Below are 72,089 nucleotides of genomic sequence, written 5' to 3'. Positions count from 1 at the left end.
TGCTGTTATTCTTTTTCCTTTGCTGATTATTATCCTCCCAGTGTTTCTATGCATACTGAAGTGCAATATGCATGTAGATGTGGGCCATTGAGAGTAATATCAGTAAGAGCAAATGCTCTGGACAGTCCATCATTCCTATTCCACCCTCATGAGCATAAAAGGGAGACAAAACCAAGGGTCTTGCTCAAGAGATTATGAAACCAGCTGGAAATCAGTGGATTATAAATAACCTACTATGGTTTTAGTATTTTCACAAAATAAGTAAATTTTCTATCTTGATATTTTAGGAAAAATATTTGTGGTTAAAAGTATGTGGAAAGCACCATTAATCAGCATTGCCATGATCCACTATGTTATCTACAATCAGCATGTTTAAGAGTTATCTACAATCACCAGTTAAGACACTGGTATTTGTTGATGACCATAAGGATTAGTCATAAATTCAAGGGAATCAATAATTTCATCATACACGTGTGGAATACTTCCAAGAACACAGTGTAACGTCCCTTAGCATCAACAAAATTTATACAAGTGAAGTCTTATGTATCATTTATATAATGTTTCAAATAGAAATAACATTGAGAATTTCTTCTCTTTCAAAGTTGTAGGAAGAAAAATCGATCCCTGTTAATGAAATATTAAGGTTGACTCATTTAAGTATATGAAAATTAAAGTTATCACAACAATAGTATTACTTGCTTTCCCTACATCCACTTGGCTCACATACTGTCCCCTTGAAATTCTTTTCTACACTGGATTCTATGACCTTGGATGTTCATGACCTTGCAGTGACCTCTGCTCAGGTTTTCTCCATTTCCATGGTGGATCAAATTCCTTTAGTCAAATTCAAGTGGAGGATTTCTAAAGATTCTGTTCACAAAAATGCTTTCTTCTTGCTCTACATCAGATATTTCCAAGCATTTTATCAGTTTGAGCCTTTTTTCTGTGTGTTTCGTAATAAAATCTAATGTAGAACACCAGTATATAGAATATGTAATTATTAAATGCATGTCTGTTTTAGGGGTGTCTGGGTGGCTCAGTCGGTTGAGCATCCTACTTCAGCTCAGGTCATGATCTCCAGGTTTGTGAGTTCAAGCCCCGTGTCAGGCTCTGCACTCACAGCTCAAAGCCTGGAGCCTGCTTCAGATTCTGTCTCCTTCTCCCTTTCTCTCTCTCTGCCCCTCTCCCGCTCCCGCTCTGTCTCTCTATCTCTTTCAAAGTTAAATAAACATTAAAAAAAATAAAAACAGATGCATGTCTGTTTTGAAAATTTAACAATATAAGACACAGATTGAAAATTGAAGCTCTCCTTTTATTACCTTCTACTCCTCAACCATCTACCATCTTCATAGGACACCACAGACTATTTTCCATGCATTGATGTATATATTTTTTCCTGTTTCTGTTTCCATTAGTTTTGTTTATATTAATGAATTCATATATACAATTCTTTCTTCAGGTGTCCAATCAAAAGCTCAAATTCAATATACCAAAAATTGAATCAAGCACGTTTCCCAACTGTTTCTGAATCCCTTATTCATTAAAGTCATCATGTGCTCCAATTTAACAAGTTATAAAATCTCAGATTTAGGTTTGATTTTTCCTGTTATATCCAAATTCAACAAGTTACATCAGTTTTTCAAAATGTCTCTCATTGTTCTTCTTTCTGTTCATTAGACTATTTTTCCACTTGAGGCCTTAATTAACTCTTGTCTAATTTATGTCAATACTTCCTTAACTTTTACCACAAATCTCTCTATCTCCTTCCAATTTTCTCATTCTCTGAAGGTCAAAGCTTCTTCCTAATTCATAAATTTGAACATTCTTCTTTCCTGGGCAGAAACCATAATTGGCTCTTATTTGTATACATAAATATTCTACGTTCTTCAGCAAAACATTCCTAGCCTTCTACAATCTAGAACTCTAACATAAGTTTCCAGTGACTGCAGTGATCCTTTTTCTTTAGAAATATTGCAGTGGACAACTCAGCGTTCCCAGTCTAACCATTGTTCTTTCTGTACCTCTGCTCCCTCAGTTCAAATCCTTCTACTGCTGTCTCTCCACAACCCATACAGTAGGTAAAACCTTATCTATTCTACTGTTACGGGCTGAATTCTGTTCTCTCAAAATTCATATGTTGAAGTCCTGAGTGGCTCAGAATGTAACTTTGTTTGGAAATGGGGCCCCTAAAGAATTGATGAGATTAAAACGAGGCTGTTAGAATGGGCCACCAATCTGACGGGTGTTCCATTTGAAAAGAGGGAATTTGGACACACAGGGAGACACCAGGGGTACATGTGCACAGAGGAATAACCATGTGAAAAGGTAGCAAGTAAGCAGCCATCTGCAAACCAGGGAGAGAGACTTTAGAGAAACAAACCCTGCTGCAACCTGATCTTGGACTTCTGGCTTCCAGAAGTGTGAGAAAATGTGTTTCTGTCGGTTAAGCAACTCAGTCTCTGTTGTTTTGTTATGGCAGGCCTAGCAAACTAATACATCAAAAGAAGAGCTAACTTGCCATGTACTGCATGAAATCTGTACCATACTTCAGTATACCATGTGAATCCAAACTGGAACAAGTTTGAAAATAAAAATAGAAGGTAGAAAACATGAAAATTGTGTAATCGTGAACTGTATACTTATTGAAATATTTTTATTATAATGCAGATCACTAAATATCTTAAACATAAACTATCAAAATATTTTTTACAATAAACTCATATGAGGTGGTTCCTGGATGGCTCAGTTGGTTGAGTGTCCAACTATCCATGCTCAGTATGGAACCTGTGTAAGATTCTCTCTCTCCCTATACCCCTCTTCCCTGTTTGTGTTCTTTCTCTCTCTCTAAAATTAAAAAAAAAAAAAAACTCATGCAAATGTTGAAAGAAAATTTAAAAATTCTTCTACTTATAATTACATAGCACAAATATTTAGTAGTCATGTATTTAATTAGCTCCATAGATGCATTTATTTCTCATGCTAGATCATTAATATTTTAATTAAAAATATTATTTTATATATGGCCTTTTTTATAACTTTCCATAAAATTATGTTCAGTTACTGTGTTGCATATTTTGGTTAGACGTATTTTTACCTTAAATTGTTTCTTTTTTCTGTTTTTAATTGCAAAAAAGAATTACTTCATCTGCAGTTGCTGACTGTTCAGAGCAAATTTTGTTTAAATCAGGATATTTTTCCACTCTACGTTTTATATTGAAAGATATAATTTTTAACCGCCATGCTTTGTTTGTCTTTATTCAGATTATCTTCCTCCAAAAATACTGTACACACATCTTTTCAAATTAGTTGTATTTTTCACATTGTAGGTTCCAGAAATTTACTTTATCTGATGCAGAATATAAACTTATATAAATTGAAAAAGTAGCTCTGTCAAAAATTCTTAACCTAAATAGAGAATTTTCCAAAGTGTAATTTCAGAATTGTAGGTTAAATTATGTACAACATTTGAGCTCTCATTATTTATTATTTTTAGTCCCTCCATTCCAAAATTTTCTTTTGGAAAATTAACTTCTTTATGAGCTTCTCATAACTTCATGAGTTCACAACTCATGAACTTCTAATGAGCTCTCATTATTTATTATTTTTAGTCCCTCCATTCCAAAATTTTCTTTTGGAAAATGAACTTCTTTTGGAAAGTGACTCAGTTGGTTGAGCACCTGACTCTTGATCTCGGCTCAGGTCATAAACTCAGGGTAGTGGAATTGAGCCTGAGTTGGGCTGGATGCTGAAAATGAAGCCTGCTTGGGATTCTCTCTCCCTCTGTCCCCAACTTGTGTTTCTTTTTTTTTTTTCTCTCTTTCTCCCCCAAAATAAATAAACATTTAAAAAGTGCTTTCTAGGGAGGAGCCAAGATGGCGGAACAGCATGGAAGCTTTTTGTGTGTCTTGCATCCATGAACTACAGCCAGACCCACACTAAACCATCCTACACACCTAGAAAACTGATTGGAGGATTAACACAACAATCTGCACAACCTGAACCACAGAATTCAGCAGGTACACAGCGTGGAGAGCTGAACTTGGGGAGCAAGAAGCTGCAGAAGGTAGGGAACTGCTTTTGCGGGCAGAGAGAGGACAGAGACTGGGGTTGGGGGGGAATATGGGAAAAGCACTCCTCTCCAAAAGCAGCTGGAGAGAAACTGGAAAATTGGAAACAGCCACAGGGACTAAACTAAAAAGGGAGAAAGGAGAAAGGAGAAAGAAGAGGGTTTACATTCAATTAAGACTGTAAACAAGGGGAGCACAAAGGCTGCAACTCCGCAGCTCGATACCTGGCAGTACTTTGGTGCGAAGGGTGAATCCCCAGGAGCAGAGTGGGATCCGGGAGATTCTTGGGCCACACAGGGAAGAGCGGTTCCACTGCTGGAAGGACATTTGGTTGAGACTGTTGAAGCCACCTGGTCCCAGCAGATCCCAGAAAATGGCCACATTTGCTGGTGTTGGAACAAGGTCATTAAGGGTGAAGCCTGGTGCCAGATGTGTGTTGTGATTTTCCATAATCCCTGAAAAGCTGCTGCTACACTATCTCGAGAATTATTTGGGGGTGGGCTGGCACCTGGCCACAGTCTCAGGGCACCAGCAACAACAAGGTCCAGCGGGCATTCCTGGGTGCAGCTGATATTCGGGCATTGCTCATTTGGCCATTGCTTGGTGAGACCCTCCCACAGAGGGGTGGAAGGGGTCAAAGCCACAGTCCTTCAGAAGTAAGAAGCCGAGGAAAACAGCCGCATCTGAGACAAAACTAGGGAGAGAGGTACTGCCTGGGGCCTGGTCACGCAAAGTGAAAAAGCAGGGAGTGGACGAGAGGTGAAGACAGAGGACGGGTGGGTGATTGCTGATCCAGGAAAACAGACTGGGTAGCTGGGTGGCGCCATTTTCACCACTCACACACATGCGCATACACACCTACCAGCACCACAACAATCCACACAAGTAGGCTAGCAGTACCATCTGGTGGAGAACGGAGCCATTAGACTGAGCCACGCCCAACTGGGCCAACTTCACTCTTCAAGAAGACAAGTCTCGCCACTGGCTTAATTTATGGACTATAAAGAGCTATATAGAGTGACTTCTAGGGGAAAACAAAGCAATTTCAGTCCTACTTCAATCTGTTAGCAGGTTCATCTATTCAATTTTCTTTCTTTTTTTTCTTTTTCCGTTTTCTCTTTTACAATTCTTTTCTTTTTCTTGAAAACAGAAAGAGAAAAATTCATTTTTATTTTCAATTTTTACTAAAAATACCTTTTTTTAATTTTTATTACTATATTTTTAATTTTTGTGTGAAATTTTTCAAATTCTACATTACTTCCATCATTTTACTTTAGTCTAATTCAGTGTACTCACTTTTTCAAATTTTCAAACAATTTCCTTTTTTTCTTTCTTTTCCTTTTTTCTTTTTAGTTTCTTTTCGTTTTCTTGAATGCAGAAAGAAAAACTTCATTTTTACATTCAATTTCTATTTAAATATTTTTATTTAATTCATATTACTATATCTTTTGCTTTTATGTCAATTTTTTCAAATTCTATTTTATTACCATCATTTTATTTTAGTCCACTACAGTGTATTCACTTTTTCAAATTTTCAAATGGTGTCTTTTTTCTTTTTTTCTCTTTTTTCTCTTTTTTGTTTCTTTTCTCTTTTCTTAAATACAGAAAACGAAAAAATTCATACTTATTTTTAATTTTTATTAAAAATGTTTTTCTTTAATGTTTTCTACTATATTCTTTACTATTGTGTATATTTTTTAACATTTTATTTTACCACCATCATCTCATTTTAGTCTACTTCAGTGTCTTCATTTTTTCAAATTATCAAACAATTTTGTTTTTTTCTCCCCCCTGTTTTTTTCTCTAATCTGTCAAAACACTTTCAACACCCAAACCGAAACACACCTAGGATCTAGCATCATCTATACGATTTTTGTGTGTGTGTGTGGTGTGTGTGTGTTTAATTTTTAATTTTAATGTTTTTAAATTTTAATTTTTAAATTTTAAGTTTTCTACCTCATTAATTCATTTCCTCCCTTCAAAATAACAAAATGAAGGAATTCACCCCAAAGAAAGAACACGAAGAAACGACTGCCAGGGATTTAACCAACACAAATAGGAGCAAGATGTCTGGACCACAATTTAGAATCACGATAGTAAGAATACTAGTTGGAGTCGAAAATAGATTAGAATCCTTTTCTGCAGAGATAAAAGAAGTAAAAAATAGCCAGAATGAAATTAAAAATGCTATAACTGGGGCGCCTGGGTGGCGCAGTCGGTTAAGCGTCCGACTTCAGCCAGGTCACGATCTCGCGGTCCGTGAGTTCGAGCCCCGCGTCAGGCTCTGGGCTGATGACTCAGAGCCTGGAGCCTGTTTCCAATTCTGTGTCTCCCTCTCTCTCTGCCCCTCCCCCGTTCATGCTCTGTCTCTCTCTGTCCCAAAAATAAATAAACGTTAAAAAAAAAATTAAAAAAAAATGCTATAACTGAGCTGCAATCACAGATGGATGCGGCAGCGGGAAGGATGGACGAGGAAGAACAGAGAATCAGCGATATAGAGGACAAACTCAGAGAGAATAATGAAGCAGAAAAAAAGAGGGAGATAAAGGGAAAAGAGCACAGCTTAAGAATTAGAGAAATCAGTGGCTCATTAAAAAGGAACAACATCAGAATCATAGGGGTCCCAGAAGAGGAAGAGACAGAAATACGGGTAGAAGGGATTAGTGAGCAAATCATAGCAGAAAACTTTCCTAACCTGGGGAAAGACAGAGACATCAAAATCCAGGAAGCACAGAGAACCCCCACTAGATTCGACAAAAAACGACCATCAACAAGGCATATCATAGTCAAATTCACAAAATGCTCATGCAAGGAGAGAATCATGAAAGCAGCAAGGGAAAAAAAAAAGTCCCTAACCGACAAGGGAAGACAGATCAGGTTCAGAGCAGACCTATCCACAGAAACTTGGCAGGCCAGAAAGGAGCGGTGGGATATATTCAGTGTGCTGAATCAGAAAAATATGCAGCCAAGAATTCTTTATCCAGCAAGGCTATCATTCAAAATAGAAGCAGAGATAAAAAGTTTCCCAGACAAACAAACAAAAAAAAGTTTTCCAGTTTTAGTTTTGTGACCACTAAACCAGCCCTGCAAGAAATTTTCAGGGGGACTCTCAGAGGGGAGAAAAGATGAAAATATAAATATTAAACAAACAAACAAACAAACAAATAAATAAATGCCAAAAGCAACAAAAGATTAGAAAGGACCAGAGAACACCACCAGTAACTCCAACTCTTCAAGCATCATAATGGCAATAAATTCGTATCTTTCAGTACTCACTCTAAACGTCAATGGACTCAATGCTCCAATCAAAAGACATAGGGTAACAGAATGGACAAGAAAACAAGATCCATCTATATGCTGTTTACAAGAGACCCACTTTAGACCTCAAGACACCTTCAGATTAAAAATAAGGGGATGGAGAACCATCTATCATGCTAATGGTCAACAAAAGAAAGATGGAGTAGCCATACTTATGTCAGACAATTTAGACTTTAAAATAAAGACTTTATCAAGACATGCAGAAGGGCATTATATCATAATCAAGGGGTCTACCACCAAGAAGACCTAACAATTATAAATATTTATGCACCAAATGTGAGAGCTCCCAAATATATAAATTAACCACAAACATAAAGAAACTCATCAATAGTAATACCATAATAATAGAAGACTTCAACACCCACTCACAGCAATGGACAGATCATCTAATGAAAAAATCAACAAGGAAACAATGGCTTTGAATGACACACTGGACCAGATGGACTTCACAGATATATTCAGAACATTTCATCCTAAAGCAGCAGAATACACATTCTTCTCCAGTGCACATGGAACCTTCTCCAGAATAGACCACATACTAGGAAACACATCAGCCCTCAGCAACTACAAAAAGATATAGATCATACTCTGCATATTTTCAGACCACGGTGCTATGAAACTCGAAATCAACCACAAGAAAAAATTTGGAAAGGTAACAAATACTTGGAGACTGAAGAACATCCTAGGTAAAGAATCAATGAGTCAACCAAGAAGTTAAAGAGGAAATTAAAAAGTATGTGGAAGTCAATGAAAAGGATAACACCACAACTCAAAATGTCTGGGGCACAGCAAAGGTGGTCATAAGAGGAAAGTATAGAGCAATCCAGGCCTTCCGAAAGAAGGAAGAAAGATCTCAGATACACAAGCTAACCTTATGCCTTAAGGATCTGGAAAAAAGAACAGCAAATAAAACCCAAAACCAGCAGAAGACAAGAAATAATAAAGATTAGAGCAGACATTAATGCTATTAAAACCAAAAAAAAAGAACAGATAAATCAAACGAGAAGCTGGTTCTTTAAAAGATTTAACAAATTTAATAAACCACTAGCCAGTTTGATCAAGAAGAAAAAAAAGGACCCAAATAAATAAAATCAAGAAAAAAAGAGGAGAGATCACAACCAACATAGTAGAAATAAAAACAATGATAAGAGATTATTATGGGCAATTATATGCCAATAAAATGGGCAATCTGGAAGAAATGGACAAATTCCTAGAAACATATACACTATCAAAACTGAAACAGGAAGGAATAGAAAACTTGAACTGACCCATACCCAGTAAGGAAGTCGAATTAGTAGTCAAAAATCTGCCAAAAAACAAGAGTCCAGGGCCAGATGGCTTTCCAGGCGAATTCTACCAAACATTTAAGGAAGAGTTAACACCTATTCTCTTGAAACTGTTCCAAAAAATAGAAATGGAAGGAAAACTTCCAAACTCTTTCTGTTAGCCAGCATTACCTTGATTCCAAAACCAGATAGAGACCCCACTAAAAAGGAGAACTATAGACCAATTTCCCTGAGGAACATGGATGCAAAAATCCTCAACAAGATATTAGTCAACTGGCTACAACAATACATTAAAAAAATTATTCACCACGACCAAGTGGGATTTATACCTCGGATGCAGGGCTGGTTCAATATCTGCAAAACAATTAACATGATTCATCACATCAATAAAAGAAAGGACAAGAACCATATGATCCTCTCAATAGGTGCAGAGAAAGCATTTGACAAAATACAGCATCCTTTCTTGATAAAACCCTCAAGAAAGTAGGGATAGAAGGAGCATACCTAGAGATCATAAAAGCCATATATGAACAACCCAACAGTAATATCATCCTCAATGGGGAAAAACTAAGAGCTTTCCCCTTAAGGTCAGGAACAAGACAGGGATGTCCACTCTCGCCACTATTATTCAACATAGTATTGGAAGTCATAGCCTCTGCAATCAGTCAACACAAAGAAATAAAAGGCATCCCAATATGCCAGGAGGAGGTCAAACTTTCACATGATACTCTACATGGAAAATCCAAAAGATTCTACCAAAAAACTGCTAGAATTGATTCATGAATTCAGCAAAGTTGCAGGATATAAAATCAATGCACAGAAATCGGTTGCATTCCTACACACCGACAATGAAGCGACAGAAAAAGAAATCAAGGAATCGATCCCATTTACAGTTGCACCAAAAACCATTAAATACCTAGGAATAAATCTAACCAAAGAGGTGAAAAATCTATACACTGAAAACTATTGAAAGCTTATGAATGAAATTGAAGAAGACACAAAAAAAATGGAAAAAGATCCATGCTCCTGGATAGGAAGAACAAATATTGTTAAAATGTCGATACTACCCAAAGCAATCTACATATTCAATGCAATCCCTATCAAAATAACACCAGCATGCTTCACAGAGCTAGAACAAATAATCCTAAAATTTGTATGGAACCAGAAAAGACCCCAAAGAGCCAAAGCAATCTTGAAAAAGAAAACCAAAGCAGGAGGCGTCACTATCCTAGACTTCAAGCTGTACTACAAAGTTGTAATCATCAAGACAGTGTGGTACTGGCACAAGAATAGACACTTAGATCAATGGAACAGAATAGAGAACCCAGACAGAGACCCACAAACATATGGTCAACTAATCTTTGACAAAGCAGGAAAGAATATCCAATGGAATAAAGACAGTCTCTTCAGCAAGTGGTGCTGGGAAAACTGAACAGCGACATGCAGAAGAATGAACCCAGACCACTTTCTTACACCATACACAAAAATAAACTCAAAATGGATGAAAGACCTCAGTGTAAGACAGGATGCCATCAAAATCCTCAAGGAGAAAGCAGGCAAAAACCTCTTTGATCTTGGTTGCAGCAACTTCTTACTCGACACCTCTCTGGAGGCAAGGGAAACAAAAGCAAAAATGAACTATTGGGATCTCATCAAAATAAAAAGCTTCTGCAGAGTGATGGAAACAATCAGCAAAATTGAAAGGCAACCGGAAAAATGGGAGAAGATATTTGCAAATGACATATCAGATAAAGCGTTAGTATCCAAAATCTATAAATAACTTATCAAACTCAACACCCAAAAACAAATAATCCAGTGAAGAAATGGGCAAAAGACATGAATAGACATTTCTCCAAAGAAGACATCCAGATGGCCAACCGACACATGAAAAATTGCTCAACATCACTCATCATCAGGAAAATAAAAATCAAAACCACAATGAGATACCACCTGACACCTGTCAGAATGGCTAACAGTAACAACTCAGGCAACAGCAGATGTTGGCGAGGATGGGGAGAAAGAGGATCTCTTTTGCATTGTTGGTGGGAATGCAAGCGGGTGTGGCCACTCGGGAAAACAGTATGGAGGTTCCTCAAAAAACTAAAAATAAAACTACCCGACGCCCCAACAATTGCACTACTAGGCATTTATCCAAGGGATACAGGTGTGCTGTTTTGAAGGGACACATGCACCTCCATGTATATAGCAGCACTATCAACAATAGCCAAAATATGGAAAGACCCCAAATGTCCATCGATTGACGAATGTTTAAAGAAAAAGTGGTATATGTATATAATGGAGTATTACTTGGCAATCAAAAAGAATGAAATCTTGCCATTTGCAACTACATGGATGGAACTGGAGGGTATTATGGTAAGTGAAATTAGTCTGTCAGAGAAAGACAAAGATCATATGACTTCACTCATATGAGGACTTTAAGAGCCAAACCAGTGAACATAAGGGAAGGGAAACAAAATAATATAAAAACACGGAGGGGGACAAAACAGAAGAGACTCATAAATATGGAGAACAAACTGAGGTTTGCTGGAGGGGTGTGGGAGGGGGGGATCGGCTAAATGGGTAAGGGGCACTAAGGAATCTACTCCTGAAATCATTGTTGCACTATATGCTAACTAATTTGGATGTAAATCTTCAAAAATAAAAATAAAAAAATAAAAAATAAAAAAGTGCTCTCCAGTCTATAATATTTGGGTAAAAAAGCTGTCTTTTGCTAAATGTTTCTTGTGTAAGTTTGCAATGTGTCAAGTTGAATGGACTGAACTAAATCTCCTGGATTCACTTTCTTCTGTTCTTAGATTAGAATTGGTTGGTTACAAGGAAGATTCTTGGAACAGTTGGAGAAAGTGAAGCAGGAGACATTTTTTAGTTGACTCTTATTGTTACCATGAAACTGCCAGGCCTGTAATTATTGCTCTACCTTCCCCTGGAATCTCCTTTAGTGTCACTGACACCTGCACCAGGTTTGTATGTTTAGCTACTTTACAAAGCACACCAGCTTCTGAAGGATAACTTCATCACCAAACAGAGGTAGTAAGAATAGACACAAGTCTCAATGTGTGCCACTGGGTTTCCAGATCTTGTGTGTAAGTTCCAAGGTGTACATATGATCTTCCCTTCCTGACATAATGGGGAAAAACTAAGCATGTCTGACTCCATATTGTTTCTATTTCCCTTGCTACTATGACCTATAGATTAGAAAATTCTGCTTAACTATGCACATAGACATGTTAACATTTATGCAAACTGCCTGTAACCAAAGCCCACATTCCCCTGGGGAGATAAGGAAGTATGCATATGTCTAAGATATAGGAGTATCATGACCAGATTCCTATACAGAAAGATCACCTGACCAAAGACATAAAAGTTGCATGGCTTTCCTTGGATCTTTGTAGTTATCTGAATGTCTATAGATATCACTCACCTCTTGATTCTAATCCCCTCCTGCTTTTCCCTTTTCCTAACATAAAGAAAGTTCAAATTTCATGCTGGGTTAAGATGGTTCTTTAAGACAATAGTCCACCATCTTCTCAGTTTTCTGATTTTTTGAATTAAGTTGCTTTCCTACCCCAACATCTTGCCTTTAGACTTATTGGCTTATGCAGTGAGCAGAGTGAGCTTGGACTCAGTTACACTGGTGGCCTTCCCCGTGTGGAATACAAACACCAATACTAGATAATAGCCTTCAGAGATTATCTAAGTAGTGCACACAATTGTGTAACCAATTTATTGTAACAAATCTACACACACGCATGTGCACACACACACACACACACACATACTCTTACTGGTTCTACTTCTCTAGTTAAATCTTGACTAATACACTTTGAAAGCTGTTTTTGTAATTCAACATGTTGAATATTTTCATTAAAAATTTCCTGTTTTGAACACAACCAAAATATAGAGGAATTTTTACAAGAGAGTTCATATTATCATAACATATAAAGGTTTGATTGAAAAATATTTTTCAAAGGCAAAATCATTTATAAAATCTAATTGATCATAAATATCAGAAAGACTGAATACATACTATTATGCTGAAGTATTGCTTTTTAGCTTACCATATTCTTATTAAACAATTTTGGGTTCAGCTCCATTAAGTCAATGTATAAATATTTGAATATACACACTCACAAGCATACACACATAGATTTAATAGATTTGCATGTTTCTTTTTTTTTAATTTTTTTTTCAACGTGTATTTATTTTTGGGACAGAGAGAGACAGAGCATGAACAGGGGAGGGGCAGAGAGAGAGAGAGGGAGACACAGAATCGGAAACAGGCTCCAGGCTCTGAGCCATCAGTCCAGAGCCCGACGCGGGGCTCGAACTCACGGACCGTGAGATCGTGACCTGGCTGAAGTCGGATGCTCAACCGACTGCGCCACCCAGGCGCCCCAGATTTGCATGTTTCTATGTTTAGTTGCATTCAGTTGTTAGGATAGTCTACATTGCTCAGATGAAACTATGAATTTGGTATACATTAATGTAATGCATGTTTCTTCATTCAGTAATAACACTTTTTTTCCAAATTATTTTTCCAGATTACTACAAAAATAATGTTGTTTTCAATATTAAATTTTTCACTGTATTTAAAGTAAATCTCTGAATAATAAATTTCATCTTCCACAAAATGAATTTCCAAATTTTACTTTGATTCTACTAGCTGGATTTTAAAAAATGAACTATTATTGAAATTAACTGATTTTATATTTGATTTCACTGTTGTGAAGCTTGGAACAATTTAACGATTTACAAAGTTCTAACTTTGTAAAGAGTCATTGCTTCAACAGTTATTGCTTCACTTTTCATACTTGCACAAGAAAATGTGGAAATCAGGAAGGAAAAAATGACTTTAGAACAATTCATTTGATCTCAGGAACAAGTCATGTGTTAAAAAGTGACATGTAAAAGCATGTTCTGTTGCTTTCTAACTTGTCTTCATTGGGCATAGCACATCTCAAATAAGTCTTGAAAGGGATGTTGAAACTTCAGTGAGTTTCTGTCTTCTGGGTACCATGAGATTAGTGATAACAGCATAAACTCAAAAGTGAATGAGAAAAGGAAGCAGACAGTTGTAGAAATTAAAATTTTTAGTGTTTTTTTTAAATCGAAGTTTAGTATGTCAGCTTTCATTAAACATATATTTCCATTTTTTCTCATTGCTCAGAAAGTGTTCATGTCAAAATAAAAGATGTTGCCCAAACAACTTGAATAAATAGCTTTACATTTTCAGATTTCCATACATATTAAAATGACTAAAGAATGTAAATTCTTTCATTCTTTATATACTCTGATTAGGAGATGCAGAGACTTTAGTGCTTCACTTATTTCCCATTAAAAAACAAGCAAACAAAAAAAAACTTTATTTGGTTTTCCACAGACAACCTCCTGCCACAACTTGAGAAAACCAGAGCTTCTTGTATTTAATGGCAGAACTTCTCTGGTAAATAAAAGGACTATTAAATTCACTAATATCATGTATTTTACCTAAACCACCCACAATATTAATAGACTAGAAGAAAACTTTATTTATAAATAACACACGAGTTCATTATGTTTTCTTGAAATGTTTACAAGCCTATTCTAGATTATTTAATGCAAATACTCATACTTTATTAAAAATTAAAAATTTAAAATCCTAAATTGAATGGAAAATTGAAGTCACAGATATAAAATGGAGGTGTTCTGGACGGTCTTGTTCCAGCCTGCCTTTCAGTCCAATCCACATTGCTTATTATAACTTTGTGTTTGAACTTTCCACATTATAATTTTTAAATTTCACATACCTTGTAAATATCTGATTTCTCTCATACATCATAAGCTCCCAGAGGAACAAAAGGTATCTTTAAATTACCTGTGTTTTGGTTATAGTGCCTTGCATGTAGTAGTTCTATAGTAAATTGACATTGATTTTAAAGGGATTATTTCACTGTATGTTTAGTATTATGTTTTAAGAGACTAAGTTTTATAGTCATGTCTTTCCTCTTAAGTAGAGACTTAATTTTAGTAAACTGAATATCCTAATGCAGAGAATGCTTTTAACATCCTCTGTCTCATCTATATATATCTCTATTCTTTCTCTGATAGCCCAGTGAATTGTAAATATAGGCAGGAATTGGGAAATGTAGGTCATGGAAATCTATTTTCAAAAGTAAATATTATCCTAGATTATTAATGTTCTTGGCCCATCCTTCCACTTGCACCTAATATATCATGCTGAATGCAGTAGGTGTTCAAATATTTTGTGTTTGTAGGGTGATAACAATGTATGGAAGGAGAGTATTCTAACTTAATTTGGTAAATTACAATAAAATCCATCTTAATTATCAATGTCAGAAGTAGTACTTGGTCAATTAATCAAAAAGTCAGTTAAAGCATGGAATTACAAATAATGACACAAATAATTTACATATTTTATGTTAAATCATATAAATGTACATTCACTATATATAATTTTGTGTTGCAGAGTGTTTTCTTTAGAGTTGTGTGTTTTGTTTGTTTTTTTGCATAAACAATAAACAAAAGATCATCTACCATTTTAGTTTTTATCTACAATACTCAGTAAGATAGCAATATTTTAGCCTTCCACAATTATATAAAGTTTTGCAAAGTATTCAACTTAATTTTCATGATAGTGATAATTCTATTTGCAATTAAAATTATCATCTTGTTAAAGATATTTAGTTTAAAATGAAATGATGGAAACAATTATAACTGGCATATAGTAGCTTAGAAAAAAACACAGCTCACCATTAAGAGCATACAGCTCAATAGGTTGGAGCATAAGTGCACATGAGGTCATGAAGGAAGGAATTCGTTAATATTTCTTAGTATGTCAGGTGCATCCATCAGTAGATTTTATAAAGAGAAATGAAGATAAATATTTAACACTGAAGGCTAATTAAGCTGGTGATTTTGTTAAATTGGGGTTCCACTGTTCATATTGATGGACATAATTCCTTCAGGCTTCTACAAACAACATTTATCACAACACCATATATAAGGTTGGTGGTCAGTAAAAGTTTGGTGAGTTATTTAGGGCTTGCATAATGGTTACTGACACAATGGAAGCAAACCAGGGAGATGCTCTCTTTTACATGTTTCTATAAGCAGAAATGTCTGTTTTCAAACTCTTATATTGGCAAATTAACACAACCATTGAGAAGTACTAATACGCTGTTTGAACTTCTCTGTCATTTTGCTTTTATCACTGTTCCTAAAATCTGAAACAGATGAAGATTGGTTGTAAGTTCACTCTGTAAGAGACATACACAGTGAATCATTCAGTTTTTTTCTCTACACTAACCAAGGTGCAAAAAAGTAATCAACAAATATACCATGCAAAGATTTGAGAAGGCAATGGGAGAAAGCCTAATTTTACCAGAATTTCTATACTCAGTCAAAATATCATTGAAGTGTGAGGGAACAAATTCAAGGAATTTTCAAACACATACAAGTTCAGAAGATACACATCTAACACATACTTTCTTATAAATCTAATTGAGTTTAAATAATTTTTTATCTTCATTGTTAAAAGAAGACAAGAAACTAAGAAAAAGGAAGACAAGGTGTACAAATTAAGGGAATAACCTAAAAGAACACTAAAAAGCAATTCTAGAATGGCAGATGAGTAGCTACCTTAGTAAGTAACCAGTCATATTGGACCAAAATACTTGGAACTTCAGAAAAGTGGTTGCCATCAAAAATAGGAACTAATTGAAAAAAAATTTATATATATATATATATATATATATATATATATATATGAAACTAATGGTGGAAACAATTATTCAATCAATTTTCCTTTACATGGATTAGATGTCATGCTTTGAGACCTTATAAGCTGGGGCACAAAATCCTTCAGCTTTCACAAAAGCTACTCCATGATTTTATACCATTAATATAATGTATTTAGAGTAGAATCTCCTTTATTCACTTAATTTATTTGGCTATCTGTGGAAGTAGTATCAGGAGTGGAGGATGAGTGATGAGATTTGTTACATCTTGGATTTCACAAAATGAGTAGAGAAGTTTGAAGGAATGGACAATGGCTCTAGCTACAGTATTTCAAACAATCTACAGGTTTTTGTTTTTATAACTCACTCTGGGACTCTTCAACTCACCTTGCTTTTTCTAACCCTTTGTCTCCATGAGTTTCTAGAACTCAAATCAGTTACCTGCTGGGAAAAAAAATGCATTATGAAATTATCAGAAGGAGAAGATAGAGACAAAGGGCAAAGATTACTTGAAGTAACAATGGCTGAAAAAGTCCTAAATCTGATGAAATACAATAGTTTACAAATCAATGAAAGTCAATGAACTCCAAATAGGATAAACATAGAGATCTATACTAGGACACATTATTATCAAGCTGTTGAAACCCAAAGACAGAGAATCTTGAAAGCCACAGGAGAGAAGCAATTCATCACATAAAAGAGATCCCCATAAATTTATTAACCAATGTCTCATCAGAAAACTGGAAGGCAGGAAGCAGTGGATGATATATTTCAATGACTAAAAGAAAAAAACTAAAAACTGTCAATTTAGAATTCTATATTCAGCAAAACTGTCTTTTCAACCCCTCTTTTATATTGTTGTATCAACCTTTTAAAGTCTTCATTTTTCAATGCCTGAAACTACATTTCATTTATTTTTTTCCACCTGAGCACTGAACACACTGAACTGTATCCCATTAGAAAATGACATTGTGTGTGAAGTGTATGATTTACATTAAACGAGGGAGGGAGTTGCTATACATATTAAAATATTTAAAGTTTTATAGTGATCACCAAATACTGATGAATGTGCGACCTTTGTCAGAACTGCAAATCTATGGTAAAAAAGGTCAAGGACCGAGGACAATAACTCTTAGTCATTCATTTTCAGTTCATGCAACACCTCTCATACAAAATACAGCCCATCATAAACAACATAAAAATATACTAAAGAACACTAATTTTCCTGAGAGATCCTGAAGATACCCTGATCCCCCGGGGTTGTAGAAATTTGTTTTGTGTGCTGTGAGTTGTTGATGTAATTGTGTCATTGTTAATAACTTGTATGTAAACACTATTATTTGTAGAGTTGAATTAATTTGTTTTCAAACATCATCCTTTGTTTTTCTTGGAAGAATTCAAAGCACACCAAAGAGTTATATTATACATTTTGATGAAAGATTGTCATTTATAATCCACAGTTTATTTTTTTTAAAAAAGAAAGAAAGTGGGAGAATATATTTTTAAGCTTACTTGAATATATAACATAATATGAAAACCAGGACTTTTCCTGCATGTCTTTTATGCATTGTGTTGACAAGATTATATATATGTTATAAATATATTATATTACTAATACAGTTCATAGTGCTGTCACTTTGAAAGCCTTTCAATGTTGTCTTCAGGCTGTTAGTGAATATGGAACATTCAGACCTTCCTTTATAAAGAAAGCCCGTAAAACTTGAATATAAAATATAAAAATAAATAAAATGAGGGAGAAATTAAGACACTCCTGGTAAACAAAAGCAAAAGGAGTTGAATACTGCTATACCACCCTAAAAAAATGCTAATGAAAGCACAGCTATGTGGTCAACTAATATTCAACTAAGCAGAAAAGAATACTCAAAGGAAAAAAGATAGTCTCTTCAACAAATGGTGCTGGGAAAACCGGACAGGGACATACAGAAGAATGAAACTGAACCACTTTGTTACACCATACACAAAATAAATTCAAAATGGATGAAAGACCTAAATGTGAGGTAAGAAACCATCAAAATCCTAGAGAAGAACACAGGCAGCAACTTTTTTTACCTTGGCCAGCAAATTCTTACTAGATACATCTCCGGAGGCAAGAGAAACAAAAACAAACATGAACTATTGAGACTTTGTCAAGATAAAATGCTTCCACACAGCCAAGAAAACAACAAAGCTGAAAGGCAGCCTATGGAATGGGAGAAGATATTTACAAATGACATATCTGATAAAGGGATAGTATAAAAAAATTGTAAAGAATATATCAAACTCAACCCCCCAAAGGCAAATAATACAGTTAAATGGGCAGAAGACATGAATAGACATTTTCCCAAAAAGACATCCAGATGGCTAACAGACACATGAAAAGATGCTCAACATCACTCATCATCAGGGAAATACAAATCAAAAGCATGATGAGATACCACCTCAACCTGTCAGAATGGCTAAAATTAACAACACAGGAAACAACAGATGTTGGTGAGGATGTGGAAAAAGGGGAAACTTCTTACACTATTGTTGGGAATGCACACTGATGCAGCCATTCTGGAAAACAGTATGGAGTTTCCTCAAAAAGTTAAAAATAGAACTATGCTGTGACCCAGCAATTGAACTAGTAGACATTTACCCAAAGGACACAAAATACTAATTCAAAGGGGCACATGCACCCTGATGTTTATAGCAGCATTATCAATAATAGCCAAACTATGGAAAGAGCCCAAATGTCTATCAACTGATAAACAGATAAAGAAGATGTGGAGTATGTATATATATGTACGTATATACACAAGGATATACATATATACACAAGGAGCTGATCCTTGTGTGTGTATATATATATATATATATATATATATATATATATATATATACATACTTATACCCACAACGGGATATTACTCAGCCATCATAAAGAATGAAATCTTGCCTTTTGCAATGTCATGGATGGAGCTAGAGTGTATTATGCTAAAAGATGTAAGTCAGTCAGAGAAAGACAAATATCATACGATTTCACTCATATGTGGAACTTAAGGGAAAAAAAGCAAATGAACATATGGGAAGGAAAAAATAAGAGAGAAAAGCACACCATAAACTCTACCTATAAAGAACAAACTGAGAGTTCCTGGAGGCAGAACAGGCTAAAGAGGTGACGGGTATTAAGAAGGCACTTTTTGGGATGAGCACTGGGTGTTACACGTAAGTGATGAATCATGAAATTCTACTCCTGAAGCCAATATTACATTATTTGGTAACTAACTAGAATTTAAACAGAAATTTGAATAAAAAAAAGAATACTAAACAAAGTCCTTCAGATACAAATGAAAGAACACTAGATAGTAACTTACATCATATGATAATGATAAAAATCTCCAGTAAAGGTAAATACACGGGAAAATTATGAAGCCAGTATTGTAATCTTGGTTTGTAACTCCATTTTTTATTATCTACAGAATTTTTAAATGAAAAATTTTAATAAAAAATAAGCCCTACAGCATGATTTCTAGACACTTAATAGCCTTCTTCCTCAAATCATTCAGCAAACTTTAGCTACTACCAATAGTTATCAAAGAAATCATATGGTAAGTGATTGCAGTCTCTATACTACCTGTATAGGAAGTATATCTATACTATCTGTAAAGGAGAGCTGATCAAGCCAGCGATGGTGTCATATTACCATCACACCAACAACCCTCTAACAGAAAACAGTGCATCGACCACTGAGTGAAACCAAATGTGATTTACACCCCTTCACGATCCTTCCCTATTCCCTTCCATCACATCTAATGACACCTGCATATATTCCCATATATATTTTCACCTGTTACTGGGATTAATCATGATTTCCAGAAAATGCATGGTGAAAACTCCTAGTATCCTGCCCAAAGTCAGCTTTTCTATTTTTTCCTCAGGAAACAACTCTCATTTTATTCAGGTAACATTGTGAACAGCTTTAAAAGGTTTTTCCCAATGTACACTACAGGTTGACATGGCCAAGTTAAAAGTTTGCTAATATGTTAAAAACAGGATGTATTGTGTGGGAATCTTGAATAAGATTCCTCCATAGAAAAGTGGCAAAAGGACATCTGTATATTTCTTTGTTTCCCCACACTTCTTGCTTTCCTACTTAGAATCTAGAAGGATAATTAGGCAAATTTGAAAGTGGAAACCTGGACTAAAGATGCTGGAGCAAAATTAGAATAGGATGTATGTCCCCGATAAACAAGGAGCTGTTATACCAGATCCAGAATGCCTATCTCTGGACCTCTTTTACCAAAGAGAGAAGTCAATTAGTATAGATTAAGTTCCTATTTTTTCTGATTGTTATTAGTAGAAGGTAAATGCAATTCCTATCAGATACACAGACTGATTTCTTATTAGACAATCAACTTTAATTTCAGAATATTAATTCTTTTGTTTCTATTTTAGAAACTACTTTCTCCCTCTCTAAAATGGCTTAAGCTATTGTCTCCACCTCTAAAATGAATTTTCTCTTATTATTCACCTGGAAACATATTTCTGAAATCATGTTGAGCCATTTTGGAATAGTATATAAAATATAAAGCCTACCCTCAAAGCCACATTTACAATTACCTCCTCTGCTTTGCTCTCATCAATTTTATCACTTGTTGCTATACGTTGATTTGCTTTTGTATGTGAGAATTGTGTGAGAATTTAGGATATGTAAATCATGTTATCTATTTTGTATATCTAAATACATAATAAATATCAATTTATATCATCCACACATGCACAAGATATTCAGGCTCAATATTAAATTCTGATTATTAAATGTCAAAAGGTCATCTAGAGAAGTACTCTTAGAGTGTCACAGATGCTTTATATATATATCATCACTGCCCCTAAAAGAACCAAGATTTTGGTGAGAATCTTGAAATAATACCTAATCATAGCTTATTCACTTCCAATCATTCCTAAATTTGAACCAAACATATTTAAAATGTTAATTAGCTACCTAGACAGTTCATCTGGTTAACCACCTCAATTTAAAAATGACATTTAATCAAGGGAATATGTGAAAGAAAAATAACATTTGAGTATATCTTTCCAGCGTTTTTCTATCTTACATAATACAGTACTCAGGGAACTTCATACATGAATTAATTCACCCATAGTTTTCCAAGATTTAGTTGATAAACATTTCTACTGAAACTTATCCAAAGATCTTACCAGTCCAAACCAAAGTTAACATTTTACTCCTCTAAACTAGCTCAGATCCTATTTTCTTAGTTTTTGTGTATTACTGTTTTCAAACTCCCAGTCCATAACATGATTAAATATCCTTTGTGACCTAAATCAACTTTGTCCATCATGTCTCTCTAGCTAACTTCCATACCTATCCCTCAGTGTCAATTTCCACTCTTACCATGCTGGTGAATGGCCTTAATTATTGCACTATGAGAATTTAATATTACTGGCTTTCTGCCATATTACCTGACCTAAAATTTACAACATCTCTCTACTGCATAGAGATAAAAGTCCTCTAGTTTAAAAGGTTTCCATAATTTCTTCCATGCAATTTGTCACCAGCTGCTAAGAAACACCCTTTGTTACAATCCGGAAAATCTCTGAAACTTTCAGTGACTTATTTTATCCTACATTGTGTACGTTGCTGTATATTGTAGCTTATAGCATGTAGTTTATAGCATGGTATAGTTTATACCATCTCCTGGGTCTGTTTATCTCTCCAGGGAAGATATCAGATCTTTGTGCATTCTTGAGTTCTTCCCATTCCCGAGCCTTGTGTGTGTGTGTGTGTGTGTGTTTAATACTACCAGTTACTTTTCATTATCAGCACTTCATGCTTCTAATCAGTTACCTCATTGTACACATAATGACATGTGAGTGGTTTTATGACTCTTTAATGGAATTTAATCTGTGGATTTTGAGGACTTCTCATTTAGAGACTTGTCTCTCAATGCCGGTTTGGTTGTTGTGCTGTGCCATTTGAGTGACTGTTAGGTGTCTGAATGCTTGTTTAGAAGCAAATGGTGGAGTGAATTCAAGATGAAAAATTATATTACTTAACAATAGGAATGAGAGTGATATTAAATTTGTGGACATATATTTAGTGGTGACAGTATTCCCAAGGACCCTTAATATTATCTAATGAGACCTTCACAGTAATGTTTGAAAATAGGTATCATAATTCTACCTTTACAAAAGAGGAAATTAAAATTGAGAGGTTATTGTTTGCCATAAGTCTCCTACTCTGAAAATGGCAGTGCAGAAGTATATACTTAAATCTATCTGACCTGAACGTTTATTTTATTCCAACACAAAGCTTCAAGTTGTTATCAGCAGTGAGAAAAGGTTTGGGTTTGAAAATAAGAGGAATCGTTTGAAAGTCATGTTGAAGAAATTGTTTTCTCGTATCACTATGGTAGCACAGTAACTTGAAATCCTAGAGAAGAGGAACATGAGATAGTCTATATTTAATACAACAAATAGATGAAAAAGAAGTATTAGTGTCATTTGTACCGGAATTTTCCAGGAGCTGAGGTTTTTTCAATCTCTCCTTCTCACTTTTGGAAGCAATAATAGCAGGACACAATAAGCAGTTGTGTGGACATGGCATCAGTTTATTTGAAAAACAGAAACTTCTCATTTGCTTCAAAAGTAATAACCCCACAAAATCCTTTAATTCTTGATGGACAGTTTAGAAATATGATGAAAATAGGACCACTGCATAATTAATTTGTCTTGTGGCTAATAAACACTGGTTGATTGCACTTACAAAGTCAATCACAAATTAACAAGATAACCCTTATGTAATTAACCCAGTACAAATACATGGATTAATCAGTCCTTCCCGTCACTGACAGCCTTGTTTTGAAAAAAGAATCCCTCACATCTAAAATCAAACAACAACAAAGAAGAACATGAAGAGAAAGGTATTAGTTCTTCTGTTCTTCTAAGTCATTTAAAAATGACATATATGAGATAGTGTACATTTTTAATATTTTCTGTTATGTCTAGTATTTGTATTCTTCTGGGAAGGTTGGATCCTTACCAAAATATTAATGGAATTTTATGTAATAAAATATGAGAAGATTAGTCATTGGATTTGTAATATAAACCTCAATTATGCTTAAGGGCACTATGAGTCAATTACCTGTATGGCCACAGTCAGAATTGGAGTTAGCAAGTACAAGATACCCACATGTCAGGGTATGAGAAATGAGCTGATTTGTGGAAACATCTGCTTATATGTTTTTAAATTTGTTTCCTTTTTTATGTGTATTTTACTTTATTTAAACAGAGTAAAAAAAGAAACTGTAAACTGCTCTACTTAAATTACTCCTTTACAATTTCACTCTTTCCCCTAATTTCCAGCCTTTAGAAAAAAAAATGTACCTAGATCACGAAAATCATCACTGACATTTTTAGGACTTGAATTTAGAAGTTATATATGGCCAGTCATAAGTACTCAGCATCACTGATGATTCCCTCATGAAGAAAGATACTCTATATGTACAAAAATAGATGCCAATTCCCTTTGATGAGTTCAATATAATTCAAGATTTAAGGTAAATACGATGGGAAAGGACTAATAAACATGTAGAAATGTGTTCAAATTGATGACATTTACTACTGTTAATTTAGTTTTGATACATTTATAAAACTACTAATGTTAGAAAAAAAACATTTATTTTCCATATTTTCTTTACAATTATTTAAACCTAATTGACTTACTTGGTACTGCAACTAAATTAATTTTAACTTCCCATAGTCAAACCACATTCACTGTGGGATGCCCAGGCTATTATAGAAAACAAAGGTATACAGTAACAACAACTTAAAGTTGGAAGGACACTGACAAATAATATAGTATCACCTTCCATTATGATCATGGTAATTTCCTAGAAAAGTTAATCTGGTCAGTGTCATAGACTATATGTATTATCCTAAACCAGCATCTTCTAATTCCTTTTACTTTTTCTATCCATAGCATCGTGCCACCTACCAAAGTTAGTTGTTATTCTGCCATGATTAAGAGATCTCAATTTTTAGGCTATGGTAACACTATAGTTAAGCAAGTATTTTAATTTGCAGTCTTAACTGGAAGCAATTATTCCATTTTCCGGCAACATTATCTGTGTATCTAAAGGCAGAGTCAAGTCCTGAGGGTACTACCTCATTACAAAGCGTGCTAGAGTAAAAAATATTCAGAACAAGAGAGAAAGAGAAAGCTGTAAATTCCAAAATATTTTAAATAATGTGTTATTTTTCTGAAGTGCGTTTGTTCATCAACAGAGCATGTCCAACAATCTCATTTTTTAGCTTGCTGTATATATTTTAGAATGTACTAAATGAAGACATTGATACCTAGTTGGAGACATTACAAATCACCATTATCTTCACACCTTGTTCATGTCATTAATTTCATTATACTAAGTGATAAGAATTTTTGCCTTTTGTAACAAGTCAGTTGAGCTACATTTATAAATTCACCTCAGCTGTTACCTATAGAAAAAATATGTATACACTTTTTGAATCAATATGATAAGCATATGTGGTTAGAAAAAACTCAGTAGTCATCTAATTGAAAACAAGCACTTAGAGTTGATGGCTTCCTACTCAAATTAGAACATGCTTTCTCCTCCCTAATTTACATGTTTTACCTGCAAAATATATGCACAATCAGCTATTATAAAGCTATCTGATTTATTCTAAATCTACTTGTTTAATAGGAAGAATGGTAAGCTGAAATAATCAGAGATAACCACATAGCATGAAAACTCTTATTTGTTCTACATAGCCACTGTGGATGCAGAGGAATATGTCTCAAATAGACCTAATCCAAAATGAAACACTATTTAAATTGAACAGAATTCATGAGTAGTATCACATTGCTCTAGCACTTCTAACAATCAAGGATTAGCCAAAGAACTATATCAGCAAATATTCTTCAAATAAAATATGCATACGTATCAGCAAAGCATGCAACAATTTTTTTCTTTTTGAGCATTAGACCAGTGTGAAAAAGAGAGTAAACTAGCTTTAGAGTCATTAACTTAAATACTACTGTTGACAGGAATGACTTACATTTTTAGGATGATGGTTACTATCATCATAGGAGGTTAAGAAATGCTAATTTTTATATAATTAAAATTTTACTTATCAGTACTCTTGTCACATTTTTTCATGCATACATTGTTTTGAAGTTGATCTAAAAGCTATACGTAGTCACACTGTCATTTATCTGTAGCAAATACACAAATCTGATTATTGTGTTAATCTTAAAATACACCAAAACATTACTATAGCTATTGGGTGAAATACATAGAGCAAATTTTCTGAGATATACTGATAATAAGCCTGCCTTATGATCTATAATACTATTTAAGGATAAAATTCTTCAGTATTTTAAAATACTGTGGTTTCTGAGGTTTATTCTCCAGAACATTTTGAATAACATTTATCTACAATCCAAACTTATAAGAAAATAAAATAGATGTAAGAAAAGTTAATCTTCAGAAGAATCATCATTTCAGTCATACTTATTGAATTATATGTGATCAAAACAAATTGGTTTGCATTTAATTGAAAAATAACCACAAAACTGAATAGAGTTTTGCATTAAATTCATGGAAGTCCAAACCATGAGTTGGGGAGAAAGGTCTTACAGTATTCTATTTGAAAGAAGAAACTACATTTTGATATCTAATCCTGACACACTTCCAAATTCTCCTATGTACTATCTTCCTTTCTGTAAATATGTATTAAAAATCAGCAACAATAAATCTTCATTGAGTTAAAATTTATCATACCTACAAAAAAGCTTTAGATCAGATACCATGATTCTTCTTAAATTCAAGCAGACTTTGATTTCTTGGGATATATTTATATCATCCAAAAGCCATCAAAATTCTAGAAACTTTCAAAAGAAGTAATTTCATGTTATAATTTTTGTGATTATTGTCACTTTATTTCTGTTCTATTTAATAAGAAAACATCTCAGCATTTAATAGTGAGCATGTAAGATCCTGAGAATATGAACTGAATGTACAAAATCAGGAAAATATAATTTATCATGTTTAGAGTAATGCAATAATTTCAGTATGACTAGGACATGCTATGTTTGTGTTTGAAGGTATGTATACTGTGCTGGAACTGGAAATTTGAGGTAATAGACTTAGAGAGATAGGCTAGAGCCAGATTATGACAGACATTGCTATCCCAAGGAGTTTGGACTTTGTTTCCAAAACCTCAAGGAAATAGAGAATGGTTCTAAGCACCAAATCAATATATTAATGTAACTTTCTTTAATTCTTGAAATATATGTTCCCTTTAAAAATTAAAAAAATATGTTCACTTTTAACGCAACTTAAAGGAAGGCAAAACCAAACAGAATAAAGTCTACCTTGATTATTTATTTGGCTTGGTTTTGTTAGAAAAGGAAATAAAATAGGGGCGCTGGGTGGCTCAGTTGATTGAGCATGAGACTCTTGATTTCGGCTTAGGTCATAATCCCAAGGTCATGAGCTGGAGTCCCAGTAGGCTCCACACTGAGTGTGGAGCCTGCTTAGGATTGTCTCTTTCTCTCTCCCTCAGCCTCTCTCCCTGGTCTGTATGCTATCTCTCTCTTTCTAAAATAGTTTTTTAAAAAATTTAGAGAAAAGGAAATAAAATAAATTAAAATGATGTAAATGAATCTTTTGATATCTGCCCCTGATTAACATGTATTTGATACCAAAGGAGCTAAATGTTACTCAGATTCCAGTTTATTTCAGGTTACCCAACTACTTGTACTAGTTTACAGTTCCCTTCAAAAGAGAAGCAAATTTTTATTAAAAACTTCAAAGACAATTACATAATCATAATAATAATTAAAATTATAATATTAATAATAATAACACTGATTAGTTGATTAAACTAAGCCAGGCACAGTGCTATGATATCTTTCATATCAATTTTCATCCATTTAGTTATTACAACTATCCTAAGAAGCAGCTCTCTGGGGATTAGTCTCCCTCTATATTACCAATTATAGTGGCTGAAATAAAAATTGTTAACTTTTTCTGAAGATTAACACATTTGTGCACAATTGAACATTCTGTAGAACATAATTGCTACATTAATGTATTAGTTGATCCTTTTTCACTCCCACTCAGTTCCTGGTCCATTCTATTTTTATGGTGTATGTTGCTTGAAAATCCAGCAGCCTAAGGGAGCCAATTAAGAGTATTTATTTCACCGCGAGTTGGGCAAAAAAAAAGAGCAGAAAGATAAGATGAATTCTCCCCTCTTCCAGGGACAATAATAAATTATGTATTCTTGTCCCCCTGGATCAAGACATTGCTACTACCTGGAGCCCTCTGATGTCTTACTTTAGTTCTCACTTAATTTAGAGTTTGTGATGGTATAATAATTCAATATTTAATTATATTTTAAATTCTTATAAAATATCCTTTAATATCCTATATTAAATATCCTTTAATATAATCATTCATTCCATATACTTTTCCACAGTGGCCAATTCTTTAAGTATGAATGCTGAGTGATAGGGGAGTTAGGGAAAGCAATGCTCTGTTGAAACTTTATGTTGGAACCTTGCATGTGCAAGCAGAAAATTGAATTCGAAACCATCAAAACAGTTCTATCATTACCAATGTCATCCATTTTCCTAACTTTAGCATCATTCTATGCTATCTTCATATGTGGTTTTATCTTTATTGCTATTTTCTACTTAGCTCTAGCTCATACTTATCTCAATGCCAGACCTGACTGTCCCAACACCTACATTGACTCTCCTCTTAGGCACCTGAAACACCATTTTTAGGGGGAAAATTAATTACCTACTCTTGATATTTTCTTATATATGCAAAGAAATCCAAGAGTGAAAAAACTCATGACCTTGTTCCACATTTTATTCCATAACAAAGAAAGTGAAACAATTTATATGATTGGAAAACCAGGGAAGAATAAACTAGTGATGTATAAGCCAGATGCAGCTTTCTCGCATTGAAAATAAAGAATCATCAGAGAGCATGGCTTCCACCCTGCGCCATGCCTAGTCTTCCATTGTGTTCTTCCATTGTGTCTTTGCCACACAATGATATAGAGGGTAAAATTCAAATTCATATGTAGCAATAGAATAGGAATATTTTATTTTATTTTATTTTATTTTATTTTTATTGTTAATTTCCTTTGAGATTCAAGTAACATAGAGAAGTAAAACAAATCTTGTGTAAAAAGAGTAAACTCATTTTTAAATCCTGCAGACCTTAGCAATCAACATGATTTAACCGACATTACAAGATGACTCATTTGGCCTTCAAAAAGTTAATGCTTTAGGCTGTCATATAGCCCTGAATTGATTAAATGAGGATAAACTAAGATAAATTAAAAGTTCACCCTTAGCCTTGATATTAAATCCTTCTCAACGTGACTGATCTATTCATCTCCCATTCTGCAAAATACATTCTCAAAAGTAGAGAGTATGTATTCAAAGTTAGTTCTCACAATAAAGGGTCAGAGTTCTATTCTAAAGATTTTAAAACAACAAGGATATAAAAGTATTTCAAGGGCATAACATTCCCCACAGGAGATCTAATTAGTTGCTTGTGGTCATCCTGGGCATTCTACTGAATACATCTGTCCTCCTAGATGTCCAATATCCCTCCATCTGCTTTGTCAGCTATATTCTTAAGGGCACACCATGAAATACTGAAATCCACAAATTAAAAGTATGGGTCTTAAATAAAAAATTCAGAGAACAGAATGAAACAGGAAGTAATGATGACAAAGAGCTCTAATCAATGAGGTATTAAAAAGAACACAAGTTGACTGTCAAAAGCATAGAACTGCTTGCGTCTAACAAGTTACTTACAAACAAACAAACAAACAAACAAAAAATGTGTTCACGATAGAAGTTCTGATAAAGCACCAGAGACTGGGAAGAGTGGCTGGGCTGTAATGTTTTGTTCTTTAAAATCAACAAACTATGTAATGGGATGGTTTATATGTTACTGGATTTGATGACTAGAGGTCTAGTCTTATTATTTTAATTCCACTAGGAGTCAAGTTCTGATCCAATGTTATATTCGGTTAGCAATACAAAAGAGAAAAATATTGTGCCAAATTCTGGTACAGTGTATGAATTCCTTTTCCTCATACAGTTCATCCTGCCAACAAAACACTCAGTCCAAATCAATAAGTAAATAACTCCAGGAAAATATAGTTGGGAATGAATTGAAACAGAGTTAAAGTGTAGAGGACAAAAATAAATCCTTTCAAAATGCTGAGAGCTTTCTGCCTTACTTCAATCATGGAATGCACCTGCATATAACTCACTTAAAATTGTGGCATTTGTGAATTATAGATCTTTCACATATGTGAAATACTGGTAAAAAATGCACATACTTTATCTTATTTCATTCTCTTTTTAAGAGTTCTTTAAAAAAATAAATTGGAAGTGTCTGGATTTTCTGTTCTTTTTTTTTTTTAATCAATCAGCAATCGACATTACACAATATCTATACTTTAAGGAATAGAGCTGAGAATGCATGATTTGCTAGGTGTTTTTGTGGGACTTCTTGAAAGATAATGAAACTTCTTGAAAGGATCATATGAAACTCACTTGAAAGTCTTATCTATCTTATAGCCAAGTAGAAAGTTGATGCATTCATCTGATTGATGAAAAGCCCACATGTTTTAGGGAGAACAGAGTAGGGGAGAGAAGAAATAATATTTTAACAAATACGGATATCAGTTTTCCTTAATCAAAAACTGGCTTTAGTAGTAGATATTATAAGTCAATTGAGAAAGGTTAGAATAAATGGTAGAAACCTACAAAGAAAATAAATGGATTGAAGTGTGTACTATAAAACTATAAAGATATACTCGAGTACAGAATTAAGTTACTGGAAATTTTGAACTATATATCATATAAGTATGATGGTAAAATTATATTCTAGTTCACTAGCCAGATTACCGAAACGAAGATGCCAAATTAGACCAAGTTGTAATAGATTGATGGAAGTCCTCAACCTAACAAATTTTTCATTAACACATGACTGCTTCCAATAAACTAAAACCAAACTGGTTAATAATATTAACTAGGAGAAAATAATTCTTAAAACAACTAAAAAAGAAAACAACATAAGAAGGATTCTTCCCCTTCGAGTTACTATATGGGTGGCCTCCCCCATGCTTAGGAAAACTCCCAGGAGATCTACACCAGATTGGAGATATGGAAATAAGGGGAACAGCTTCAGGCCTTGGGGGCAGTCCTAAATAAGTTACAAAGACACACCACAGAGAAGGCCCCGATTTCTTTAGGGACCCTCATTCATCCGTTTTTGCCAGGAGATTCCATATGGGTCAAAGATTAGAAGAGGAAACCTCTTAAACCACTGTGGTCTGGGCCCCATACTGTTATTCTAACAACTCCTACAATCCTTAAAGTTTCAGGTATCACCCCATGGGTCCTTCATTCCAGAGTTAAGAAGGCCAACTCAGAGGAACACTCAACCTGGCGAAGTGATCCAGAGCCAGTCAACCCACTTAAACTGACCCTCAAAAAAGACATTGGCCCCTGAGATCTCCAGCCCTGCTCCAGCCACACCCCAGAAGTTGGCTGGCCTGAGCAAGGCAGAAGCTTGAGGAATCAACTTGCGGACCGAGCCCAGCGGTTCAGATGCAACTCTGCCAGTCCCTGCCCCTTACTTGCTTCTTGCTGTTGGGCTAATAGAGACTGCACCCACAAATTGGACATGGGACAAAAGATTCATGCTGGGTCTCACACACCTCCTCTGGATGGGAGGACTATTAAGTATTGCCTGTATGTTATGTTAAACTCTCTCACCCTCACAACTGCCACATACCCACCTTGCCCCCAGGATTGTTATAAGACAATAAGGACAGTATCCCATGGTATCAGGAATGCAAGGGTGTTCAGCTCCCTCACCTCCCTCCACAAAGATTCTTAAAGGGAAAGACACCCACCCTCTGCTAATAGCCAGATGACCAACCACATAAGTTTTGGACTGTAGAAATAACTCAAAATAGCAGGAGCCCATGTAACAAACAAAGCCTCCAGAAAAGAAAGTGAGTCTAGTGTACATAACTTCCCCAACAAGGGACATCAGACGGGGGAGGGATGCAAGACAAGGCCCTTCAAAAAGTCAGAAAGGATACCCAGACCAGGCTAACATAAGCCGTAAAGGCAACCACTCCCCTGGCATCCTAACAGGGTTTTAACCTTTCAGCCCTTCATCAAATGCTCACCATTTCCCTGTTCCAAGGTTGGGCCAACACCACCCTACAAGTCCTCCACAAAGTGGATAACCACACCCAAACCTGTTGGATGTGCTTGCGTCTCAGCCCGAGGGTTTACTTAGCCACTCCCATCTCCTTGGCCTGAGAAGCTCCTGAAAACATCACAACCAACACCACTGTCTTGATTGGACCCTTGGCCACTGGGGTCCATCTCACCAATGCCGACAATCTAACTTGTACGGTCCCTGATGTTATGGACAGCACCTCCCTATGTGGGAGAAATATAACCTTGAAAAGGAATACAAACCTATGTTCAACCCCTGGGGTATTCTCTCTGTGCTCCAATTCGGTCTACCGATGCTTGGATGCCAAATGGACTCAGATGTGCTATTCCATCGTCCTAATTCTGGAAATATCTGTATACACTGAGGATCAGTTCCTAACAGCCTTTAGCCCCAAGTCCCGGGCTAAATGGGCAGTCCTGCTACCTGTCCTGATAGGAGGAGGAATTGCAATGGGAATAGGAACTGGAATAGGAGGCATAGGTTCATCTGTAGGGCTATACCACAAACTATCTTGAGAACTAAATGAAGAAATGGAATGGGTGGTGGGCTCCCTGGTAACCTTACAAAGCTGGATAAACTCCCTGGCAGCAGTGTCCCTCCAAAATAAGAAAGCCCTTGACCTCATCACTTCAAAAAGGGGGGACTTGTATCTTTCTGGAGGAGGAATGTTGCTAGTTTGTAAACCAGTCAGGAATAGTCATGACTAACGTTAAGGAACTCAAGGAAAGAATTCAACACAGACAACAAGAAAATATCAGTCAACGGAGAGGATGGGATCTCACAGACTGGGCATCCTGGCTGCCTTCCCTGGCAGGGCCCCTCCTTTCAATAATTTTACTTGTGACCATCAGCTCCCATATACTAAATACCCTAGTACGTTTTATTGAAAACACTGTTGCTTGACAAACTGTAGCATGTATCTTAGCCTTCCGAGGGTATGAACCCCTAGAGCTAAAAAGTAATGCCTAATAAAAGATTTTTTAAAAAGGCATCAAAGTGGGGAATGTTGGGAAAATGAATAAAGTTTTACACCATAAGATGGTCAACGGGACTAAAACAAGCTCTAGTTCCTAGCTTAGAGACTACTCTTCCGGGTTCTTCCTGCCCTGTTTGCCACATGCATGAAAGCCGCCAGGAATGTGGAAGATGACGCTGTAAATTACCCTTCCCACTTGCATTTGGAGCTCAGATCTTTGGAGAAACGGTCTTCTCTGAGCCTGCTGATGTTAAATAAATCTCCAATCCACCAAGATGTCCAAGGACTGCTTAGTTTTCTGTCAGCGTTCCAGTCTGGTTCTGTAACAATAGTTCCTGAGATCCAGTCCCGAGTGGGGCTCTATGTTGTCAGTACTCAGCCTCGTTGGGATTCTCTCTCTCCCTCTCTCTCTCTCTCTCTGCCTTTCCCCTGTGCTGTATCTCTCACTTCTCTCAAAATAAATAAACATTAAAAAAAATCACATATTCCTAAAAAAGAAATAGGTATTTAGTTAGAATGATATCTGACCTTCTAGTCATTTCTGATAAGTATCATTTATTTCAGGTTTTATGCTGTGGAAGTCATAGAAAAAATGAGCTACAGGAGGAGAATGGAATAGCATTGTATAAGAGGTTTTTTTTTCTCAAAGGTTACTAGAATAAAGTGGGGATTGCTGTGATAAAGGCATGTAGAGAACTGGAACCCAGGGAGTAAAGTGAGTCTAGAAATGATGAGAACAGTATTCAAATCTAAGTTAAAAAAAATAACAACCAACTCACAGCAAGTTGGTTTTTATTATATCTGCTCAAGGGCCCTATGTGTGGAAGGATTCCCACATTCATTATTTATCTCAAGTGTTATCTCTATAGTAAAAGACTGTACACCAATATGTTCCATACATTGTGACATTGTGCAAAGTGCAGACTTTGAAGAATAATCTTGGTTTCTATTAGTAACAAAGTGTATGACCTCATATCTTCGAATTTCAATACATATTCCTCAAAAATGGAAATGAGAATTACTAACATTCAATGTTAAAATTAATAAAAATACAAAAATTCCTAGATTTTTTGGGTTAGGCATTCAACACACAACAATCCAATTCTTTCATATTAATAGATTGCCTTGTCAAAATTAATAATTTAAATAAGCATTTAAAAATTGTAGCAGTCAATTCTAATACAATTGTTTGTAGTCTGTTATTTCTTTACTACGAAGTTAAAGTTAGTATTACTTAAGGGTCAATTTTGGCTCATTATGATGTTATTTCACATATATTAAGTGCTGGAACTCTCAGGATTTTTTCAAACCTATACTCAGATACCAAATTGAAAACACATTCTTTGTAATTTTTAAGTCCTATCTGTGCTTAACTTCCACCTTTGCATCTGTGTGTATCTTCAATTTTCCATTTCCATTTTGAAAAAAATAACTAAAGAACAGATAGCACCCACCAATTTTAACTTCTAACATTTACCTGCATAATCACATCACATTATCAACTTGTATTTATATGTTAAATCCCATAAAACAATTTTGGTGAATTAATGCTTTTATCTAGTTTTTATCCACATTTCCAATGAGCTGAAGCAAGCATTGACCACTCACTGATCAAGCCAAATATATACTTTGGTAAGGAGTACATTCATGTCGTTGTGTGTTACCATGTACCACGTGAAGTGTGTGTGTGTGTGTGTGTGTGTGTATTTAAAAATCTCTATTTAACCATCTAAAAATAAATGTGGAGGAATACCTTCTTATGCATGTTTTTAATCGTCTAGTTGTTCAAGTTGTGAACTTTTACTTATTTTTCATCCTGTTCTTTCCATCCTATTTGAAGAGAATTTAAGATAGCCATTTATTTGTGTATGCATGAGTGTGTGTATGTATGAGTGTGTCCGCATGTGGGCGCCCCACAGTATAGCAACTAAACTTTAGAATTCGCTCGAGGGCATTAGTTTGAATAAATATTTATTAAGGGTAAACTACTTCAACTGATACTTGCTTGCATAAGTTGTTCCTTAGGGGTTAGGTGCTTAAAGTCCCCTTCAGGGATATTGCTTTGCATAAGCTGTTTGCATTTAGATTCCCTTTAGGAGATGTTAATTGCTTGAGCTGTCATTAAAATGTGGAGATTTAGATCCTGTTAAAGTAATACCCTGGAGTGTGACTGAGAGGAACTGCTGAGATGAATTTGAATGTTTGAATCCTGGAGGTTTGCTCTAGGATGGATAAACCAGGAAGTGACCTGTCTCACTGCATTACAAGAAGGTAAGCTCCATGCAAGCAGGCATTTTGTCCCATTATTGATTCATGTGTATAACCTAGCATAATAGAAGCCACTTAATTACCTGTCAGATGATCGGATGAATAGATGGATTTTTGGTAAGAATTATTTATCCCCTGGAAGCTATCCATTTGTGAAATACAAGCTCTGAATAGCAGAGATTTTATGCTTTAAATATTTTTTATACCATGAAGGGCATGTCGGATGTCCTTCTGGTGCCTCCACCATTCTGTGTTCTGATGAGCATACTCATTTGTTATCTCCCTAGTATCCCTTACTGTGATGATTAATATTATGTATCAACATGGCTAGGTTATAGTACCCAGATTTTGGTTAAACAACAGTCTAGATCTTCTGTGAAGATTCAAATTAACATTTGAATCAGTAAACTTTGAGATTATGCTTGATAATATTGGTGGACCTCATCCAATCAGTTCACCTCCTTAAGAGAAAAGACTGCGGTCCAATAAAGAGGAAGAAATTCTCTCCAGAATGCCTTTGGACTCAACATTGCTGCATCAACTCTTGACTGCCTCCCTTGCTAATTTCAGACTTGCCAATCTTCATGACCACGTAAGCCAATTCTTTACCCCACCACCCAAACCACAATTGGTTCCTTTTTATTTGAGAACTCTGACTAATACAGTTACCTTAAGTGACTTTTTGGCAATCAGATTCCGCTACACAGGAAGGATGAACATATTGAAATATTTTGTCTTCATTTTTAAGAAAATAATAATCTAATATGTGATATAGACTAAGTTTGACAAGGACTACGGAGAAATTAGGACTAATTTCTATTTGCCCATGACAATCATGTCCAACCCTTCTGTCCCAAATTAGTGAGATAGAGCAAAATAACCATGAAGAAATCTGGGAACAAGTCAATGTGAGGTGATTTTATCTCTATCATATACTTCAATAATATAGCCAGATGCCTCCTTACTTAGTCACTTAGCAACTTAGCAGTATACTGAGACCAAAGTATATTAAACTTTTAAAATGTAAAAATTGAGAAATATCTTATATAACTGTGATAAATTAAATAGTGTCCTCAATGATAGCCACTTCTAATCCTAGCAACCTGTAAATATGTTACCTTAAAGGAAATTAGGATTAAGATTGCAGATGAATTAAGGTTGCTTATCTGATATGGCACAGATCTTTAAAAAAGAGTGTTCTCCTGAATTATTCCTGTAATCTGAAAGTAATCATAAGGGTCCTTAAAAGTTTAAGAAAGAAGCAGAAGGTGAAAGTGATGAGAAGAGAAGAACTCAAGCTGCCACTGCAGCTTTGAAAATGAAGAGACCATAAGTCCAGGAATGAGATCCACAGAAACTTTGTGTTGTTTTGACCCATTAATTTTGTGATAATTTGTTACAGAAGTAATTGAAAATGAATACAGTAACTCTGATTTAAAAAGTAATGATAGTAATAAAATGGGTATCTGGTATAATTTTTGACTGTACATTATTAGCAAAGCAGATTTTCGTATTATTTGAGGAAGACCTATCTTTGCAGATACACTTTTAACCCCATTCTACTCATTAAGCTTTATAATAAAGGTAGCACGTTTCCCTTGGGGGACTAGATTAAGTAAATTGCTATGTGCCCCAACAGATAGGACCGACCTATTTGTTAACTCCTTTTTAAACAATGTCCTTTTGTTTGTAATAGTGTCTTACAATTTACTAATACTTGAAATGTTACCATTCTGGATGGTCACCCAGAATAGTGAGACTATTTCCCAATTTCCTTTGCATCCCATGTGGCCTTGTGATTAAACTTTTGCCAATGGGATTTAAGTAAACTTACTGTATGCAATATCTAGAAAATGTCGTTAAAAAGAAAAACTTAAGCTTCTTCTCCAATTTTTTCTTCCTGTTTGTTGGAATGTGATCAAGATGTCTGGACCATAAGGTCAATGCCATGTGTTAAGGAGGGCAAAACAAAAAGATGGAGGGAATTTTTGTCTCTGATGACCTTAAGGGAACCCTACCAGCTTTTCACTTGGTTTTATGAAATTGGATTCAGATCACATATAAGCAACATTTAATCGAGGTTCCTTAATCTTGCAGACAAACAGGGTTTCTGTATTGTACACCTCTAAGGACACCATTAGAGAGTGGAAAGAATATATTGAGATCCGGAAATTCACCTGCAGTTTTATAGTAGAGAGTATTTATATGGACTCCAGTGTGAAGACATTCCTTGGAGTTGTACATTGCAGAGACCTTATGGCCAAATCAAATTTTAAAACAATTAAATTATTATAATCAGTTTGTACCTTGTTATGTGGTGACATATTGGACATTAAACAATATTTGTTAGACTCTAAGAATGCATCAATCCTCTACAATTTTAGTGACTGAGTTCCATGATAAAAATAACTTTGAAACTCTCTACATTATGCTCTGTATTTCCCCATCATTACTGATCTGTAACTTTTATTAAGACACAATCTGCTTTTCTTCAGCTGCTCTGGGACCTACAATAGCCATTAGTGAATACCTCAGACTTGATATCCATCCCAGTATTGATCTGCTGTTGGCAGTTTCACTTGAATAACAGAACACATCATCAGGCTTTTATGTCATGTTCACCAGAAAGAAAAGCACCAACACTTTGCACACCTACTGCTTTGACTCTCTTTCAGTACACTGAATGGCATGAGTGTCAATGATATTTCAATGACTGTTTTCTACTCCAGTGGTATGATGGTTACTGAAGTAAAATAATTTCAAAAAGAAGGATAACCTAAATCTTCATCACACCCCTATGAATATACAATCATCCAACCTGTTTACTGAGAACATAGGGAGATTATTGAAATGCACATTCATTTTCTCATCCCCATTTGTAATTTCTGCTCACTAGTGATTTTAATTCCATGCAATCACTGGTTATTGTGAAATGATATTTCAGTAATGTGACCTTTGCTGTTTTCTTTTAATGCAAACATGTTTTTAACAAAGATTAGATAGGAAAAGAAAAACATAATAATCAGAATTTATGAGAAAAAACCCACTAATGTCATGTGCCTTTAGAATGTAAAATAGGTGTCTGGAACTTGGTATTTTGAAAGTTTTTCCTCTCAAACGTTCTTCAGTTTTCAAATCACTGGTATCAGAAAAAATCCTGGCATCAACTCAGTTTACTTTCAGAAAGATTTTTCTCATAGTCTTTAATCTCTCTGCACTCTTGTGAATAAGACATTATGGTCATTATTCCCTAAGGAACCTAAAGAAGCTAAAACAATAGTTTATGTTAATAAAGTGACTTTTATTTCCCAAACTCTGAACTTAGCACTTTCCACTATTTTTGTGAATTATCTCCCCAAAACTGTGGTACCTATTTTTATTGTCATCATTGGGCAGATGAAGACAATTGCAGTTTAAAGTAAATCAATACAAGCCTGACATCATATTTCTGAAAAGTTATATTACTGGGACTTGAATCCAGACTGTTTATCTCTCGGTCCTGCTTATAAACTACTGCACCAAGAATCTGGAGCAGCCTGGAAAGTCAGCAAAATGGTTAGCAGAAAAATTATCAGGATTTTTTTTATCTAGTTAAATAGCTTAGTGGTTTTGTTGACTATGCAAGTAATGTATATGTTTCATATAATAGATTACCATAGACAACTAATTAATATATATCAGCAGTTAGCAAAATATGGCCCTAGGGAAAAATCTGGCCTCTTGCCTGTTTTTATAAATAAAATTTTAGTGGAACACAGGCACATTCATTAATTTAAGTATTGTCTATGGCCATGTTTGCATCACAAGGGCAGAATTTAGTAGTTGTAACAGAGACCATATGGACCACAAAGTCTAAAATATTTACTATCTGTCCCTTTACATAAAATGTTTGCGAACATCTGATGTAGGTGATTAGTTTTCATATCATATAAGACTTCAAAGAAGTTGTTTAGCTTCTATAATAAGTTGTAAAACTGAAAAAACCTTTCTCAACTATGAATAATTTTTAAATGTAGAACAATCATATTAAAAGAGTGAATTATCTTTCTTATCTTCCTGCAGAAAAAATTACAAAATTTTTGTCATATAAAAAGGCAAAAGAAGATGTAGTCAGTGTGTAAGAAATATATTATACAGATATATCCGGAAGCTTATTTTAAAAATATTTACATCTACCACTTTTTAGATAAACACTTGTCATATAATAGATGTTAATTAAAAATTTTGATGAACCAATACATTTGTTTAAAGGTATCATATTCCACTATATTCATATGTAGGATTAAAAAAAAGAATTACCCAAGGGCGCCTGGGTGGCTCAGTCGGTTAAGCGTCCACCTCGGCTCAGGTCATGATCTCATGGTCTGTGAGTTCGAGCCCCGCGTTGGGCTCTGTGCTGACAGCTCAGAGCCTGGAGCCTGCTTCCGATTCTGTGTCTCCCTTTCTCTCTGACCCTCCCCCATTCATGCTTTGTCTCTCTCTGTCTCAAAAATAAATAAACATTTTAAAAAAATTTAAAAAAAAAGAATTATCCAGAAAGGATTAGATACCACCAATATAATTACTTTAAAAATTCTAAATTGGTGAAGAAATTAAGAAAAGTAATTTCTTGTACTGTATACAATTGGAGCTACATAAAGTTGTAAGAGAAAACAAAATGGAACCCAGTAAAGAGGTTTGTTTAAAGGAATAAATTAAATAAAGTTAAATATAAGGGAACACATAATAGAAGAATGACAGAAGAATGAAAGAATCAGATAAGAAAGTCATTGAAAGATAAGAAATTTCATTTGAAATCCAAGAACAAAGTCATAACTCTATTTTCCATATAAAATGTAAAGATTGAACAGTTGTCTAAGGAGTTCACAGAGCTATTTTAAATAATTATGCCTGGTATGTTTGCAAAAACAAAAATAAATTGTTTTTCTCTAAGTCACAAATAACCAGGGGCATGGTAAGGAATCCTTTATAATGTCATACCTTACAGAACAAACAAACTGTAAAAGTCCCTATCTGATTAAACTTAAATCAAGAATAGACACATCTATGTGCATACTTGCATTGAGAGGTAAATTAATTTACTAGGAAGTTGTTTTACAAGGCCCTAGATTCAGGTTAACGGTGTATATACACTTGATTTTAGTGAAAGATTAGAGAAATGTGGCCAGATAATGACCTCAGTTTTCTACTCTGAAGTATGAGAGAATTTCTTTAATGGTCCTGACTATTTTTAAGTCATTGCTTTAGACATGATTAGAAAAAAAAAAAAGAGTGAGGGTTCAGCTGTTACATACGTGGCCACACATCCAAAACTTCACTAAAACAAGTTAAAACTTAACTGAAGTTCTTATGAAATATAATCAGATCCTAGCCAACTGTTAACAGATTAAATAATCTAAGGGGACATTTTAAAGGACATTTCTTTAAGGAAAGAGAAAAAGAAAGATAATTTTTTTAAAGCACATATCTTATGGCTTTGTTTTATTAATATTTATTATTATTATTTTTTTATTTTAGAGAGAGAGAGCATGAGTGGCAAGGGGTGGGGAGGAGCAGAAGGAGAGAATCCCAAGGAGGCCCCATGCTAAGGGGAGAGTTCAATATGGGGCAATATACACAGCTCAATCCCACAAACTTGAGATCATGACTTGAGCAAAAATCAAGAGTTGGATGTTCAATAGACTAAACCTCCCAGGCACCCTTATTGCTTTGTTTTAAACCCAGGTAACCAAAAGAAAATTCTTCCACTCCGTTAAACAACAATATCCTACCTCAAAGAAATTACAAACATTTGAGGAGCCAGTAAAAATCGTAGCATAAATATATTTTGTTAAAATTTCTTCTCTGTGCTTATTTGATACTGCATTTTCTGATACTGACATATTTCCTACTGAACTTTTAAATTTCATCGAATAAAGTATCATTCTGCATTTCATATTTGCATTTCTACCACATATAATATGGATTGATCCTAACCCTCTAAAATTTTAATGCCTGTCCAGACTGTAAGACTTGTCTTTTTTTTTTCTAAAGAGGTGAAAGGTGTATTATAGTTGACATCTTTTTTTTTTTAACTTTACTTATTTATTTTGATGGGTGGGGGCAGAGACAAAGGGAGAGAATGAATCCTAAGCAGGCTCTGCACTCTCAGTGCAGAACCTGTATTGGCTCCATCCCCGGGACTGTGGGATGAGATCATGACCTGAGCCAAGATCAAGGGTCAAATGCTCAACTGACTGAACCACCCAGGCACCCTGTAGTGGACATCTTTTAGACCAGAAAAAATATTAAGGTGAAATATTCAAAATCACATAGATCTCGTTTTACAGGTAAAATTTTCTCAGAACTTACCTGAGAAAGATTTACATGTAAATACATACAAAATAACTCAGGACATAAGAAAGTTTAAAGCATATATTTTATTAAAATATTCTGTGTACATAGCCTACAATTTTACATTTTGAATTTTTATTTATTTTCCTAGAAACCAAACAAAGCCATTCATCACAAGACAAAAAAAAAAAAAAAAGAACATAGTTTGTTCATGGAAGTTATGAAGGAATAATTTGAAAGTATTAGCCAAAATGAATGAATTTTCATTACACTTTAAAGATATGATAAACATTTTATACTAAGTTCACTGATTTTGGATAAAGCAAACATAGAGCATATTTCCATTTTTTTATTGTTTACAGTTTTGATTTATAGGATATCCTGATGCCTATTATAGTTTTTTTTTTTAAATTAAATCCTTACAACTATGGGAAAATTTATAGGAAGGCAAATCATCACATAATTTGCATTTATTTTAAGGACATGCCATTCTGACTTGGACAAAGTTTACCCCATCTTAGCTCTCTTAAACGACTCATCACATCAATCACCAGCATTAATATTTGAATTTGAGAAGAGTTCATTTTGTAATCCTTGATTTTATTTTCACCAAGACAGGTTTACATGTGTTTTGATGTGTATTTTGTGTGTTAAGTATTCATTTTATTGTTTTGGCTTAAAATATGTATTCTATCCTGTAGATTCATATATTTATAAGGAAGGATTTAGTACAGTGTATTTCCAATTATTACTATTACTATTTAACACTTATCAAGCAATACACAAATTATGGACAGTATTCTAAGAGCTTTATTACCCTTAGAATCTGTCAACTATTAGGCTCTGGCCACATTACCAGGTATTACTGTATTACTCTGTTGAAATTATGTTGATTGTCTCACATAATGGAAAAAATAAGTTATTCTAGTTTCTGATGAGTCCACGGGGAAAATCCAGACTTTCTCCCTTCACTAAATTTCCTTGGGGCCTTTAGGGACATGTCTATGTGGTTAACAACATGTTGCTTGAGCCTGTGTTATAAGGAGCCTTCATAGGAGAGTGAGTAAGCACATAGTCTGTTGGATGAGACTGACTAAAGTCAGATTCTAGGTTATGCCACTAATTAACTTGGGTTTACATTACTTAATAATTTTAAATCTCACATTTCTCATTTGTTAAATAATATGAGTGTATAGATGAAATAAAATTTAAAAGCTCAACATATTCATGACACCATCAAATAATAAACCAAATACTATATCTTTTTTATTTAGGACACTTGGCCTGCTATCATGTTAACCCTCAAATCTATGTAAATCTAAATTTTATTTTTAAAAAATTAAGTGATAAACCATTTCTAATTAGCTTTCCCTTTTCTCTGTTGACTTAACTTCAAGTAAGTTTGGGGTAGTACTTTCAACTATTAACATAGTTCTAGATTTAAGAGTTAATCACTAAATTCTACACCTGAAACTAATATTATACTGTATGTTAACTAACTGGAATTTAAATAAAAACTTGGGGAAAAAAGAGTTAATAGAGAAAAAAGGGGTATTCAGCACTATGTTATTTTTTTTGGCTTGTTGAGTGCAGGGATAATAATTTATTTACTTCTACATTTTTTAAAATAATTGCATGGAGCTGGGCACATTTAGGATTCTCAAATGCATTTTAGTGCTGAACAAATCAATGGAAAACTTTAAATAAACGACGTCTACATTTCATTTTTACTGATACTAGAGATCAAAAAACACTGTATTTTCAAGCAGTGGCCCTGGAGTCAGACAGCCAGAGGTCAAATTTTTACTTACTAGTTCTGTAACTGGCTGAGTTGCTCACTGCTGTATTCATCAACTTTTTTTCTGCAACAAATGACCCCCAAATCTCAGTGGCTCACAAACACAAATCTTGGTTTACAGGTTGGCTGTGGATATGGCCCTGCTCCGCTAGTTGGGTTGAACTGTGCTTGACTCCAGCTCCTATGTTGTGTGCAGGTCCACTTAATACACATCTCTTTCTGGAACTCAGACTGAGTGCTGGAGTTCAAGAGGATCAAGAAAAAATATGTGATGCTGCTTAAAACCTGTGTTCACAATTGGCACACTATCACTCCTTTTCATATACTGCTGGTTAAAATAAAACATTTTTATGACTTAAAATAAATTTAAATTATGACTTAAATCATAAAGGATCCCAAAATCAGTGGGTGTGGAAATATAATTCAAGTCTCTATTCAGAAGCTCTGAAAAGTGCCAAGTCAAAGAGTGTGGCTATATGTTCATATTATAAAGAAGAGGCAGAGTGGTCCAATCACCAACACTGCTTTGGTGTACTTTTTGCTCTCATTATATTAATAAAGCTATCAAATTAATAGGATTATTTTGATAATTAAGATAATATACTTAAGTATATAACACAGTGACTGGCAAATATCAAATGCAATATTAATAATTCTTATTAATCTCATCCCTTATTATTCCATGACCTCAGTCGTATGTTCTTTCTTATTTGGTTCACATAACTACTACACAGTTTCTAAATTGGGGGCATGTGGTATATAGTATCTAACAATGGCCCCTATGATTCCTGCCTTCTGATAGTCATGCCTTTGTGTAATGTCCTCCTTTTATTGATGGATGTGCAGTACATATGTTAAGAGGAGTTATGAAATGAAATATATTGACAACTCTTTATTAAGCAGAACAAAGAAGGTGATATCTAATTTTCTAATAATGTAACAAAATGAAATATGTATTCACTTAACCTTTATTAACTCCATTTATAACACTTTTCCCACATAAATTCCATTATGAGTCAATAGTATTTAATATGTTTCATAGCTATGTGCCATTTTGTTTAATTTTTTTAAATGTTTATTTATTTATTTTTGAGAGGTGGGGAGGGACAGAGAGAGGCAAAGACAGAAAATCCCAAGCAGGCTCCAAGCTGTCAGTGCAGAGCCCAAGGTGGGGCCTGACATCATGAATCAGGATATCATGACCTGAGCTCAAAAGGAGTCAGATGCTTAACCAACTGAGTCACTCAGGCACCCCAGTGCGTACTATTTTAAATAGCATTTTATACACAATATTCTATAGCCATATATTTTTTGCAAGTTTAGGAATGCCAAAAATTCTCACATTCAAGAGATTTTCACAGAAGAAACACCAATAATAATGAAATAAATACATAAACAAGTGTTTCGTCCCATCCATACTGGACAATTGCCCTCCATTGCACAATTATATTTTGTGCGTATATTCTATGTTTTATATTGATTTTTGGTATTTATCAGCACCTTAAAATTCACCTTGTCCTAACTACTCATATGTGGATGATTGTCTACCTTCTGCTTGGATATTGGAACATCCAGAGTTCTCATACTATCGGGAATGATAGATTTCTATACTGGGCTAAGATTTAAGATTTCTCTACATTAAGTATCACAGTACATTTACAAATCAAAGCTTTCCTGATAATCTTGTATGCCAATGTAGGGGCATTTCTACATTTGTTCTTCTCTCTCTGAAATGGATTCTTTCCTACAATAGCATATAATGATCCTGCTGTGTTCTGATGAGTTAAGTTTCTTTTGCATAATTCTTGGTTTTGATGTTTGAGGACATTTTGTTTTCACATTCTTCACCAAAGTTTTCAGAGAGCAAAAATAGCATCTTTTATAGCTTCACTTTCCTCAGAGAACTACTTCCTTAAAACTTTTTTCCCCCAGTTGTGCTCTAATGGTTGCATTTGCTCCTATTAACAGAGAAATGATCTTTCTTTCTTCCTTCCTTCCTTTCTTTTCTTTCTTTCTTTTTTTCTTTCTTTCTTTCTTTCTTTCTTTCTTTCTTTCTTTCTTTCTTTCTTTCTTTCTTTCTTTCTTTCTTTTCTTTTTCTTTGAGTGTCTAAAAAGGCTGTATTTATTACAGTCTCTTTTAGCAAACCAGAGAATATTTCTTGAGGATTTTTCAAGCACTGAGTTCAGGGATTGTCCCAATCACAGAGATGCAAGTGTTTCATGATTGTTTAGTCATTTAGCTGTGAAGCTGTGGTTATCAGAGTGTCTGTTGCTGGTGGCTTTTCAGAAGCATGGTTAGTGAAACAGCTGTCATTTGTTGACTGAATAGTTTTCAAGAGAGTTCTGGTAGTAACATGTTACTGAGGATATTGAATATTTAGTCTTTCTAAAAAGTCAACTTTTATCTCCTTGTTGGCACTTGTTACTGGATAATTGTTTTCTATTACATTAAGCATTTATTGTATTATTTCTCTTTTCTATTCTCTTTAGACTATTTGTTTCATTTTATTTGTTATTGTTTAAAGTTGATGTTTTAGATCTTTTCAGCCTTTATTTTTTTAAACTTGAAGACTTTAAAGCATAAATGTCTCTCTAATAATCACTTTAACTGTGTCCCACAGTACTCTTTTTTTTAATGATCTTTGTAGATGGTATTTCTTTTAAAAGTAAGGTTTTAGTTCCAATCTACAAGCTAGTATTCACTCTCATGGATGTAAAATTCCACAAGTTTTTGACAAATATATTTAGTCATGTATCTTCACCGAATTAAGAAAAAGAATATTTCCATCAAGCAACTCTTTGATTTCTTGATACATATTATGTATTCTTATTTGACAGTCTCCATCAGATACAATAAATAAATGATATATTTGTATGGCTAACTGTAATATTTTTTATTTCCCCTCTGATTTTAACTCATGGTTCTGTTTCTGTATTGTAATTAAAATTTTTTAATGTGTTTGTTTGTTTGTTTGTTTGTTTATTTATTTATTTATATGAAATTTAGTGTCAAATTGGTTTTCATACAACACCCAGTGCTCATCCCAGCAGGCGCCCTCCTCAATGCCCATCACCCACCCTCCCACTCCCCATCAACCCTCAGTTTATTCTCAGTTTTCAAGAGTCTCTTATGGTTTGGCTCTCTCTCTCTCTAATTATTTTTTTCCCTTCCCCTCTCCCATGGTCTTCTGTTAAGTTTCTCAGGATCCACATAAGAGTGAAACCATATGGTATCTGTCTTTCTCTGTATGGCTTATTTCACTTAGCATAACACTCTGCAGTTCCATCCACATTGCTACAAAAAGCCATAGTTCATTCTTTCTCATTGCCACATAGTATTCCATTGTGTATATAAACCACAATTTCTTTATCCATTCATCAGTTGATGGACATTTAGGCTCTTCCCATAATTTGGCTGTTGCTGAAAGTGCTGCTATAAACATTGGGGTACAAGTGCCCCTATCATCAGCATTCCTGTATCCTTTGGGTAAATTCCTAGCAGTGCTGTTGCTGGGTCATAGGGTAGATCTATTTTTAATTTTTTGAGGAACTTCCGCAATGTTTTCCAGAGTGGCTGCACCAGTTTGCATTCCCACCTACAGTGCAAGAGGGTTTCCATATCTCCACATCCTCTCCAGCATCTATAGTCTCCTGATTTGCTCATTTTAGCCATTTTGATTGGCATGAGGTGGTATCTCAATGTAGTTTTGATTTGTATTTCCTTGATGAGGAGTGATGTTGGCATCTTTTCATGTGCCTGTTGGCCACCTGGATGTCTTCTTTAGAGAAGTGTCTGTTCACGTTTTCTGCCCATTTTTTCACTGGATTATTTGTTTTTCAGGTATGGAGTTTGGTGAGTTCTTTATAGATTTTGAATACTAGCCTTTTGTCTGATATGTCATTTGCAAATATCTTTTCCCATATCCTTGGTTGCCTTCTAGTTTTGTTGATTGTTTCCTTTGCAGTGAAGAAGCTTTTTATCTTCATGAGGTCCCAATAGTTCATTTTTGCTTTTAATTCCCTTGCCTTTGGAGATGTGTCAGGTAAGAAATTGCGGCTGAGGTCAGAGAGGTCTTTTCTTGCTTTCTCCTCTAGGGTTTTGATGGTTTCCTGTCTCACATTCAGGTCCTTCATCCATTTTGCATTTATTTTTGTGAATGGTGTAAGAAGGTGGTCTAGTTTCATTCTTCTGCATGTTGCTGTTCAGTTCTCCCAGCACCATCTGTTAAAGAGACTGTATTTTTTCCAATGGATATTCTTTCTTGCTTTGTCAAAGATTAGTCGGCCATACTTTTGTGGGTCCAATTCTGGAGTCTCTATTCTATTCCATTGGTCTATGTGTCTGTTTTTGTGCCAATACCATACTGTCTTGATGACTACAGCTTTGTAGTAGAGGCTAAAGTCTGGGATTGTGATGCCTCCCGCTTGGGTCTTCTTCAATATTACTTTGGTTATTCGGGGTCTTTTGTGGTTCCATACAAATTTTAGGATTGCTTGTTCTAGCTTTGAGAAGAATGCTGGTGCAATTTTTAATTGGGATTGCATTGAATGTGTAGATAGCTTTGGGTAGTATTGACATTTTAACAATATTTATTCTTAGTGTCCTTCTGAAGAAGGGAAGGAGTAAAATTTTCCTTCATTTCTCTTGTCTTCCTCCATAAATTTCTGCATGTATTTGGAAGAATGAGTTCTGAGATGAAGAGCAGCCTATACCAGGATATTATTTTCTCCTTTAAGTTTCTATTTTTCAGTCTCAACTCCATTCTCCTATGCTATATCATGCTCCAGGAACAGTACTGCATATCAAGAAGGTGGGAAAGCATATGCATCTCTGGACATACATGCCAACGTGGTTCTATTTGTTGTTTTGCAGATGGTGCTTCTTCCACACATTCTAAAGCCACAGATATTCTTGTACCTTTGCTTGTGTTCCCATGTGCTTTGATTCATCACCTTGAATCTTTCTACTTTTCTAAGGGATGCAGCACAATGTCCTGGTCTGCTTGAACAATTCCCTTTACTTTAATCTTTCATACAGAATATCCACCTCCCTAAGGACTTTCTCTTTCATCCACAACAAATATTCAGTCTTAGATCTTTAACTCTTAATAATGGAAATCAGGAAACCTTGAAGACTACTTTACTTTCCACTCTGACACCTTTCCCCCAGTCAATTGATGCCAAATGCTTCCTTACTTAAGTTGTGGGAGTGAAAAGTAGTGGGTTAGGAAAAAATGGAAAGTTCAGAACAAAAATTGACTTAAATGTATATTTTAAAATGATATCCAGAAGACTTGCTTTCAAAAGAATTTAATATTCCCTTTCTTTTGAGTTCTTTATTGAAACTTACTTTCAAACAGCTCTCCCTCTGATGTACACTGTGACTTCAGTGTTCCTTGAATACCCCTGCCTTAAATATTTGACCTCAGTACGATATTTTATTCATTGGTCCTCTCTTGTACATAATAATTTAATTTTGCTTAGTGTATATCTCAAGGTTCAATTTGTAATCACTCATTTGAAAATAATCTCAACACCTTTCATTCTTCTTCCATTGTATTCAGATGTCAATTCTAAGCCTTATTGAACTGAACCATCCTTTGGCAAACACTTAAAATATATATTTTTAATCATCACTTTCAAATAATTATATTGCCTCATCTTTTCACTATCATATTATAAACTAGTATATTCTCACTCATCTTTTTTCCCTCTGTTATTTTTAAAGACGATCAAGTGTTTTCTCTTCTTAAAGGTCAGTTTGTCCACAATTTCCTTTATATATCCCGTTGTTTCTCTGCATATTTTCCTATGTTGTCAATCTCTGCTAGAGCGTACATCTCAACATGCAAATATGGTATCTCTTCTTATAAGTAAATAAATATATATAATGTGTCCATCAGTAGACCCTCCTTGATCCCACATTTCCTTCCACATATAGTGCCATGCCATTTTCTATTCACAAGAGTTCCTGGAAGAATTTTCTACTCTTATATCTCCACTTTTTCTTCTTCCTGTCAGTCTTCAATCTTTTGCAATTGGATTTTCATCATGAGTGTTTCTCTCTACTTCAAGTTACAAATAGTTCTCACATTTCCAAATGTAAAGGTCAAAACTACCCAAATTTGGTAAACTCCTTGCAAGAATTCTTAACACTTCCCCTTTATTTTTCTTCTTAGAACTTAACACTATCTAATATGCCATATGTTTTACATATTTCATATTTTTCTTGTTTCCTGTCCATCTCTCTTCTTCAGAATATAATCTCCATAATTGCAGAAATGTTTGCCCACTGGTATATTGCTTCACTGCTATATCTCTGGTGCCTGAAGTATATCCCTAGCATACAATAGATTTTAAGTTCATTCTTTTCGGTGGAATGGTTGAATAAGGCACACTATTCTACTCCACTCTGTCTTCAAATAACAAGCTTCTTAGATATATTGACAACTATTGAAATATTGTTCTCCTTTGTGGCTTCTAAGACAATACCCCATTCAATTTCCTAACTCACAGACTTTAACTTTTTAGTGTCCTTTGCTGAATTCTTGCTCTTTTATCCTTTTTTCAAGGTTTAAGGCTATATCCTGGATACTATATCTTTCTATATATTTTATTCCCTAGTAATTTTATTTGTATATATGATTAAAAAACAAGTACAGATGAGTTTTTCCAATTTTTTCAGCTTTATTAAGATATAATTGACAAAATTGTGGGATATTTAAAGGTTAATACTTTGATACTGATGATTTTATTTATTTTTTTTAACTTTTTTTAACGTTTTATTTATTTTTTGAGACAGGGAGAAACAGAGCATGAACAGGGGAGGGTCAGAGAGAGGGAGACACAGAATCTGAAACAGGCTCCAGGCTCTGAGCTGTCAGCACAGAGCCCAATGCGGGGCTCAAACTCACAGACCGTGAGATCACGACCTGAGCCGAAGTCGGCCGCTTAACCTACTGAGCCACCCAGGCGCCCCTGATAGTGATGATTTTAAATTAATATTCCATCCCAGGGCCTTCCTGGATTCTCCAAACTCACATATCTGTCTGTCTACTTGACAACTGTACTTGGATGCCTTCTAGGCACCACAAATTTAGCATGTCAATACTACAAACTTTGATTTCCCCTTTCCCATTCTATTCCTTATCCAGCACTCCCTATCAGAGTAAATGTTATTACCATTCACCTAGTAGCAAAACCCAGGACTCTTGGAGTCATCTTGTGATTACTCATAAACTCTCTAAGTTACCTTATCCACCATGTGAGGCACAGAGTGTGATATATCATTATTAGCTTAAATGTTAAGCCCCCACTTCTTCTATACCAAAATTATTTCAAATGTATTCATTCTTATCTTAACTATCCTTTCACTAACCCAAACTTCATTGATTTAATCCTGAACCACTAATATCACTTTATCACGGTTCCTTTCTCCTTTTCCTTCTCTTCACGCAGCAGCTGAGGGATATTTTAAAACATTAAAAAAAAAAGATTATGTGATCTTCACATTTAAATACATCTCACTGAACTTCAAAAAAAACATCAAAATTCTTTACAAAAGTTTGCAAGATCTTCCTTGATCTGGTCTGTGTACTCTTATACAACTTCATCTTGTGCTCCCCTTACTGTTCTTGCTTCAGACACACTGTTTTCCCAGTAGTTCCTAGAAGAGAAACTTCTTTTGTGGGGAGAGGGCTTCAGTGAACTTGAACTTGTTTTTTCATATGTATGTAACCTTCTGCCCTTCACTCTTTACCTGGCTGATTCTTCACTCTAAAAATCTCTGAGTAAATATATCCTCCCTGAGAATCTTCCTCTGACAAGCCTGTTCAAAAATAGGCTTTGCACTGTTCGTTCTAGGCAATGGCATATTTACTTAGCACATCAAAACCTGTACATTTTTAGTTGATTTCTTGTATTGTCTGCAGCTAAATATAATGTCAGCTCCATTTTAGTCAGACCATGGCTTTCCCATTAAGAGTAGAATCCCCGGCACCTGACTATATACATGGCATAAGTCGGGGATCACTAACTAGTTGTTAAATGAAATAATGAAAATATGTCTTATAATAATGTCTTACAATGATGATAATTTAGAAACCATTTAATAGTCTCTGCCCAGGTAATTTATATTCATGAAATATTTAACAATTCTAGGAATTGACCTGTTTAGCCACATTTTTACATAATAGAACTAAGGCTCAGAGAGATTCAGTTAATGGCATTCAGGAAGAAAATGGTTCAGGAATGGTATGAATTCAAAGGCTTGTGGTGTGGTGTGTGATTACAAGCTTAACTTTCAAATCTCTACCTCTACAACAGTCAATAATATTGAAAGAACTTTTGCCCTTCATTCCACCTCACATCTTTATTCTTTCTTTTTTACAGTCACAGTTAAAGCAAGTACTTTTACGCCTTGATATTCATTGATATGTGAGAATTCTTATAAATATTTAAAAATGTTAAATTAGGACTTTGAAAAACATTCCATAGCAAAACCTTACATACTGCTTATATCAAAGTGCTGCTATAACTTGATTATCCAGCATGTTGGATGAAACTGAAATGGTAGTTAATCAAATGTTCTGGTTAAATTAAAGTTTATTCATGTTGCTGTAAATGGTTCTGTTACCCACTGTTCCAAAGCCTTTAGTATAAAAGAATCTACTTGGAAAAATGCAAATCAATTTTTTGTACATTACTAAGGCTTTTGCAACATACATTTCTCCTACTTCTCAGCATATATAAATACACAACAAAAGGTCCTTAGAGTTTAGATATCCATAGCTCTCTCTAAAACTATGTTTTCTCTTTTCTGATAAGCTTCACAATCAGTGTCAGATTTTGTAGTAAAAATCTGTATTATGGTACCTTACAGAAAAGTTGCTATAAAATTAGAGACATCATGAAATGGAAGAATCTCAGGATTTTTGGTCTATCCCTGTATCTAGTTAAGGTTCTACTTATGAAATAAACCATACAAATAACTATTCAATTTCTACTTGAAAATCTTCAGTGTATAGATATTTTACAATTGAAAGACTGTCAAATGGTAGTTTTGAGTTAGCACTATGTTTTGCAAGATAGCATACCAGATAAGTTACCATATATGTTTTATCAATAAATTTTCATAGCATTCCAACAAGAGAAATATGGTTAACTATATTTTGCATGTTAAGAAGCTTATTTCCCATTATCTTCCCTTATGTTCTTAGCTACAATTTAGAATTCATGCTCATGTACTATTTTTAAAAAATATAGTTAAGTAAATCAAAATACTCTAGTAAAGTCCTTACAATAAAAGTTTCTGGATATAAAATAATGGGATTGTGATCAATCACATTATCAGTGAATACAGATTTCTGATTGATATTATTGATATGTTTCTGATTTTACTAATATAAATCTAGAGAAGAAATTAGGAGATACCAGTGTTGTCCTATAAGAAAAAAAGACAACATTTATACTTTTCTCATTCTTTTAATGGTCCATAGCAAAAGAATACAAGCTTTGAAGAAATTGGGAAATAGTGACACCAGCAGATAACAGATTTCAACCACTATAGATAGTGATTAATGAAGCAGGAAAGGAAAGATGCTGCCTAATCTATAGGTCACAGGGATGAGGGCCTACATAGAAGCACGTTAGCCTGTAGAATACCAGGTCAGCTCATATCTTAGGGACTAAACTGTAGGTATGTGAAATGGGAAGAATAAAAGAAGAGTCACTGACACGCCTCCCATACACACATTTCCACATGAAATATACTCCCTCCAATCATTTATCACCCCCAAAGAAGTGAGTTGATAAAACAGGGCTAGATTAGAAAAGTTACCAAAACAAACAAACAAAAATAGCTTGAAAAACTTGAGCAGCTAATGTCCTAGAACAAAGACCCTTGTATTTAGACATTTAGGTTTTCCAAAGTTTAACTGCTGATTTTATGCTTTTTCACCCTAAGGGGCAAAGCTTCCCATTTGAAAACCTAATCACATGACTTAGGCTTCTAATGGACTTTCTAAGTACTTCATATAAATAAAAAGCTATGCTCCCCTTATATTTGAATAAGAGCATTTAAATACAGATAAACAAAAACAAGAGATTTCTTGAAAGAAAGAAAGAAAGAAAGAAAGAAAGAGAGAAAGAAAGAAAGAAAGAAAGAAAGAAAGAAAAGAAAGAATGAACATGTGATTCCCAAGGCAACAAAATTAAAGAAAGAAAAGAAAGAAAAAAAGAACATGTGATTTCCAAGGCAATAAAATTCACAAAACAGAGCCAATTTAATAATAAACAAGAAACACTCTAACTGAATGCTGCATCAATAATATAAAAATAAAAAGTTACATAAAAGAAATATTCAAGGAGTGGCAGCAAGACTTTGAAAATATAAAATAAATCAATGGAATATTTGAAAGAAAAGTAAATGAAAATATCTCAATATGAGGAAATAATACATAGAGGACAAAATATGAGAGAAAAATATAAAAGTAGAGGACTAATTCATGCATTGTAAGAAATGATAAGGTAATTTACAAAATAAGCCTAAAAGGATTCAACACCAGTTTAAAGGTTTCATTTATCATGTACATTAGGGAAAAAAAATCCACATCAAGTTCTTTCATTTTGAAACTAAAAGAAAGCAAGAATAAAGAAATGTTCCCCCAAATCCAGAAGGAATATGGCATCACCTATATAATAATAACAAGAACAACAATCAGGATTTTCTGATAAAGGAATTAAACTCTGGCTGGTATCATTTTTATAATGAGCTTTGCTGTTTGCTAGAGACACTGACTAGAGCAATATTATCCTCAACAAGTTCCTTTGGATTTGTTCTCATAAAATAAGAAAATAAACCTGAAAAAGGAAGGACAAGGGAACTAGTAAATGCCAAGTAAAGAGAGTAAGAATCTGTTCACTAGTCTCAAAAATAATTAGTAAAGGATGGGAGTAACAAGCATTGTCTGAATAAAGCTTTAAGAATACCAGAACAGGGGCGCCTGGGTGGCGCAGTCGGTTAAGCGTCCGACTTCAGCCAGGTCAAGATCTCGCGGTCTGGGAGTTCGAGCCCCGCGTCAGGCTCTGGGCTGATGGCTCAGAGCCTGGAGCCTGTTTCCAATTCTGTCTCCCTCTCTCTCTGCCCCTCCCCCGTTCATGCTCTGTCTCTCTCTGTCCCAAAAATAAATAAACGTTGAAAAAAAAATTAAAAAAAAAAAAGAATACCAGAACAATTCTAGAGATCTGCTTAAGTCTTTGGGTAAAGGCTGGGATAATAATCAAAAAACAAAATGAACTAAGAAAATGAATTAACTATAGTGCATTAATTGACTTTTAAGTGAAAATATATACCTGATAGATAGTAATAGCAAAGGAAACTAGAATATGTACTTCCAAATATGCCCCTTTGGCATAAAAATTATTTTATATAAAGGCACTTAAAAAAATAGCAAGTGCAAAAGGAGTATTCTGACTCTCCCCTTTTTATCTTAAAGCCCAAATAAAATCCCCATTTGGAAGACGTCCTTATATCAGAAGGAAAGTAACATTCTTATCACCCAAGACTAGAAAGTTGAAACAGCCTTTGTTAAAATAATTCTTACCTTCCTTTAGTTTCCCACATAGTTACTTTTCCACAAGTGCCTCTTTGTTCAATCTAGTATAAAACATTTAGTCTGCACTTCTTGAGGCCTTCATGTCCTTATGAGGGCTCTTATGGTGTGTGAAATTTGAATTAAATAAATTAGTATGCCTTTCTCTTGTTGATCTGCCTTATGTCACTTTAATTTTCAGGGTCAGCCAAACCTCTAAGAGGGCAGAGGTTTATCTTGCCACCTTTACAAAACTATGCAGCATCTTTTTTATTTTCAATTTTTGATATCACACAATATATCTGAGGCTATAAACTAAGTTGTCTAAGTCAAAATTTTGTGTGAAATATGAATTTTACTCATTAGTATCATTTAAAATTTTAATTATTAGAGCATATGATATAAAATATATTATTTCCAAACTCTCTCAAAAAGCTCAGAAAGTATGACTTCATGTTTCTATATGTCAAAAATAGACTTAAGCAAAATAATTGCTGCTTTTATTTTTATTTTTTAATTATTATTATTATTACTAGTTTTTGAGAGAGAGAATCTTAAGTAGGCTTCACACCCAGTGCAATTTGATGTGGGTCTCAATCTCACGACCCTTGGATCATGACCTGAGCCAAAATTAAGAATAAGAAGCTTAACCAACTGAGCCACCCAGACATCACAAAATAGTTGCTGTTTTCAGATGAAATTTGCCTTCCCTACTTTTCCATAATAACCACAGTATTTTCCCCCATAACAAAATAAAGTGAAAAATTTCATTAATATTAGGCTTGTTTTTCCATTTTCAATAAAACAGTTCAAAACTAATTTCACACACAAGTGAATTGATGTCATAGGGCTGCTGTATAAATTATGACAAAACTGGTGTCTTAAAACAACAGAAATCTTTTGTATCACAGTTTTGGAGGTCAGAAGTCTAAAATCAAGATGCTGACAGGGCCCAGCTCCCTCCAGAGGCTCAAGAGGAGAATCCTTTCTCACCATTTCCAGCTTCTGGGGCTCCAGGAGTTCCTTGTCTTAGGGTTATACCACTCCCATCTCTGCCTTTGTAGATGGCCTTCCTTCCTATGTATCTAAGCCCCAAATCTCCTACACCTTTCTCTTATTATAAGTCCACCTACCATCGGATTTAGGCACCCAGACTAAATCTAGATTATCTACTTAAACCATTTTTCCAAACAAAATCCCATTCAGAAGTTCCAGGGCGAGGACATGGGTATATCTTTTAGGGGCTACCAAATAATCCATGAAATATTAAAAAAAATGACTAATATTAGAGCAATATGTTTCAAGAAAAATGGGAGAAATCACATTCTTGGAGAGAAAAAGAGAACTTTTACATGTGTTATTTTTTATTGATTTACTCTAAGATCAAGAGCTGAGCAGAGGTCAAGACAGATGCTGAATCAACTGAGCCAATCAGGTACCCCTACAACATTTTATTTTCAAAAGCATTTATGCACTGAGGGACTACAGTTTGTGTCACCATGGGAAAAATATAAATCATGTACAGAAATAGACACAAAGTACAAAACTGAATGCCCCGATAGAGCATTAAAATTATAATTATAAAAATAAGTTATGGGCTACTGTAAGACAATTCAATAGTATATGAAATGAAAACTTCTTAACAGATAATGAGTATATGAAATAATGTCTATTGAGTATAGCAAAAACTAGTTGTTCTAAATACAATCACAAATTTGTTAACATACATTCAACTACAAATTATGTAACCTTTGGAAAATATGGATAAAAGCTTTCTACTAAAATTCTGTGGAAAAGATAAAAATAAATTAAGCCATTTCCTATTACAGCTGATGACTACACAGATGTAAAAAATACTAAAATGGTTGTAACACTTACCTATTAACAATTTTTATGGACATTATGTTAAAAATACTCAATATTCTTATAGGACATATACACTTGGAAAAGTACTTAAATTCTTATGCAGATTGATCAAATAAACATTAATATAGATCAAGAGCAAGAAAAAAAATAGCCCACAGGCCAAATCTGGCTAAATCTGTTTTTGTAAATAAAGTTTTATTTGAACACAGCCACACTCCTTTATTGTTTATGACTGTTTTCCCATTACAATAGTAGAATTCAGTAATTCTATCAGAGAACATATAGCCCACAAAGCTCAAAACATTTAGTAACTGGCACTTTACAGAAAAAGTTTGCCATCTTCTGCTATGAATCAGCACTTTACAAACAGCTTTCTGAGATAATGGAAATGTTCTATATCTGTGCTCTCCAGTAGGGTTGCTACTAAACACACGCGGCTGTTGAACATTTTTGAAATGTGGCTAGTGTTGCCTGAGGAACTAAAATGTTCATTTAACTTACATTAATTTAAATTTAAATAGCTACTTGTGGTTTGTGGCTATACTACCAGAGAGTGAAGCTCTGGTATTCCAGCTGCGGAATATAATATAATTTTAGTTACAAAACTTAAATATAGTGTGGCCTCATTTCTTTTTTCAAGAATTCAGGTTTAAATACATTAGTTGCACCATGTAAAAGTAATTCTTTCATGCCAGAATGTTAAAATTTGAATGAAGTCCTTGAATCTAATAAATAAGTTAGTGTTACAGAGCTTAAAGTGTTACAAAAATGTTAATGCTTTTGTAGGTATGTTATAGGTACAACATAGTTTATTATTACAAAGAGGATGGTGATTTGAAATGATGTTGAAGACATTTTTTTGGACTACTGAAAGAAAGTTGTCCTTGTCATCTAGTGAAAATACATGGTTTGGTTTACAGAAAAGGTGGGGTCCAAAATTAGCTTTTTGTTTGATTGTTTTTTGACATAAAATCTATCTAAACAGGTTGAACATTTCCTGGTAATTACTTCCAAGCATAGATAAAAAAAGTATATAATTCAATTTGCTCCTTCTTTGAAAATGGTTTCTTTGGGAATTTCATTCGGCAAGAAATAATCTGACCCAATTTCCTATGCAGATATAAATTTTCAGAAATGAAAGTAATGCTCTGAACTACATTCTTATAAACTGTGGAATTAAAGATTGAATTTTAGAAAATGTTCTCTGATTTGCTATTTTATGAAAATGAACTAACATTGTTCAATTCACCTCTTTCAATGAATATTGATAGTGTGAATGAAGAGCTTCAAGTGGAAGTTATTGAACTACAATATAACATGATGCTGAAAATTAAATATGATAATGCTGGTATATTAGAACACTATAAATACCTAGGGAAATGTTACCATAAATATAAAAACCATTGTGAGAAGATTATATCCATCTTTGGAAGCACTTACAATGGTGAACAGCTGTATTCTACTAAAACTGAACATAATTAAATATTTTTTCCATGTTAAACGATTCAAAGCTGACTTCTTGTTGCATAATACAACCCAAAGTACAACAATTACATTGATATTTCTTGGTATAGAAAAAAGGGTTCCAGTCATCCAGAACCAAATAAAAAGAGTAATAGATTTGAAAAATAGTGTACACTATCTTTAACTTTAAATGTATCTAAATAACTGAATCATTCAGTTATTTATATTTACTTACATTGCCTTTGTAGGCATTTGAGTTTCTGACTGTCACAACAGACAAAACAAAGGGACTCTACTATGTTCACAAAAAGAAAGTAAATTATTAAACATGAGTATCTAAAAGTAAAAATAATAGTAGTTGGGAGATTATAGGATATAGAGCTATGTTGAGAAATGTAGGCATGCAAAAATGGCTGACCCTTGAACAGTGGCCTTGAACCTCGTGGGTCCACTTATACGTGGAAATTTTACAGTACGTTACTATAAACATATTTTCTGTTCCTTGTGATGTTCTTATTAATATCCTTTTCTCCAGCTCATTTTACTGTAAGAATATAATATATAATACATATAATATACAAAATATGTATTAATCAACTGTTTATGTTATCAGTAAAGCCTCTGATCAACAGTAGGCTATTAGTAAAGTTTTGAGGAAGTCATAAGTTGTATAAGGACCGTCAACTGTGGGGAGGGGTTTGGTACCCCAACACTTGTATTGTTCAAGGGGAGACTATAAGTTAATCTTACAATTACTATGGGCAGGAGGTAACGTCTTGAATTGTTAGAAAAATAAATACAAGTGCAGTAATATTATTTACATTTATAATATAATAAGTAGAGGAACCAAAAATAGTATCATTAAACTAGAAGGGGTGTGTTTAACTGGAACATGAAGTGTGATAAATTCTTATAATCAAAGTAGGAAATTAATTTTGAGATCAAGAAAAAGTAGAATAAATATATTATTTTAAATATGAGGAAAAACTAACATAGAAACTATAACAAAAGTGAAATCAATTTACCATGGGCTGTTGACTTGGGCTTATGAGGAGCAGGTCTGGAATTATTTCTGTTCATTCAGCAGAATATAATTGCTTAATACAGCACAGCATTGCTTTGATAAAAACTATTTAGAATGTATTTAAAATTTTGAAAAATTGGGGTGTCTGGGTGGCTCAGTTGGTAAAGCGTCCACCTTTGACTCAGGTCATGATTTCATGGTCCGTGGGTTCGAGCCCCCAAACAAGCTCTGTGCTGACAGTTCAGAGCCTGCAGCCTGCTTTGGATTCTGTGTCTGCCTCTCTCTCTCTCTCTGCTCTTCCCCTACTCGTGCTCTGTCTGTCTTTCTCTCTTAAAAATAAATAAATAAATAAATAAATAAATAAATAAATAAATAAATAAATAAAATAAAGTTTTGAGAAATAAACCGTATCAAAAGAACAAAACACATGTCTTGTAATCTGATAAATTTGATAATCTCTCCTCTTTCTGAGAAGAATAAAAAAATGAGGGAGCAAGAAGTGAATGTAGACGTCATCACCCTTATGCTAGCCTGTTGCCTTTATTTTTAGTAACTATATGTGTATTTTGAAATATACATAATAAAATATTCACTGAAATATTGTCCATCAATCATTCAATACTCCGACCTCATGAAACTAACATTTTAGTTAGGGACACAATTGAAAAGTAATTATTCTAAAATTTCATAAGCATGTTATTAGGCAAATTACAAAATAGTGTAGATTTACCTACCAATGTGTCTCATCTGGCCAGTGCCAGATCAGGGAACATTTACTGGGGAAAGCCATATTTCACACTAAATGTCTTACAGAATTCCTGATTGATATGTCATATGTGTATGACAGAACACTATATCCAAAAGGTATCATGTATTTCTAGAAATATAAAACCACCAGTTTTATACCTCTTGAAAGGTATTTGGTAACCTCAATAGATTTTATCTGCTTGTCAATGGCTTTTAAATGTCACTCTTCATACATTTGTAGGATCATGGTTAGTAAAAGCTTCCACTATTCTAATTTCTAGGAATAACATAAAATTTATACTAATTGCAAATATGTCTTTTTAACATAAAATTATAGAGAAGTTAAGAAAAGCATAAAGAACTTTTTTCTTTCCTGAACCATTTGAAAGTTGTAGACTTGATACCATATCAATCACTGTTAGTATATTTTTACTACAAACAAGAATATTTTTCGATACAACCCTCAAAGTCAGTGAATTAGCATTGATACATTACTGCCATATAATCCTCAGGCTACATGAAAGTTTTGCTAAGTGGTATACTAATGTTTTTTAGAGGAAAATAATCTACCTTAGAATTGTACATAGTAAATAATTCTCCTGTCTCTATAATCTCCCTCAAACTGAAGCAGTCTTCACTCTTTCTTTGTCTTAATGAATTTGACACTTGTGAAGATTAGAGGCCAGTTATTTTATACATTGGCCTTCCATCTGGGATTATCAAATGATTCCCTGTGATTTGATTCAGGCCTTCCATCTTTGATAAGATGATCACAGGAGTAACACTGTGTTTGTTTTATTGCACCTATCAGGTTTCATATGATTTTAATTTGTCCAGTGAATGATGGTGTTCATCTTTTTTTTAATGTTTATTTATTTTTGAGAGACACACAGCACAAGAGAGGGAAGGGCGGAGAGACAGGGGGACAGAGGATCTGAAGAGGGTTCTGTGCTGACAGTTGCAAGCCCAATATGGGACTCGAATTCATGAACTGTGAGATCATGACCAGAGCTGAAGTTGGATGCTCAACGACTGAGCCACTGGGCACCCCCTGATGGTGTTCATCTTAATTACTTGATTATGCTGGTGTTTGTCTGGCTTCTCTATCATGTGGTTGATATTTTCCTCTTTTAAATTAATAAGTATTCAGAGAGAAGTTAGTCATATCTTATACATTTTCCATTCTTAGTCATACTTTCAACTTACTTTTTAATCTATTGATGTCTGTATAGAACCCACTGTTTTCTACTTTATTCAATGTATTGAATCATTTATTATCATTATTTATTTTGATGTTACAATCATTCCTGGTTTGGTCAGTGGGAGAAGCTCTTGCAAGTTGCCTCCTGTGTTCTTTTGACATTTCCCAGTAATTCATTGGCCACTTTATTTTCATGGACAATAAGATGTTCCAGATTTATTTTTTTTACTTTTTGTGAGCCAAAATTAGAATTGGTCATTTCTACAAGAAGCCTTGGTTTCTTTTAGGGGGGGAATAATAGGGGCATATTTTAGATATATTGCAGATTTGGCTCAAAACCACCATAATAAAATAAGTCAAATGAATATTTTGGTTTTCCAAACTTTTGCACATAAAAGTTGTGTTTACACTATACTGATTTTATAGTCTATTAAGTGTGCAATAGCATTATGTCTAAAAAAAACCAACATACATACCTTATTTAAAAAATATTGCTAACAAATGCTAACTATCATTTGAGCATTCAATGAGTCATGATATTTTTGCCGCTGGAAGTTTCTGCTTCTATACTGATGGCTGCTGACAGATCAGAATGGTGTGGTTGCTGAAGACTGCGGTGGCTATGGCACTTTCTTAAATAAAACAAAAACGATATTTGCAGCACCTATTGACTCTTCCTTTCATTAGCAATTTCTCTATTGTATGTGATACTGTTTGATAGCATTTTACCCACAGTAAATGGAATATTCTAAATCCTTTGTTGTCATTTCAACAATCTTCACAGCACCCTCACTAAGAGTAGATTCCATCTCAAGAAACCCCTTATTTTGCTCATCCATAAGAAACAACTCCTCGTTTGCTAAAGTTTTATTATGACATTTCTGCAATTCAAATAGAGTAATAATTAAAAAAAGTTTGAAATATTGTGAGAGTTATCAAAATGTGACACAGAGACACAAAATGAGAACTTTTTATTGGAAAAATGGCACCAATAGACTTGCTCAATGTAACTTTGCCCCAAACATCAATTTGTAAAAAATCCAATATCTGTGAAGTACAATCAAACAAAGTGTAGAAAAATGAGGTATGCCTATATTCAGAAGTCAAGAACCATGTTCTAGTTATATTCATGGTGAATGAGGGGTCAATGATAACAGGCTGTCTCAGTGAATAGATCTAGGGAATATGCATAAGAATATACATACAGTTATATACACACAAAATTAAGTCTCTGTGTATCTATCTATCTATCTATCTATCTATCTATCTATCTAGGTATCTATCTAGTCTAATCTATTCAACTATGTATTGGAAATCATGTCTTCACCCTGATGTATCCAACTTAACATCATGAGATTCATGCTAATTTTCCCACTTGTTTGTGTTTTTTAACTTCTTTCTCCACTCTTAGGAAAGCTGTTTTTATTATTGTTAATGTATTTATTTATTTATATACTTATTTATTTTTTAAAGATTTTATTTTTAAGTAATCTCTACACCCAACGTGGGGCTCGAACTTACAACCCCAAGATCAAGAATTGCATATCCTACTGATTGAGTCAGCCAGGCGTCCCTGTATTTATTTATTTGATTAACTGCCTATATGTAACCAATCTTCCATCTCTACTGTCACACTCCCCCTGCACAAATCACCTCTACTCTCTACGTGAATTCTGACTTCTACTCTGGGTAGCACTTTCAACCCATATGGATATCCTCCTTACCATACTCGATAATTTGATTTTAGGGTTTTTTTTTCAATATATAAATCTCATCTTTGTGCATCTCTGATTTTCACCACAGACTTCAATTTTTTTCAAAGCTATTTGAATTTCTATTACAGTTAACACTAACATGCATAAAGATATTTTGTTGAATGTATATCATGCATTATATGTACATTATAGACATCATTGTCCATTTGTCACACTATAGTGACATCGCTTCAGGATTATATCACACACAGTAGGCACACTTTCCAACATATTTTTCATGCCAAGATAGCCTTTTCACACTGAAGAGAGTACTGAGATACTGTGTTGTAATATCCAAAAGATACTTACATATGCATATGTATTTTTAAAATTAGCATGAGTTTTGGTGTTTAATCAGGGCATACATATTACTTAAATATTATGGATATTATGAATAGTTTGGACTTAAAGTAGAGCCTTAAATTGTCCTCATGTATATGAACAAATACCTGACACTATTTTAGTCTATGTGTGTGTATGTGTGTGTGTGTGTGTGTGTGTGTGTGCGCGCGTGCAATTAAAATTAGAGCAGGTAAAATAATTACTAAGACTCTGATTTTTTTTTTTAAGGGCTAGGTTTTGTGAGACTGTAACTGCTTGTAGAAATCCATTGAACAGAAATGAGTATAACATGTTGGGAAAGAGCATAGATTTTTTTAATCAAAGCAATCCTGATTTAAAATTCCAGATCCCCTCTTACTGTTTATACATTTTGGGAAAAAATTACTTGACCAATTTGTTTCACTTCCCCTTGTCCAAAATGATAATTAAAAAATACCTACTTCACTGAGTTGCGGTAGAGATTAAATGTGTTACTAGATATAAAGTAGCCTGGCATAGAGCATACACTGTATGTTAGCTATTATTAATGTAATATTAAAATATTCTTTCCTCAAGATGATATTAATACGCTGTGTTCTCAGGGAATCTGAAGTGTAAACTTTATTAAATTTCATCTTTCACCGTATGTCTCTGTTTATGTCTAAGAATATTTGGAAATCAAACCGGTCGATCCCAACTAATTTACTTCTATGTACTAGAACATGGGAATATTATCTAATTTGATTTCTCTGTTTTATGTCGCCTGATTCTTTTTCATGAATCTCCCTCCAGCCAAATTGAATAAGGAAATTGTTAAGTGGCAAATACTTTAGTGAGTTTAGTAAAAGAAACACATAACTGTGGATATCTGGGGAGAACAGCTTGTATTTGCCAGCAAACTAGCCAGAAGGCACATTTAACAATTTTTTCAATCCTTTCACATTTGACAAGTAAAGAATACCCACTGTTTCATGTTTTTCCAAAAGAAGGGTTGTCCACTTTTATTCACTCTTTCCCATAGCTATCTAAACACCTGAGCAGTAACTATTTTCTCATCTTTCTGCCCTGCTTGAGCTACTCATCAGTATCTATTTTTTGTGCTCTCCTGTTTTGGAGGACAGATGTCCTTGATTTGAGTAGACTAGTGCTGATTCCCCGTATCAAAGGCTGTTTCACTATCTATGGTCTTCAAAGACAATTCAAAGTAACCTTTCATCCCTCTTCCTTGTGGACCATCATTAATGAAACTTGCATTTTTAATGTTACAGTCCTGCTGACCACCACATCTGAAACTGCAAGAATGACAGTGCATGCAAAACTCTATCCTACTGTGCTTTTGCTCCTGCCTTGTGAAATTGAGATCTAGTGCAAAAGTCATGGAGTTTTGATGCTTCACTTTGAATGGAAGCTTTGTTGTTTTGGCACCAGCAATGAAAAACCTAGGGAGAATTGTTAGTTTGCAAAGTTGGATAATACCAAATTGTTAAAAAAAAAAAAAAAAGAAAGTAAAAGTAAAGTGGAAAATATATGTCATGAAATGCTGCAAGCCAGGAATCATGGAGTTGCCCCTTGCTGTGAATACATGATGGAAAGCTTTCAGGACTTCATTTGGTTAACTTCAGAAATCTAGATGTGTTGAGCTCAACTTACATTATTCAGGGTATTCTTTATAAGATCATTTTACTAATCAATTAGTTGCTTGCAATGCATCGGTAAACCTGTTGTACATGGTCTACCTAGAAGAAATCTTTGGAATTAGTCAGGTTTATGCTCTCATAAAGACCTTTCAAAAGCCCCCAACCAAAAAGATGATCTCATTTAGATAAGTGCATGTTATCACTGGTTATATCAACCAACAAATAAGAATTCGTCTGTGAATTCATCTATGTTTTGAAGATTGAGAGAAGTAATTTTGGAAATAGGATGAATTTTCAACATCAGGTACCTAGTAAATGTAGACAATAATATAGAAAGCTATTTAAAAAGATACCATAATTGCTTTCTACAAACGAGGATGACAGACAAAATCATTCAAAGGATGGATGAAAAGAGACATACAATTTTCTACATATGGGGAGATTTTCAGGCCATACCAATTCATACTTCCCAATAAACATAAACAAGCCCATACTTGGTTTAAGGTGGTCTTTTATGGTAATGAGAAGCAGAATATCATAGAAGTTAAGAGCAAAACTAAAGTAAAACAAAACAACATTCAATAGCAATAGTGCCACGTTTTGTTTCCATTCAATCAATAAATTCTATTATGAATGCACCACAGTCAGACATTATTCTAGGCACTTACCATGCAACAATGAATTTCTAAAAAAATCTGCACCTAAAGAATGTACATTCCACTATGATACTGGGTAAATTACCTAAACACTGAAAGTCATCTAATATGTAAGATAGAAGTAATAAGAGTACCCCATCTGGTGGTTGAAAATAAAATAGATTATTCCCTTGCCCATAGTCAATGATCAATGTTATCTGTCACCATTGTTGTTGCTACAATCATCATTATCATTGGAATCCTAGATAAATAATATTATTATATTTGTCCTCTACTATCATAAACAGCACAAATCTTAATGATTACATTTGTACAAAATGATTAAAGGGATTTACATCTTTTACAAAATGGTTGTAAAGGGCAAATGTTATTAACTTTTTCCATCATAGCACACAAGACCATTTCTAAACATGATTTCTGGATGACTAATATAAATAACTAAACTGTATACATTTATTAATGTTCTTTCAGAGTAGACTATACCAATAAAATTAAGAAGATAAATAAATATGTATATAAATATTTGTGATCACAACTTTTTAGATTGGTCTATAATTTGATGATGTAGTTTGTCCCTTATTTTTCCTAAAGTAATTGTGTTCTTTTAGAATGGAAAACCATCCACCATTCTCCATCACCCCAATTGTGTAGCTAATTCTATCAAGATATTTCAATTTTTATATATTCTGCACTATTTTAGTACAAGGATGCAAAGTTCATTTAGGCATAGTTTCATCCTTGAAATAGAAATAGTACAGTTTGTGAATATATTTTGTTGATTCAATTATGACAGAAATTATTAACTAAAAAGTATCTATTCTGCCACCCTAGCTATATCTCCTTGCATGCCAGCCACTGTAAGAGCCAGATAAATCACCCAACACAGCTTCCTGAATTTCAAGTCTAGGTGGAGGCTAGTTTGTTTTTCCATATCTGCTTAGAGTCCTCTTCCTCAATGTCTTGCTTTATGGCTAGTCTTATATGGCTTAACAGCATAACTCCCTCTCTTTGTTAAGTGTGATTTATTGAATTATTTTAGATTCTAAGACCTGAGTCTGGTTTTGTACATTTTTATGTAACTGTATAAGAGACTGGCTTTTTACCATACACTAGCCCTGGATATTTGAGCACTTGCAAGAAGATGGAGAGTAAACAACAAAACTATAAAAGTCTAGGGAATTATAGGGGATAGTTGATTCACATCTTGCATAAAAGTTAAGGTTTTTGGTCAGCACCTGAAACAAGAGTTATATTTAAAATGAAGCCAAAGGGAGACAGGCATTACATTACTATGAATTAAATGCAGCAGCTGTTTCTTCCAGCATTGGAACATATGCAAGAGTAGATGAGTGAATTTGCTAGTAGTAATATTTATTGTGTTAAAAAATAACACCATCAATATCTCTGTGCCACACATTTTTAAGCACATATTAATCCATATGATTTTCCAGTAATTGTAAGAAATAGTTACTTCTCCAATTTTATAAATGAGGCAATTTAGGCATGAGTGCTTACATGGAAGAGAGATGGTATGCATATGTAGCGCATTATCTATGTATATGGAGGCTTTAAATAAAAGCAAAGGAATTGATGCTTATAAAATGTTATCAGATTCATCTAAATTCCCATAACTGGGAGAGAGTTAACTCTTGTAACTGTTAGTTAAGTGCAAGCTCTCTGGAATAGCTTTCCTGGGTACCAATTTTTATTCTTCCACTTGCTCTGCTGAATCTTAAGTTATTTGACTGCTCATATCTGTTTTTCTCATCTGAATGTAGTGTTTTGAGAAATCAATTCATATAAAGCAGTTAAAATTATGCTTGGCGGTTAATAAGCATTCAATAAACGATATCTGCTCTTGTTAATTAATATTTATTCGTGTGTACTATTAATTCTTCCTTTTCCTCTCTTCAAATGGTATGCCATTCTCCTCTTTTTATATCCTAACCTAAAGTATTTCCACTATTCCTTACTCAAAGGAATGAAGATTCATCTCAGTTACAGGCACATCTTTGCCTGTCTCTGTCATTTATTGATTTATTGATTATTTAGATACTATCAGTTACCTTAAAGTTGAAAGTAAAAACTCATTTGTGTCCATGGAATAGGCAACGAATTAGCCCTTCTGGCCCTTCTTTAAGCTCCTGTCCTCTCTCACACCTTTCAGCCCCGAACTTGAAGGTGTGTGGATTTATGCTTGTCAGATTGGCTCTCGTTTTTAATTGAAGATTCTGGTATTTTCTCCCACAGAAGTATCCATTAAACAGATGTCCACAGCCTTTCTACCTTCCAATAAATAGTTGAATTCTCTTATTTCCTTGTGTCCCTTCTCCTGTATATTTGTTTATATACAAACTTATAGTCACATTTTAATTTCAATTTTCAACTGTTTTGCTCTAATTTATTTGGTTCTGAGGAGGAATACAGAAAGATGTGTGTGCTCATTTCTCATTCTCATAGTTCATCTTTGCCTTTCTACAATTGTTTATGATACAATAAAGTTATCTATCAAGTAGTAACATTAAAGAAGTTTTCAGAAGTAAATTATGGGTTTAAACTTTTAAAATTTAATTTATTGAAAGGTTTTAAAAACGTTTTATATTTTACATAAATAATGTGAATGGGAAATTTATAGAATCCTATTTGAGTAGAGTCTTTTTGGTTGTCAGTAATAACTAGAAATGTTTTTAATGTAAGCAATAGATAATATTACCATAGAGATGTACTTTAGGTTTTTTACTCCTTTAAAAATGGCTTATACTCTCCTCTAAGTGTATGCATGTGTGTATATGAATATGTATGTATGTATATATATGATGCATATATGCATGTATATCTCTCAGGATATTTTATGATTCTACAATAGAAAGCAAATATCCTAAGAGAAAAAAAAAACTATAGAATTTCTTATGTCGAATGTATGTCTTTTTCTGTATTTTGTAGAAAACATCTTTATCTCTAATGCTCTGGGCTACAAATGTCAGCTTATAATAAAGCAACTATAAATAACCAAAGAAATCTGTATCTGTTTATAGCCATGCATAGGTGATTTTGATCACAGAATATATGTCGACAATAGGAGATGGAGCTGGAAATCTATATGAGAGGCAGATTAGGTCAGTATGATCTAATTCTGTAGATATTTTGCAATTAAAATTATTAATGATTTTTAACATTAAGATTATAAACCTCGTTTAAAATATAATCATTTTAATACAATGTTCCCTTGAAAACACTATGGCATTCTTAACGTTTATGCATGGGAAAAAATAGCAGATAGGGCACTTTAGTGTGAAAAGTATGTTTTTGTTACTTCTATTGCAGAAAATGGAAGAGAAGTGTTTCAATCAGCCGACTAACTAAAAAGTGAGACCGAGGTCATCAGTTGAAATAAAACAGCTATGTCTCCAAAAGCAAAATATATCCTTCAATAAACTACTTCTCAAAATGAACATGGCTTATTTAGCGCTAGAGAATAGAAGTATTAAACACAAATGCTCCCATCTGTGTATGTTTCCAAGTATAACACAAAATAGATGTGTTTTGTGTCTGTTCTTCAGTTTCCATTCTTTTGAGCAGTTTGCCTCATATTCTTAAGCAGTGCAGAGTTAGTTGTTAAATTCTAGAGAGCAGGCTGTGTTTGAGAGATCTTAGAATTCTGAACTTCACTCAGTATGGCTAAAAACATTCTCTGACTTATCTCTCTCCCTTGCATGTTTCATTATGTTCTCATGCTAATTTGGGATTGGATATACACAAGTGTAAAAGAGATGAATAGTTACTGAACCAATGGTTGTTTGCTACAATGCAGGCCACTTGTTTTTAACCATCATCTCTCTTTTCTTATTCACACAGCAACATATTTCTGAACTTTTACAAATCAAATGGTTCTTATTTATCCTTGATAAACATTAAATAACTGAGTTCAGTCACCAGCTTCTATTTCCTTTCATGACAATTAAGTTTGTGGAGTTTAAGGGAACAGCATCTCAAAGGTGTGCTTATATCCAAATAGCTGAAATGAAAGCAGAGTATTAAGTATTCATTCTAATGTCATGGTACTAGTCCATACCCATAACTGACATGCTTTTATCATTTTGTAAAGGCTCAGATTTCTAGAACAAAATATAAACAAAATGAACCATTATATAAAGACCCTTTACAGCTCATCACTTGATTTCCTTCATTTGTGATTTCACAATGTATATTATTTGAAGTGGAGTTGTTGGAGTATATAGTAACTCAAAGTATAAACAACCTAAATCAAACTGGCTTTTTTAGGTGTTCTCCTGACCATGAATCCTATTACTTCAGTAGCTAGAAGTTCCCATGATCTATGTGGTAAATAGAACAGTGTTGAAAAAATAGCTCCAATGTATATCAAAATTATAATTATCACAAGGGTTAATTTCCATTTCAGCTATTAACAATAATTTTTATTCATATAACACAAATGCTAACAAATTCTAGGCAATGTGCCAAACTTAGGGACTCAGATGTAAAAGATATAGGCCCTTCCCCCAATATATGGAATTTGTTAACATGTGTGGATTTTGAATTTCTAGTCCTCTTAGAAGAATAGTCTCCAAGTATTTCATATGGCTAAGTCCTCTGAGAAAAGTGGGGCATTTATTTCATCAAGAGCATAATACAGGTCTTTATAGGATCCCTCTGAATCTTTAAAGCAACTCTAGACCTGACTTTACTTTTTAGAATGGGTGATAAGGCTATTTTTCTTTAAAATAGGCAATTAAAATTTATTTTGAGAAAGATTTTTTTTTAGTGAAAAAAGTTCACAGCATACAGTTTAAACTTTCATCAGATTATGACATACATTTTCCAGACATGTTTATAATTACATGATCCATGAAAATAAACTTAAGAAACATTAAGACAATCTGTAAACATGTTTAATTGTTAACTATACGTATATTTGAGATCTTCTAATTTTTTTCTTATCTACAGTTTTGATTAATACATGTATGGATGAATAAATAGAAGATTTTGTAAGTTAAATCTGTTTTAAATTCTGTTTCTGTTATGCAATAATGATCTTGAAAATCTAATCCATTTGTTCTAAAATAAATTATGTTCTCTGTTATCTGTCAATAAAAGATCATCATTAAGCAGTTTGCAAAATATTTAAACCCATAAAGTATTCTATTTACAAAATAATGTATCTAAAACACTTAACAGCTCCTATTTATGGATATGTATTGCATACGTGTAGATAGAAGACACACAAAAACTTACTTTCTTGTATTACAAGAGTTTGAAGGAATTTGAAACAAATACTGAATGAGGACTAAAAATTACGAGATGAGAGATTCACTTCTGGATATGGTGGTAAAGCTTTTTTATTATTAACTCTCCAACAGATAAAAATCTGGAAAAAATATTTTTTTAAAAAGTATTTACAGCAATTGAAAAATGAACACATGCAGGGTAAAATGGGAAGGTGATCAAAATATTAAAAAGGGAAATAGCAGTGGGTGATACTTGTGTTTGTGAGGGTTCGTCTTCCTTCTAAAAGCACTTTTTACCCTACAAGACATGAGGTTGGTAAAACACAACGAGAAAGTTTTGATTTAACCAGCTTTTGGGGTCAGAGAAGAGAGTCCAGGAGTGCCAGAGTGGCAGGAAAATGAGGTGAAGTCTTATAAAAGAGGGAGTTATTCAGTGGGGAAACCCCAAAATCTGCCATTTCCCACCCAAAGCTTGGCTAGTTTTTGAACTTTACATGTGTGGGGAACACTTCAACAAGTCCAGCGAAAGCAAGAGCTGAGAAGTTGGAAACACTGTGGACTGAAGAGTTCACTTGCTGCCTACTGCAGAGGAAACAGTTTGGAATTTGAGACTAGTCAAGGAGACTACTTGTTAAAACAAAAATCAATATTCTTTAAATGACGTGTTTATTGAGAGGATTCTGTGATTTTTACATTTATTATTATGGTGTATCACATTTATTAATTTACATATGTTGAACCATCTTTGTATACCAATGATAACTCCCAATTGATTATGATATATGATTAATCTTCTACTGAAGTAGTTTTACCAATATTGTTTTGAGAATTTTTGCACCTATATTCATCAGAGATACTGGTGTGTAGTTTTCTGTTCTTATAGCCTCATTATCTGGCTTTGGAATCAGGGTCATTCTGACTGTATATAGTAAGTTTGGAGTGTTCCATCCTCTTCATATTTTGGAAGAGTTTGAGATGGATTGACATCAATTCTTCCTTAAGTGTACTGTAGAAATCAGCAGTGAAACCCTCCAGTCCTGTGCTTTTTTGTTCTGTTGGGAAGATTTTGGTTACTGATTCAGTCTCACTCATTATTGATCTGTTCAAATTTCCTATTTGCTAATTATTTTTTCTAGTAGGTTATATGTTCTTAAGAGTTTATTTCTTCTATGTCATCTGATTTGTTGGTGTTCCTAGCAGGCTTTTGTGTTCCTTTGTATGTCTGTGATGTGAGTTGTAAAGTCTCCTCTTCAATTTCTAATTTTCCTTACTTGAATCTTCTCTCTTTTTTCCTTGTTTAATGTAGCTAAAGTTTTGTCTAATATATTTATCTTTCAAAAACCAAATCTTAGTTTCAACGGTTTTTCTTCTATTATATTTCTAGGCTCTATTTTATTTATTTCTGCTCTAATATTTATTGTATTTTTCCTGCTATTAACTTTGGACTTAGATTGTTCTT

This window comes from Prionailurus bengalensis, chromosome A1 (assembly GCF_016509475.1).
Source record: "Prionailurus bengalensis isolate Pbe53 chromosome A1, Fcat_Pben_1.1_paternal_pri, whole genome shotgun sequence".
NCBI lineage: Eukaryota > Metazoa > Chordata > Mammalia > Carnivora > Felidae > Prionailurus > Prionailurus bengalensis.
Note: the sequence above shows the minus strand (reverse complement) of the source record.